Below are 72,089 nucleotides of genomic sequence, written 5' to 3' on the forward strand. Positions count from 1 at the left end.
CGGGAACTCAAACTTTTATTGTTTAAAACTTTTTAACTTTTATAAATGGGTTAGCTTGGGTTAATTATTAGTTCTCCCATCGGAGGATTAGTGTGAGTGTGTAACACCCCGATATATCCTACCTTAACATCAATATCGAAGGGTCCTGAGTAAACCAAGAAAAGTCCTTGTCTAGTGGGCCACGAGTGCAACCTACAACCCCGTAAAAGGATCTACGAGTTGTAGGGGGGACTCACAGACCCTATCAAGAATTTGTAAAATTACTAAGAGCTGAGATACTTCTACGGATAGCTTCTACGGCCCATAGAAGTTTCTACGGACCTAGAAACATCCATAGAGGATGCCCTAAGGCACACTTGACGGGCCTATTCCATGAACCAATTCTATCTATGACTCGTAGAAGGGGTTCGTAGACCCACCTTGCAAATTTTAATAGCTACTAAAATAAGGAACAAGTCGTACGAGTCAAGGTCTATGACCCATAGTAGGGTCTACGACCTATAGATTATTTCTTGTTGAGTTCTCTATATATTCAATTCTATTGCGATTATTCCCATACTTCAAAGTTCTTGAATTGTTGTTCATGTTTACATTCACATGAACCCTAGTTGAGTGTTTACCATTGCTTTTGTTGTGCATTATTTTGAGTTAAAAGAATGGCATATTTTCATGTCTTGATTGAGGAAGAGTTTTAAGCACATTATAGCCTTTGAGTTAGGATACTTTACATTACTAAGTTCATGCATGATTTTTATAAGTATAAATGAGTTAGAGTAATTGTGCATTTAATTATCTTGGGACTAAATTATGAAATACAATTTATATTTTCATGCATTTACTGAGATTGAGGAGTATAACTATTTTGAAGAGAATGTAGTGAGTTTGCAAAGTATTGAGTTTATCTGAGTAAAGTCCAATGAGAATAATGAGATATTATTTTGAGTATTTTTACTCACCTGAGTATATGAGCGTTATTGCATATATTTGGAAATAGTATTGATCTATGATTTAAGTTAAGAGTCTAGATAACTCAAACTCTATAAACTACATAGCCAGTGTAGCGTAGGATCGTATTATTGGTTTGGGTGACTCCTCACGTAAGTTCCTGATACGAATTTTTTATGGATCCACAAGATGAGTTTGTGTCCCTTACTCTTTCAAGGTATTGGGCGGATTTGGTAACGAGAGTAGTTCATTGTATCTTCATGATGCTCATAGTGATGGTTGTCAATTAAAAAAACTCCCCAAAAGAGAAAAAAATGTTTTTATATTGATATGCATTCACTTACTTATATTTTGTAAATCATTGACTTATTTCATAATTGTATTCTTCAATTCGAGTTGTTACTTCATATTCATTCCGATTGAGCATTCTTTGAGTATGTTTTCTTTTAGGTATTTTACATACTGTACATTCCATGTACTGACATCTTTTGATGCTGCATTATTTTATGATGCAAACACAGGGGCTAGAGATCCGCAACAGACGCATCATTGAAGATCACATTCATCGAGCTTGTTGGTGAGACCTTCTTATTTTCGAAGAAATGTTTTTCAATTCAAATATTCTTTATTTTATTAGTACTTTTGAGGTAGTCGTCAACCTGTCCTAATACCTATCTTATGAGTTTTAGAGGTTTCATAGACAAAGATAGAGTAGAGTCAGTTAAATCTTTCGAAGTTCATTTAAAACAGTAATTCATTATATATTCAGAGACTTATTCGAGGTGCATGAGTTTACTTTTATTGTATTTTGAATGCTCATCCTTATGATTCTATTTTTATTGAGTTGAGTTTTCCATTGAGTAATTAGTCAGGCCAAGGGTTCGCTAAGGAACCAGAAATGAGTTATGAGTATCAGCCACATCTAGGGTGTAGACTCGAGGCATGAAATACTTGGAATCAGAGCATGAAGTTCAAGAGTCGTAGGATGTCTATGAATCCGAGTGTAGTAGAGTCTTTTTTATCGATGTGAAGCGCACCACATCTATAACAGGGATGCTACATGACTTTAGGAATCATCTCACTTCTTTCATACTCTAAATTTGTTTGATAGAGTTTAACACTATGGAAGTGCCTTCTGACTCATAAATTTTCACATTTTTAGATAATGCCTCCAAAATGTACTCTCAATCAAAGAAACTTTGCCAACAACAAGATTCCATCTAATACTGTTCTTGCATTATCTAGAATGCAGAGAAAGAATAGAGACTGAGTAGCTGAATATGGGAATGACAATGGAACTGAAAAGGTTCCAAGACACCTACTTCCCAGCCTACCATCACTTCTGAGGTGGAGTTTAAAGGAGCTATCATTATGCTCACTCTATTAATGGCTACTAAGTCAGATCGTCAAAGCACTCCAGTCCCTAGCTCTAGTTCTTAAGAGCCTTTAGCTGCTCTGAGGATATGAGACTTCTTGAGAATGATCCCACCAGTGTTCATAGGGTCCAAGGTTGAGGAATATCCCCAAAAATTTATCAATGAGATATAGAAAATCTTAAAACCTATGCATACGATCGATATCAAGAGAGTTGAGCTTATTTCTTATTAGATGAAAGATGTTGCAAATTTTTTGTACAACCAATGGGAGGAAAGTCATAGTGAGGATGTGAATCCTTCTATTTGGGATGAGTTCGAGAGTGTATTCCTCAAACACTTCTTTCTCTGAGAGCTGAAGGAAACAAAGGTTGAAGAGTTTGTGAATCTGAAATAAGAAGGGTTGATGGTTAAAGAGTAAAGCCTTAAGTTATCCTGATGTGAGATCCAAGATGAGGAAGTTTATCTCTGTTATCCATCTATCCAGGTATGCTCCAGAGATAGTTCCTAATGTTAAATCCAAGATGATGAAGTTTGTCTCTATCTTGGGAAAGCATGTGAAGAAGGAGTGCAAGGCTACTTTGCCAAAGATCTTAGAGTATCCAGAACTTCCAAGCTCAAGGGTATCAGTCTTAAGGAAATGTGGCTCAAGGTTCTTCTCGTAAGCTACCTTGTGGTATGTGTGGTAAATTATATTTTGGAGAGTTTCATGATGGCATGAGTGGATGCTACAAGTGTGGCCAGATGGGTCACTACATCATAGACTACCCGTCGAAGAGACAAAGTAATGGGGGCAGCAAGGCCCAATCTTCTTCAGCACCACCATCCGATAGAGTTGGTCAGAGGGGTACTACTTTAAGGGCAGACGGAGGTTCAAATCGTCTGTATGCCATGACTAGCCACCAATATCAGGAGAACTCGCTAGATGTCGTCACTAGTATGCTGAAAGTCTTTTCTCTTGATGTTTATGCTTTACTTGATCCGACATAGCTGTGAAGTGTGGGATTCATCTCAAATGACTTTTAGATCCCTTTGGTGTCTCTACTCCTATTAGTGAGTCCGTTCTAGCTAAAAGAGTCTATAGAGATTGTATAGTTTCATCTATTATAAAGACACCACTACCAACTTAGTTGAGTTGGACATGGTAGATTTTGATGTCATTATAGGTATGGACTGGATTTATGCTTGTTATCAATTGTAGAACATGAGTTGTCAAGTTTCAATTACCAAACAAGTCAATCATAGAGTGGAAGGGTAGTCCAGCAGTGCCTATGGTCAATTTATTTCATACCTTAAGGCCAGAAAGTTAGTCGCTAAGAGGTGTATCTACCACATCGTTCGAGTTAGAGATGATAGTGTGGAGGCACTATCCCTTCAGTCAGTTTCAGTCATAAATGAGTTTCTTGAAGTCTTGCCTGATGATTTACCTGGAGTCCCTCCTGAGAGGGAGATAGAATTCAGAATATATGTTTTCCCTAACACTCAGCATATCCCTCTATATAGAATGGCTTCAGCCAAGTTAAAAGAGTTGAAAGATCAGTTTAAAGATCTTCTTGATAAGGGATTCATTAGGCCTAATGTCTCATCTTGGGGCACTCCTATCCTATTCATGAGAAAAAAAGATGGTTCCCTTAGAATGTGCATTGACTACCATAAGTTAAACAAAGTCACATAAATAATAGGCAGAACCCATCGGTGGCCCCTTAAAGTTGTCATCAACTTTCGCTTAGACACCTTAACTAGAATTTGTTCATTTTAAACACCTTATGTAGGGTTGGATTGTATCATTTTGACATTTTTTGCTGACTCAGCATAGTGTGTGTGCAACAAGAATATTAAGCGCGTTTGAGAAATTTGTTTTTATAAATATTTTTTTTTCTTTCTTTTTCTTCCTCACTCTTTCTCTCTGCAACCTTACACCACCCTCCAATCAATTTCTTTCTCCTTCTTCTACCTCCTCACTCTTTTTCTCTACCATAATAGACCACCCCTCATCACCAAACAAATTTTGAGAAAACTTATAATTTTTGTTTGGTTTATACACTAATTTTTTTTCTTCTTTCTTAAGAATTAAATTTGATTTTTTATCCATCATTCGATACTAATATCTTTCGCTTTAATTATAATGACTTCTCATAAAAATAGAAAGAAAGGACAAAAAATATATAATAGAAAAAGAAAGAAGAAGACGGAAGAAATGGATTGGGAGAAGGGAGATTATATATAGAAAATGGAGAAGAAGAAAAAATAAAAAATAAAAAAAGGAATGAAATTACAGAGAAGAAAAAAATAATAATTTCAAGGAATAAAATAAAAAGAAGATGAAGAATGCAATTGCTGGGGATTCTCATATTTTTGATGGAGTTTAGGAAGAAGAAGATGAAGAAAGGGGGTGTTTGGCCATAGGATTAGAGATCTGCAGGGAAAAAAAGAATTAAAGTGAAGTTTTTCTTTTTCTTTTTTTTAAAATCCACATGTAACATACGGATTGGTCTACTTTTCCACGTAGAGGCGTGTGTTAATACATACTTAATTGGATTTGAGAATATAAAAAAAAGTGTTGAAATGACATACTACAGCCTTACATAAGGTGTTTAAAATGAACAAAGCTTGATTAAGGTGTCTAAGTAAAATTTGGTGCCAACTTTAGGGAGATGTCGGTGGGTTAAGCCTAAAGAATAAATATCCTCTTTCCAGAATCGATGACCTATTCGACCAACTTCAGGGGGCCACTTGTTTCTCTAAGATAGACCTCAAATTGGGCTACCATCAGTTGAAAGTGACATTCTGACGACAACTTTCAGAACCTGATATGGTCATTATGAGTTTCTTGTCATTTTCTTTGGTTTGATTAATGCTCCTACAATATTCATGGACCTCATGAACAAAGTTTTCAAGAAATATCCAGAATATGCCAACTATCTCACAATTATTCTCTTAACTCTCAAGGATAGGGAGTTGTACGCTAAATTTTCTAAGTGTGAGTTTTGTCTTGCATCTGTGGAATTTCTAGGCCACATTATTTCTAGTGAAGGCATCCAAGCTGATTCTTAGAAGATCAAAGTAATAAAAAATTGGCCCAGACCCACATCCTTGACTGACACAAGGAGTTTCTTGGGTTTGGATGGTTACTAAAAAAGGTTTGTAGAGGGATTATCATCCATTCATCTCCACTGTCTAAGTTGACTCAAAATAAGACTAAGTTCTAATAGTCTGATGCTTTTGATAAAAGTTTTCAACGAGTTGAAAACCATATTGACTACTACTCCAGTGTCGTCCCTACCTAGGGAACAAATTGTTTTGTCATTTATTATGACTTTTCCAAGTTAGATTGGGTTGCATGTTGATGCAAAGAGGTAAACTCATAACTTATTCTTCCACACAGCTTAAGATCCATGAGAAAAATTATCCAACACATGATGTCAATTCTACAGCAGTAGTATTTTCTTTGAATATATGGTGTAACTATCTTTATGGCGTGCATGTGGATATATTTACTGGCCACAAAAGTCTTCAATATATTTTTAGTCAGAAAGAGTTGAACCTGTGGTAGAGGAGATGGCTTGAATGGCTCAAGGATTATGACATGAGCATTATTTACCACCCAGGTGAAGCTAATAGGGTTGTTGATGCTCTTAGAAGGTTGTTTATGGGAAGTACTGTTCATGTGGAGGAGAAAAAAAAGGAATTGGCTAAGGAAGTACATAGACTTGCATGTTTGAGAGTTTGTCTTGTAGACCTAAATAGGGGTGGTGTCATTGTTCAAAATGGGGCTGAGTGTTCACTAGTGGTGGAAGTGAAGAAAAAGCAAGTTCGAGACCCTATTCTGCTACAATTAAAGGAAGATGTTCACAAAAAGAAAGTGATGACTTTTGCTAAAGGGGAGATGTGGTATTGAGATATCAAGGTAGATTGTGTGTCCTGAGTATTGATGATCTCCGAGATAGAATCATGGAAGAGACCTATAGATCTAAATATTCAATTCATCCAGGTTCCACAAAGATGTACCGAGACTTGAGAGAAGTATATTGGTGGAATTGCATGAAGAAAGATATAGCAGACTTTGTCTCTAAGTACCTAAATTATCAACAAGTCAAAGTTAGGCATGAAAGACCTTGAGGTGTGGCTCAAAATATGGAGCTTCCAGGGTGGAAATAGTAGATGATCAATATGGACTTTATTACAGGCTTATCGCAATCTTGTTGGCAGCATGATTCGATTTGGATAATTGTAGATCGGATAAATAAATCAGCCCATATCTTGCTAGTTAATACTATAGATTCAATAGAGGACTATGCCAGGTTATACATCCAAGAGATAGTAAGACTTCATGGAGTGCCGGTTTCCATAATCTCATAAAGAGGTGCATAATTCACTGTATAGTTTTGGAAGTTGTTTCAAAAAGGTATAGGCTCAAAGGTGAATCTTAGCACTACTTTCCATCCTTAGACATATTTTCAAGAAGCGTGTAGGATTTATACTCTTGAGGACATGTTGAGAGCTTGCAACATTGATCTTAAAGGTAATTGGGATTATCACTTGCCTCTTATAGAGTTTGTGTACGACAACAATTTTCACTCAAGTATCCAAATGGCTTCTTATAAAGCTTTTATGGGATGAGATGTAGATCATCAATTGGTTGGTTCAAAGTTAGTGAAGCTGAGTTGATAGAGCCAGACTTGGTTATCAACTATGGACAAGGTGAAAATCCTTCAAGAGAGGTTGAAAATTGCGTAGAGTCGTCAAAAGTCCTACACTAATATTAGTAGAAGAGAATTAGAATTTGAGGTGAATGATTGGGTATACTTGTAAGTTTCACCTATGAATGGTGTTATGAGATTTGTAAAGAAAGGAAAGCTTAGTCCTCGTTACATTGGTCCCTACTAGATTATTAAGAGTGTGGGTAATGTAGCTTACGAGCTAGAGCTACCAACAGAGTTGGCACCCATTTATCTAGGTTTCCATATTTCTATGCTTAAGAAGTGTTTATTACATCCTTCGCTCACTGTCCCTATAGAAAACATTGGTGTGAAATATAGTTTGTCTTATGAGGAGGTTCCGGTTCAGAATCTTGATCGTCAAGTTCGCAAGTTAAAGACCAGAGAGGTCAGTTTAGTCAAAGTTTTATGGATACATTAATTTGTTGAGGGGGCTACATGGGAATCCAAGGAACAATATGAAAGCTAAATACATTCATCTATTCGTTCCTCCCAATGCTAGTGTTGAAGGTCATACTCCTTTTCCTATCTCAAATTTAGTGCCTTTTCGAGTGTTTCATTCATATCTTAGGCACCATTTGAGGATGAATGATCCAAGAGAGAGATATTGTTACACCCTAAAATATCCTAACTTAATTCAGTCTCGAAGAGTCCAGAGAAAAGCAAGAAATGTCCCTATCACGTGGGCCATAAGTGCTACCTATGAGTCATAGGGGGGACTCGTAGACCCCATCAAGACTTTGTAAATTTTCTAATTGCTGAGATACTTCTATGGATAGCTTCTACGGTTCGTAGAAGTTTCTAAGAACTTTAGGATGCGTCCTAGAGGAGGCCCTAAGTCCTAGTTGATAGACCCATTCCAAGAAACAATTCTACGATCCATCGAAGGGTCTACAACTTGTAGAAGGGGTTCATAGACCCACCTTACAATTTTAAGTAGCTACTAGAATGAGGATCAAGTCTTATGAGCCAGGGTCTGCATCCCATTGTAGGGTCTACGACCCATAGTAGGGTCTTTAGACTCTAATCCTCTAGAGACCCCAGTATTCCTACGAGCAGCTTGTATGATCCGTCACAGAGTCTATGACCCATATAAAGGGTCCGTATACCCAATCCCTACAATTTTTAGTGAGCCTATTTTTGGGTACCCATTTTTATGAGAGGGATCCTACGACCCATAGAAACTTCTATGGACCGTAGGAGGGACCCGTAGAGGCTATTAACAGTTTTAATGAGGGATAATTTGGTCTTTTTCCACCCTTTTCATATCAGAACCCTAATGTTTTAGGACTAATTTAGACTCCTTATTAGTAACCTACATGTCTTTTCCCCTCATTAACACTTAGAAGATTTAGAGAAAGGATTGGAGAGGAGAAAAAGCTAGGGTTCAAGAGCATTCATCGTGTTTGTGGAGTATCATCAAGACCATCGTTCTTCTAGGTATGTAAGGCTAATAATAGCATTGAACTAAGTTTGTCCTTGCTCCCTACATCTACAATCCGTTCTTATGAGTTCAAGTTTGAGTTTAATCCTATTATATTGAGTTTCGTGTTAGTTATGATTATTTCTCATTGAGTTCTCAATATATTCAATTCTATTGTGACTATTCCCCTACTTCAAGATTCTTAAATTGTTCTTTGTGTTTACATTCACATTAACCCTAGTTGAGCATTTAAAATTAATGTGCATGGTTTTGAGTTAAAAGAATGGCATATTTTCATGTCTTGATTAAGGAAGAGTTTTGAGCACATTATATTCTTTGAGTTAGAATATTTTGCATTACTGAGTTCATGCATGATTTTTATCAAGTCTAAGGCCTCATTTTTTGTATTTAATAAAGGTCTTAATCTTAATCTTCCAGAATTTAGTCATTAAGTCTGTTTGTTTTCAAGGTCTGAATTTTAATCATTCAGATGTCAGTCATTAAGTCTGTTTCCTTTTAAGATTTGAATCTTAATCATTCAAAATCTTAGTAATTAAGTGCATTTGTATTTTCTTATTTTACAACCACTTAATGGGTTTGAATAGGTGTAATTGAATAAGATCTATAACAAAGTCTTAATATGATTAAGATGTCTATTTAAAAAAATTCTTCAAATATGCTAATTCACTGTCACTCCATCTACTTTCACCCACCACATATAGCCACTATTAATCGCCACCACCTACTATCCACAACCATCATCCTCAACCCAACCACAACTATCACCAATCACCACCACCTATCATCCACACCTACCATACTCATCCCAACCACAACTACCGTTAATCAAAAAAATCAACCGTCATCACCATTAACCACCAATAACAATCATCACCACCAACTATTATTACATTCACTAATCACTATCGATAATTACCACTATTCGTCATTATTATATATGGATAACTCCATCATCATTCACCACTATCATTAGTTATTAGTATCATTCAACTATAATTATCAATTGCTTATAACAATAGCTACGTTACTCACTAGTACTAACCACTGTACCATAATACGATCCATAACTACCATCTTCAGTGAACACATCCCAAATTGGCAATACAATCACCATTACTAATTGCCATATAAAAATTTTAAAATATTTTATTGATATAATATTAGATCAATATAATATTTTATTTGAATTTTATATTTATTATTTTTTAAAATAAAGATAATTTTTATATATTCAGATATTTAGAAAACAAACAGTCTTAATTATTTAATATTCAGATCTTAATATAACATCTTAATATTCAGATGTGTATTCATATTCAAACCTCTAAATCTTAATACATATCTTAATATTCAGATGTGCATTCAGATTCAGACGTCTTAATTTTTATGCAAATCTTAATATTCAGATGTGTATTCAGATTTAGACTTCTTAATCTTAATGAAAATAAATGAGAACTAAATTAGTTAAGAGTAATTATGCATTTAATTATCTTGGTACTAGTTGTGAAACACAAGCTATATTTTCATGCATTTATTGAGAATGAGGAGTGTAACTGTTTTGAAGAGAATGTAATGAGTCTGAAAAGAGTTGAGTTTAATTTAGTAAAGTAAAATGAGACTAATGAGATATTATTTTGAGTATTTTCACTCACCTGAGTATATGAGCATTATTGCATATTTTTAGGAGTAGTATTGAGCACCGATTTGGGGTAAGAGTCTAGATAACTCAAACCCTATCAACCATGTAGCCAACAAAGGATAAGATCGTATTGTTGGTTTGGGAGACTCCTCACTTTAGTCCTTGATATGGAATTTATATAGATCCAAGAGATAAGTTTGCGTCCCATATTCTGGCAAGGTTTAGATGGCTCTGTTAACGAGAATAGTTCGTTTTATCATCAAGATGCTTATAGTGATGGTTGTCGGTTAAAAAAACTCTCCAAAAGAGAAAATAATACTTTTATATTGAGATACATTCACTTTCTTATATTTTTTAAAGCATTGAATTATTTCATAGTTGCATGCTTTAATTTGAGTTGAGTTACTTCAATATTCATTCCAGTTGAGCATTCTTTGAGTATGTTTTCTTTCAGCTATTTTTCATACCATACATTCCATGTACTGGCCTTTTTTGACAATGCATCATTTTATGATGTAGATGCAGGGGTTAGATGTCCTCAACAGGCATATCGTTGAAGATCACATTCATCTAGCTTGTTGGTCAGACCTCCTTGCTTTCACAGAAACTCTTTTCAGTTCAGTCATTATTTATTTTATTAGTCCTTTTGAGGTAGCCATGGACCTGTCTCGGTACCTATCTTATGATTTGTAGAAGATTCATAGGCAGAGATAGAGTTGAGTTAGTTAAATCTTTTAAAGTCTATTTTTAAATAGTATTTCATTATATATTCAGAGACTTACTGTCGAGATGCATAAGTTTACTTTTATTGTATTTTGAATGCTCACCCTTATGTTTCTATTTCTATTGATCATAGTCACTTGCTGAGTAGTTAGTAAAGGGTTCACTTGGGAACCAATAATAATTTCTAAGTGATAGGGTGTCACTCACAGCGGGTTAGGGTCTTGACATGTCCAAATTGCCAACAAGTTGAGGTTGAACATCAAAAACCAGAAGGTATAACTCAGAATATTAACATTTGTACTTAGACGTGAGAGGATTTAAATGAACTTTATCACAAGTTTTCCTCATACGCATCGACAACATAATTCTATATGGGTATTTATAGACCAGATGACTTAGTCAGCAAATTTTCTACTGGTTAAAACTTCTTATTTAGTCAAGGATTATACCAAACTTTATATTCAAAAGTTGGTGAAATTTCATGGGGTTCCATTATACATTATCTCATATAGGGGTACTTAGTTCACATCTCAATTTTGGAAGTTATTTTAGAAGGGTCTTGGTACTCAGGTTAAGTTTAGCATAACTTTCCACCCATAGACAGATCGTCAGGCTATGTGGTCTATTCAAAATTTGGAGGATATGTTGAAAGCTTGTTAATTGACTTTAAAGGTAATTGAGATGGTCACTTGACTCTAATTGAGTTTGTGTTAATAACAGTTATCACTTCAGTATTCAGATGGCTTCATTTGGGGCGCTTTATGGTTGGAGGTGTAGGTCTCCTATAGGATGCTTTGAGGTAGGAGAAGGGGATTATAGGTCCCAAATAAGTTTAATAGGTGATGAAGAAAGTTTAAATTATTACAAATAGGTTGAGGATAACTCAGAGTAGATAGAAATCATATGCAGATGTGAGGAGAAGAGAGCTTCAATTTGCTATAAATGATTGGGTATATCTTAAAATTTTAGCTATAAAAGGGATGATGAGGTTTGGTAAGAAAATAAAGCTGAATACACATTATATTAGTCCTTACAAAACTCTTGGTCACTTTAGTAATGTGACCCATGAGTAGGATTTACCTACAAAGCTAGCATTAGTGCACCCAGTGTTTCATGTGTTCTTATTGAAGAAGTGCGTTGGTGATCCAACTTTATTTGTCCCTTTAGATAATGTTGGTGTGAAGGATAATCTATCTTACGAAGAGTTCCAATTCATGGTTCTTGACCGTTGGGTTTGTAAGTTGAGAAATAAGGAAGTCGCTTTAGTAAAAGTCCTTTGGAGGAATCAGTTTGCTGAGGGAGATACTTGAGAAGCAGAAGCAAATATGATGGCAAATAACCCCACCTCTTTCCTTCTAGTCCAGTTCCAGCGTGAGATAATAATTCCTCCATAGTTATTCTCATGTCTTGCTATGCATGCATGTTCATGAAATCATTCTAGTCTTCATGTTCCAGTTTGGAGTCAAGTCACTCCATAAATTTTTAGTGTTTTAGACTTCAATCTTGGGATTGCAACTCTTTTCCTACTCTTTTCAGCTTAGTTAGACTCTATTCGAGGACGAATATTTTCAAGGGAGAGATATTATAACACCTTAGAAATTCTAAAGTCCATATTAGATCATGAGAAGCTAAGAAATTTAAGTCTGCAGAAAATTAGTCTTTTACAGATGCTCTCTACAGGCCATAAATGGAATCACAAACCGTAAATAAGATTCATAGATCAACTTCAGAGATTTAAAATTTAGTTTGAGTTTCACAAACAAGGACCACAAGTTGTAAAATATTTTACGGGTCGTAGACTCGCTCATAGATCATAGTCCAGAAACTTGAGTTTTAGCATGACATTTATAGACATTATTTACGTTTTGTAGATGGAACCACATACCATAGATGGGTCTTCTAGATGAACTTCAGAAAACTCAATAATTAGGCTTACTTTCTATGGGAGGGATCTACGGCCCGTAGATCATTCTACAGGCCATGATGGCCTCGTAGAACTTGCCGATGATAATTATTCTTCAAAATTATTTGTCTTTTCCCTCTCTTTTAACTCCTATACCATGTCATTTTGGCCTATCCTAAGTAGAATTAAGGGAAAGCTAGTCGGCTAAACCTCCCCATTCACGTCCAACCCTTAGACAAATCATATGTTCTAAGTTTTCTCAAGAAAGAACTAGGGTTCTATAGCTTCAAGCTTCAGTTCAAGGATTTAAGCTAGTATTTTCTTCCAGGTATATGGAATTTCATCAATGGGTATCCTTTTGCCCATTGAATCCCAGTTTCAGTTAATGATTTCTATAGGAGTTATGATTTTTATGAAAAACATGATTTCTATAGTATTTTTCATTTCTTTTCATGAATAGTTTAATTATGTGTTTTCATCTAACAATTAGTACTTCTAAACAACATTTTCATAAATCGTCAGAGTATAGATATTTGCATGTCTTAGATTATCAGCTCGCATGTTTTAAGATGCTTTCATATGAAGTGTCTATTAGTTATTATCAATATTCTTGAACTACTCAGATTGTCAGTTTTATCAACATCATTCATGATTATCAGTTTAATTATTTTATCAGTTAATCAACATGTTTCTGTGGGGAGTGTTATGATCTTGGGCGTATTCATATACCTAAAAGATAAGTGAAACTCATATTTTAAGCTAATTTCAAGAGCGAATCTCATTATATTGAGTATATTTGAGTGATATTTATGCATTTGAACTAATCAATGTGATTAGGTATTTGTAGGTTGGAAATTGCATAAAATAAGCACAAAGTTGTTAGAACAGAATTAGAGATGAAGCCGAAGTATGGAAACTAATGATTGAGCCTTGAATGCATGAAGTAACTCAGTTCCGTACTAACTCCGTGTCGTGGAGCTGAAAATTTGAATTTGGCACAGGTAGAACTCTTGAGCTAGTGGAGTCCATAATGGCTCCATGTCGCGGAGAAGGTCAGGATGTAAAATGTGCAGGTCCATAGAAGCTCTGTGTCTGCATCCCAAATTTTGGTCCCATGTTTTCAACACTATAAATAGACCGACTTTTATTATTATCATCATTCTTTTTTCTAACTCATAGGGAATGAGACTTGGACGACTTTTCTTTGTCAACATTAGGGTTTATTCCTACTCTTTTCATCTTTTGAATTCTTGAATGATTATTAAATATTCAAACGTTGAGAATCGAATTATGAGTTGCTAAATCCTTTTGTTTTAGGATTGTGGCTACGGGTTATTATGTAATATCAACTCTTTAGATGAAGACGGGTTATCGTTCAAAGTTGTTCTTGTGTTCTTGATATTACTATTTTAATGATTGATCACCATTAGAATATATCCATTATCTACTCTTGAACTCGAGAGAGGAATAGAACGTGGGATGCAAGGAGCGTGTTCTTTCCAGGTCAGAACTTAGACTGATTTGTATCTAGGATAGAGATATACCTAGTATACCATGCTTGGTTACGAAATAACATGATAGCTTAATGCTCTACAATTGATTCAACCTATCCTCGCTCAACGATGTGGTTAGGTTGTCAGTCATGGTAGGCGATTATAAGTCGAGAGATCATGATCATATTAATAACTTTGTAAATAAATAGCTTGATAACCTAATGGATTGTAAAGTAAAATATATTACACCTGAACTCATGGTTAAGCTGCATCCTTGAGATTTTCCAAGTCATTTATAGATCTCCACGTGAAATTGAATTATTTACTAGTTAACTTAGTTAATTTAATTATTAGAAATTTTAGTAGAATACACCAATCACACTCCCTTTACACAAGCATTTAATTATAGTTTCAATTGAAATTACATATTTGCTAAGCTTAAATCTTTTGGGTTCGACAATTTGACTCTTAAGAGTCACTATATTACTTTGTTGATTATGTACACTGGCGTGTGCATTTGGAAGCAACATGTTACTTAGCATTCAACGGATATAGGGATGAAGGCTCACCCATCAATTAGGACCGTGGCCTTTAGTAGCAATCCTTAATTCTCAAGACTATGTGCCACTATAGGTATTTAAGGATCACTTGTCAGACCATCACTAACTCCTTAATTTTTTATGGACATCAACTTAGTGGTACCACATTAGCTCAAATCAGCCTTTATAACCTAGCAAGGATATTGGGCCCTTTTGATAGGGAATATAAATCAAACTTTCTGTTTAGCTCGCATGGTTATATGTCAGTTTATAGTATTTTCCACAATTCAGTCTCAGATATTGCATGACCTTCTAGTCAGTTATTTTAGTTTATAGTATTTATCAGTTGCATATTTTACTACATGGTCATTGCATCAGTTTATTTATTTCATTTCAGCATTTCTGATTCAGCATGCGCAGTTATTAGTTTTATAATGCATGTCTCACATACTAAGTAAATTTAGAGTATTGACGCATACTCTTTGCGCTATACTATTTGATAATATAGGTTCAGACGCATAGTATCCAACTCGTGGTTAGAATGATTTCCAGTCACTATAACAACAACATTTGTGAGTCCTCATCTTTCAAGGACTACCCCTTTATGTTTATTTTAGTTGTTTACGTCTTTTAGTTTTTAGAAAGTTAGAGTTAGCTGGGGGTATGTCCCAGTAACTCATCTTAGTAGAGGCTTTCAGATAGTCAGATTAACTTCAGCTTATATTTTATTTAGATAATCCATTTAGTGTTTTGAAATGTAGTACATTATTTTGACTCAGCCTCCACATTAGTTATTTTTAGTTGTTATTCTCATATATTTTGGTATTATATCAAACCATGGATTAGCTTGGGCTCATTTGTGGCTCTATGCGCCGCATTACGATTAGGGAATAGTCTCAAATCGCGATACATACATAGATGAACTCATCATACATGTCAATAACCAGCACAAATGAACTCTATGTGGCTCAATAATCAAAGCATCATACACAATCATATGGCATAACATCAAATATGATCAACAACTAAACATGTCACTTCACTTGCATAGCTCGGTAAAGCATAACATGAAAATACTATATCACGACCCAAAACGGGTCTTGAGTGGCACCTACACTTAACCTCTTAGATGAGCGAACCAACGATACAAACCCCAACTTATATTAGTTTTTCAACTTATGAAATACGATAATAATTCGGAAGCTCAAATCTTATTAAAGTAACAAACAACAAAAATCACTAAAGTCAATTACATACGTTCCCAAAATCTGAAAGTCATCATATCAAGAACATCTAATCTCAAATATCAAGTCTAAGAGTATTAAATACCAGAATAAATAAATAAAATTATTTGTGTCCAAAAACTAAGGACATCATGCTATGACTAAAAGAATCCAACACGAGCTAGGAGGATAGCTCATCCTAGAATCTGATATACTGGAGATTGTCTAGATCTGAGGGCGAGTTGAAGTCGATGGTACACTCTCTGCATTTTATAAAATAAAATAAAGAAAAATACAAGTAGGGGTCAGTATAGGGCAATATGTACTAAGTAGGTATCATCGACCGACTCGAAATAGAAATCAATATGCATAAAGTAATAGCAGAAAATCAACTATAGCACTTAACATGTGGCAAACAACAACATCAAGATCAAGCGACAACATAATGAAATAATTACGATCAGACAACAATATCAACAATATACATGAGGACTTAGGCATCCCCACCACGGTTTTTTGGGGAATGAGTTATTTAAGATTGGGTAGTCTTAAGTCATTTAATTTAGTTTTCTTTAATATTATCGTGCCGGAACGTGATATTCGATCCAATAATATCATGTCGGTCCGTGACACCCCATCCAAATATATTGTGTCGACTCGTGACACCCGATCTAAATATATCGTGTCGGCTCGTGACACTCTATCCAAATATAATTAATTCATCATTATTTATTATCACTTGCCACTTCATTAACAATATTTCATCAAACTTTCTTTATTCAAGACATCACTTTTGATAGGGCAAGTTCAATATTATGGATTTCACGGTCTTGGGATTTCAGACCAATCACAACAACATATCAACCATTCAAACAACAATAATTAAATGAATAGTAAACTTCACACATTACTCAATGACTATCAATCACTATTAAGAGTCTCTCTATGAAATAGAATAAAACATAATCTACCTCAATCGAAGAACCGAAGTTAAGCAAGCTAATTCACCAATGCTTTTCCTTTCTTCAATGTCTCACCTTCAAATCTATCAAGTATACAATATTCGTAAGAAAATGAATCTATGAATATATACATATATATGTTTAACCTAGACCCAACAACTCACCCAACTCTATAATCAATTCCCTAAAACTCAAGCCAAGAATTAAGCCTTAATTCCTCTAATATCATAACTCTAATGATATTTATATAATACAATACACATAATATTCAATTAGATATACTAATATGTCGAATCTTGAAGAGATTAACCAATATTAACGACAAAATATAAAACTCACGAGAGTATTTCAAGACACAAACATGTACCAAAGTTTTACAATAAAACAGTGTAACCTGAAGCAAGTAACAAACAAACTGGATTTTTTTTTTTCAGATTCCACTACGCACACCAACATTTTTCATTCATCCATCATCAATTCCTAATGATTGGCTAACCTTATTGATTGCTCATTATTACTTAATGATTAGTTCCTTAATTTTCCAACCCAATTGCCCCCAAACTGACCACTTCACCAATATATAAATACAATACTAGGAAAACAAAGTGTACCCATTCAAATTGAATGCCTGCACTTATGAAAAATTCCTTCAAGTTGAGGCTTGCACGTGAAGTTATCCTACTGCCTTCGGTGCCGCTTGAAATTGTATTAAAGTTTTCTGACTGTTTACCGCTAATTATTTTTAATAAATATGGAATAAGTGATATAAGATATTTAATAAATTATTAATTTAGTCCATCAATTAAATAAATTATTTAAAGTTATCTCTTAAATAAATAATTCTAGACATCGATGAATTTAAAATACCCATTAAAAATTCATTGGATGAATTTTTTATGAAATAAGAAGCTTTAATAGTCAAAACGATTAAGTGAGTTAAACGAGTCAAGTCAAAAGTCAAACGTATGCTCTAGGGTCAATATTTATCTCCTTAGGGGTCCACTTCTGAAATTTCAACTCAAAACACCCTCAAATCGACCTCCAATTCAATGATTTACCCTTTTAAATTAACTTTTTCTAAATATTGATGTGCGGGTACATATTTACCCTGGTAAAAGAAGTATTTCTAATTTTAGATGATAACTTAAAAAAATGAATTTAATAAACATTTGTCTAATTTTTACAATTTAAACACTACAAACATTCTAATGTGAGCTTGAATAGTAATACAACTCTAATTCTGATAGCGGTGGTGGGAATAGTGGGTAGCCCAAGTAACAGGCTGTGATCCTAAATACACATGAGATGAAAATAATTGGGTCGGGGTGTGGTCGGTGGGTGGGGGGGGGGGAGAGTGCAACAAATATCTTCTTTGAGATTGTCATTTAATAAATAACCGTTGTATAATATTTTTGTGTAAGTACATATTCACTTTTGAAAATAATTCAGGCATATAAGGCCGAGGTTCAAAATTTGCGCATGAAAACGTATGTAAAATTTTCATTACATCTTAGTTATGTATGTTTGAATTTGTTTTACCAAGTTTTTTTTTTATGTTCTTCGAATTTCAACAATTCAACAAACAAATCTACTTCAAATAATCTTAAATTTGAAACATAAATTCCATCTATTTATATGGGAGAGTCCAGAACAAAAGTAATCACTTTTTTCCTCCAAAATGCATAAAGTGCCACTCAATTTTAGAGTTAATCAAAAGGGACATTTCGCTGAGAGATGAAAATAATTGGGTCGGGGTGTGTGTGTGTGGGGGGGGGGGGGGATTGCACAAATATCCTCTTTGGGATTGTCATTTAATAAATAACCGTTGTATAATATTTTTTTGTAAGTACATATTCACTTTTAAAAATAATTCAGGCATATAAGACTGAAGTTGAAAATTTGCGCATGAAACGTATATAAAAATTTCATTACATCTTAGTTATGTGTGTTTGAATTTGTTTTACCAAGTTTTTTTTTTTATGTTCTTCGAATTTCAACAATTCAACAAACAAATTTACTTCAAATAATCTTAAATTTGAAACATATATTCCATCTATCTATATGAGAGAGTCCAGAACAAAAGTAATCACTTTTTTCCTCCAAAATGCATACAGTGCCACTCAATTTTAGAGTTAATCAAAGGGGACATTTCGTTGGGAGATGAGCGAATTGAATATGATTTAACGGCCGTTTGTTTGACGTATAACTTTTACATTTCGCTTAGTGATGAGCGGTCTTTTATTTTTTTAAAAAAAATTGTTTGTCACTACACCATCAGTGAAATGCTCTTTTTTCCTCGCTGCTTGTTGAGCGATATGCTCTTTTTTTTAAAAAAAAAATTACTGCACATTGAGCGAATTGCTTTATTTTTTATTTTTAGAAAGAATACATTATCGCTGCACCATGAGCGATGCATTACTGTTTTAGCATTCGGAAAGTGGAAAAATACCAACTGCAAATATATAGTAAGTAGGGTATTTTATCATTCAAATCTTGTCATTGTATTAATATAACTGTTGGGGACTCTGGCTGGTCAAGTGGTTGCTATCACTCCTGACTTATATTATTAATCATTCCATGAAAACCAACTGATCATGAGTTAAGGATATTGGAGTCAGAAATTTATAAACAACTAGACAGTTAAACACGGAAAGAAACTGAAGGATATTCTAGCAAGATTGAGTGTTATATGATGAAATTGAGGGTCAGAGAGAGACTCTTGCAAGTATTTGAAAATGGAAAACAAAAAAAAAAGAAGGTATCCTCAGGGTGCAGCGATAATGTATTTTTTTTTTTAAAAAAAAGCAATTCGCTCAGTGTGCAGCGAATTTATTTTTTTAAGAAGAGCAAATCCCTCAATAGGCAGCAGAAAAAAAAAGCATTTCGTTGATGGTGCAGCGACAAATAAATTTTTTTAAAAAAATTAAAAATCGCTCATCATTGTGTGAGATGTAAAAGTTATACGTCAAACAAACAACCGTTAAATCACACTCAATTTCGTTTACCTCCCAGCAAAATGTTTATTTTGATTAACTCTAAAATTGAGTGACCCTTTATGCATTTTAAAGGAAAAAAGTGACCCTTTTGGCTCGGACTTCTATATGTGACACTTATGTATAGCCAAGAAACTTAATTTTTTTTTCTCTTTTTTTATTTTTCTTTTCATTTTTCCTTTTACTTCATTTTAAAAAGTCTAAAAGTATTAAAAATTCCAGTTATTTCCAATTGTAGTTGCATGTTCCATGTAAATTAAAAAAGAAAAAAACTCTTTGATACCTTACGTCACATTACTGCAATAACTATAGAAGCCTAATAATCTAATCCTATTTTATTTTCTTCTATATATTTCAAATGTCTTTTACAATATAATGGTCTCATCAAAATTACCGTCATTATTACAAGTGTTGCTGCACTAAAGAGCAACGTTATACTATTCATGGATTTTCCCTATTAGAAGTAGAAACATTGGAGGTACGAATTTTTTTCAAAGACGGAAATTTTAGTTCAAAATATTGAAGGAGAAACTTTTTGTATTGTCTGATCTTATTTCTTCCAATATTTACAATATATATAAACATTTATGCGTGTTTACATATATGATGCACCAATTTCTAAATGGAAATATTTGGAAAATAGGAGACCGGAGAACTGGAGTATGTTGTTGTAATGACCCGTTAGGTCATTTTGAGAACGAGTCCTCCTCCTTTCATATGAGACCCTTCCCGTAAAAGTTTAATGTATTATTTGGACTATTCGATAACTTTGGTTAATTAGTTGAGAGATAATTTTAGAGAATTAATTTAACTGATGGGCTAAAGTGTTAATTTATTTAATACCCTATACCACTTTTCTTATATTTAATAAAATATGTTAGTAGGGTTTGTCACTTTTAGTAGATGATTAATTTAGAAAAGAAAAAGAAGAAAATAAATAATAATAACAGAAAAATAAATAAAATAATATATATATATATATATAAAATCTGATGGCATTAAGCCATCAGATGAGCGACGGCGACGAACACAAAAAAAAACCGGAGAAAAAAAATACGAAGGAAGAAAGAAAAGAAAAATAAAGGAGAAGAGAAAAATAGGGATTTTCATTCCAAAGCATCAAAGTAATTATTCTCATCCTTTTCATTAAATTTTCATGTGATTATGAGCATATTTTTTAGGGTATATTGGTGGAGAAATAATGTTGAAATAAGAAAATATGACCCTAGGGTTCATCACATAAAATCTTGATTTGGGGGTCAAATAACGATCCGTTTTAGCTGAAATTTGACATGTGAGTTTATTTTATCATGAGTGAACATAATCGGAAAGAAAATTTTAGATTTGACTTCAATGACATAGAATGAGTTAGTTCCCGAATTTTGATATATTGAGATAGACAATTAAATATTAGGTATATTATATTTTATGAATTCTATTAAATTTATGATATTGGGGATATTAGAACCTAACCCTAGGCTTAAAATTTGGAAATATGAGAGTTGACATGTTATTTGACATCAACATTGGGAACTTGATTATAGATTTGGGTAAGTTTTGGGTCTAGGCTACACATATAATAATATGGGTGTTGTTAGTTTCGAAATCTTATTATGGTTATTTATTTGATTAGATTATACTTATTTGGAGGCCTAACGAAAAGGAAAGTCTCAAGTACCGGAGTAATTGCTTGATTAATTAAGGCAAGTGAATTTCTAAACCTCAGTTTAAGCTTGTAGATGCTTGTATTTCCGTGTTATGTGTACTAGGGAGTAATGAGAATTGGACTGGATTATTGACTGTATGATTGGCCTTAAAAATGGAGATGAGGGGTATAAAATGGTGATCTAATGACATGTATTGGTGGAATTGATATGTTGTGATTATGAATTTATTTTGGACATGTGAAATGACTATGTTGATGTGAGATAGGAAAAATTATTGTTGTTGTCATGTTATTATCGTGAATTATATGAACATGAATTGATTGCATTGGTTCTGACATATTGTGTTGAGACTGAAAATGATATGAAATAAAGGGGTCGGGCCACACGCTCCGTGGCAAGTATTATGAAACAAAGGGGTCGGACCACACGCTCCGTGGCAGGTATTATGAAATAAAAGGGTCGGACCACACACTCCGTGGAAGTATATATATATTGAGGGGACGGGCCACACGCTCCGTGGCAGGTTACATGGACAGAAATATCCCCATGGGTTTCGGACTGTGATTCAGCGGATGTGTACCGATAGGACAAGCATGCATCATTTCATTGCACTGCATTGCACCTTTCTGATATTTGTGAATTTGTGTTTACCCCCATATTGCTCTGTGTGTGCTGAACTTGACTTGGTATGATTCATTGACGAGACTATTGATGAGTATTTGTGGACTATATTACTGTTGTTATTGTACAAGTGTAGAGTTAGACTGATTTTATGCAGGTTGTAGTTAAGGAGGTTCGGTTGGGAGGACAGGAGTACTTGTATCTATTGAGCTTTGCTTAGTTTTAGTTGTCCACTTGCTGAGTACCGTGTTGTTTGGTACTCACCCCTTGCTTCTACACTTGTGTAGGTTGTGAGCCCGGACTTGCTTGATCTCCTTGTTTCCACCACATTCGAGGCTATTATTTAGAGTGTTAAGGTAGCTGTTACATCCATCTAGCGGACACCTCTTACTCTTTTAATATATTTTAGTCCTATTCTAGAGACAAAGACATTGTGACTATATTTTTTTCGTATTTCGATAATGTATTAGTGGCTTGTATACGTGACAACCAGTCTTGGGGATTTTGAGATTATTTATTTATTTTTGACTAAGTTAAACCTTGCTTTATCTCAATTACTTCCGATCCTATCTTGATTTTATCGAAAGGGTTTGTGGTGTTTTGTGATGCTTCAAAGATTAGTTTGGGTTATGGCTTGATGCAAAATGGAAAGGTTATAGCCTATGCTTCTAGGCAATTAAATGTGCATGAACGTAACTATCCTACCCATGATCTTGAGTTGGCGGCCTGTCACGACCCGACCTAGGGCTGCCTAATCATAACACAGTGATCAAAACCCCGAAGGGGATCCAACCAAGCCTTTTTTACATGTCATAAGCATACATAAGATAAAGTAAAAGTGAAAACATCATAAGAGAGTCTAATCCATGATTAGAAAATGAAGAATGTCACATGATAACATAGACTCGAAATATTTGTCCAACTAGATGCCTCTACTCATGAACATGAGCAGGGGCTAAGACATGTCCCTAGCTTATCCTCAATATGAAACATATAAAAAGTCTTTGAAAACAATAAGAAACTCGATGACTAGTCCCCGATAGATGAGGACTCACCACATACACCGCAGGATAGGAAAGCTTAACTAGCCACATGGATGAATATGTTCTTCAACCTCAACCCCTATATTATGAGACAATATAGGAAAAAAGTATGCATTAGTACGTTGGAATATACTAAGTATGAGGGCATGACATGCAATATGAATCATAAGATACAATGATCAAGATATACATGATAAAAAGATTAAGTAAAGTCATGAGGAATACCGTGATGATCAAACCATTCAAAGGACATAGTTAAAGATCATAAAGTAGCATAACAGTCATTAAACATATGTGGGATAGGAATCGTAACCGACATTAAGACCATGCGAGCTATAACATGGAATCTCATTGTCTCCCCATACAATAAATAAAAGGGGAATCTACTTGCCAAGATAGACTCTACCCCGCTAGGCGGGTCATACATACGCTATATGTGGATCTACTAGACAGGCCAAAAAAGGAAATCCTACGGTGGCACATAGTTATGGGATAAGAGAGTTTATATAAGGACCCTATATTTTGAGCCCCCACCTCAAGTCCACATTCAGTGCTAAGTCAAATCCCACAGAATACATACATAGCATAGAAATAGTAATGAACATATATCATAGTCATGATCTTAGTTTTGAAATCATAGAGTAGCTCATTGTCATAACATAAGTGCAATGCGGTTATTGCCCTTCCACATTAAAAATCATGCATACATAATTCATAACATTAGGCCTTAAGTCATCTTTTCCCTAATTTGCATGAAGAAAGCATAATTTGAAACATACTTGAAAATCATACTTGAATGGTCATGCTTGAAAGTACGTTCCTGTAATAGAGGAGTAATTCATGCTTGGTTGAGAGGTTAAATCATAAATGAAATATAATTCATGCACTTGGAAAAGTAGTTTATGAGAACTAAGGATCAACAAAATAAAACAAAAGAATTTTATCACAAACGTTTCATTTGGTGAATGCATTTTATAGAAAACTAGACGATGGCGCTATAGTGGTGCGTCGCGCCAAGGTATAAAACACTGGGCGCTTTGCAGGTGCTATAGTGGCGCATCGCGCCACAGGGAAAACTACATGGACACATTCCTGGCGTGATAGTGGAGCGCCGCCCAGCATTTTCCCAGCAAATTCTTAGGTTTTTCATCATTTATTTTCATGATTTTTCATCCCTATAATGAGATCCTAAACTCTAATTAACAACACAATTAATATATATGAAGAATCTACCAATTCCAATCAATTAAAAATCAATTTATACCAAAAATAGATTTGAATTCATAAAATACATCCTAGCTCATGTAATTGAAGTTGAAATTAAGAATATTCAATGTTTTAATTGAAACTCATGGAAGGTTTAAGAAATTCTTTGTCCTCCATGGGTGAAAGATAACCATGGATGAATCCCACATACCTTGAATACAAATTTTGAAGAAAACTTGAAGACAAACTTGAAGATCGATGGAGAATTTAAGAAGATTCTTGCTAGGTCTTCAATGGAGATTTAGAGAGCCCTTTTTTGTAGAGAGAAAATTTTTAGGATGGGTGATTAGTGAATGAATAAGGAAAAATTCAAGAGCTTTGGGAATTAAATAGATTAGGAACCTATCCCAAAAACCGTCTAGATTCACTCCCCTATAAAAATAGGGAAAAGACTGTTTTGACCCCAATGATAATCTCTCTTAACCTATCAATGGATTCACCAAGGTTAATTATTCATCTTATTATATCATACTCTATCTTTGTCACACTCGGGATATTACATGGTCATTGTTTTTACTCTAAAGATTTTGGGGCATTACCTCTATGGAGTACATGTGGATGTGTTCACCGATCACAAAAGTCTCTAATATGTGTTCACCCAAAAGGACCTCAATCTAAGACAAAGGAGGTGGCTTGAACTCCTCAGGGATTATGAAATAAGTGTGCATTATCATTTGGATAAATCCAATGTTGTAGATGATGCACTTAGTAGAGTATCTATGGGAAGTGTGGCCCATGCTAATGAATGGAAGAGAGAGTTGGTAAAGGATGTTCACCGATTGGCTAGATTAGGAATGAAGTTGAGTGGTTCCAATGATGGTGGTATGATTATTCATAATGGGTCCGAATAATCTTTTGTAGTGGATGTTAAGTCAAAATATGACCTTGAGCCGACATTAGTAGGGTTAAAAAGTTGGTGAAAGAAAGAAAAGTAGAGGTAGTTTCACAAGGGAGAGATGGGGTACTACACTACCAAGGTCGGTTATGTGTTTTGAATATGGATGGGCTAAGGGGTTTGATCTTGAAAAGGGCTCATAATTCTTCAAACTCTATTCATCTCGGTTCAACTAAAATGTACCGAGACTAGAAAGAGCTTTATTGGTGGGGTGGCATGAAGAAGGACATAGCAAAGATTATGGTTGAATGCCCAAATTGGCAACAAGTCAATGCCAAAAATCAAAGGCCGGGTGGCCTAGCACAAGACATCAAAATCCCATTTAGAAGTGGGAAGATATGAACATGGACTTTATAGTGTGTTTGCCTCATACTCGGAAATGTCATGATTCAATTTGGGTGATTATTGATAGAATGACTAAGTCGGCTTACTTCCTACTGGTCAAGAATACTTATAGTGCCGAGGATTATGCTAAGTTGTATATTCGGGAATTGGTAAGGTTGCATGGTGTGCCTTTGTCAATTATTTCAGATCTTGGTATCCAATTCACTTCTCACTTTTGTAAATCATTTCAAAGGGGTCTTGGTACTAAAGTAAGTACCGCATTCTATCCTCAAATCGACAGGCAGGCTAAAAGGATAATTCAAACACTAGAGGATATGCTAAGGGCTTACGTATTAGAGTTCAAAGGGAGTTGGGATGGCCATCTATCGCTTATTGAGTTTGCCTACAATAATAGCTACCATTCAAGTATTGAGATAGCACCATTTAAGGCCTTGTATGGAAGATGATGTAGGTCTCTAGTTGGTTGGTTCAAAGTAGTTGAGATGATCTTGTTGGGGCTTGATTTGGTGCTTGATGTTTTAGAAAAAGTGAGATTCATCAGAGAAAGGTTGAAGACGGCTCAAAGTCGCCAAAAGTCCTATTCCGATATAAAGAGAAGAGATCTTGAGTTCAATATGGATGATTGGGTATACTTGAAGGTTTTTCCCATGAAGGGTGTAGTTCGGTTTAGTAAGAAAGTGAAATTGAGCCCTAGGTGTGTATGGCCTAATAGAATCTTGAGACATTTCCGCAAGAATGCCTATGAGTTGGAGTTGCCTTTGGAAATGATCATGGTTTATCTGGTAATCTATGTGTCTATGTTGAGGAAATGCATGGGCAATCCTAGTTCCATTATGCCATTAGAAGTGGTGAATATTAAAGAAAACTTGACCTATGAAGAGGTTCTGATTGAAATTGTGAACCGGTAAGTTAGGAGATTGAGGAACAAGAAAGTTACATTCATCAAAGTCCTTTGGAGGAACCAACAAGTCAAAAGCACTACGTGGAAATCGGAAGAGGATATGATGAAGCGATACCCTCATCTTTTTCATTCTACTCAAGCCTAAGGTACTAAGTTATTCATGATCAAATGTTTAAGACTCTTACGTTTTAGATTTTGCAAAGTCTTCATATGCATACATGTTCATGAAGTTAAATTTTAAAGTCATGTTTTATACTAAGTTTAAAGATTCCATGTTCTATGCATTTCAAGTATTATCTTATTCATGTTGGGTTGCTAGTCCTCGTGCCTTATACTTTTCTATGCTATGGAATCTCATTCAAGGATGAATATTTCCAAGGGGAGATATTGTAAGTCCCCATAAGTCAAAATGTCGAAACAAAGGAAAATTTTGGAAAATGGTCTGAGAATCAGTGTCTACGACTCCACCTATGAGTCATAGAAGTTCCTACGAGTCGTAGGATCGTCTCATAGGTTTGATAAGGAGGTTGGTAATTTGATTAAGGAAAAAGGGAGTCTATGAGTCCATATTATGACTAGTAGAAGTCTAGAACGACTCATCGAGAAACTTTAGAGACTTGGACTTGCAGGTTTTCCAAACCCTGTAGGACGACTTGAGTCTACGACTCATTGTCAAGACTATGACTCATAGAAACGAGTCATAGAGAAAGTTCAGAGACTCATTCCTTAAGGTCCCTCCAACCCTACAGGACGAGTCCCTTTGATGACTCATAAAAGAGTCTATGGCTCATAGAGATGAGTGGTAGGGGAGGTCCTCAGGGTCTTCTCAAACCCTTCAAGATGAGTCATTCCTACGACTCGTCGACTCTTCTATAATTCGTACAAAGGAGTCATAGGGTAAGTTTTGCCCAGATTTTAATGGGGCATTTTAGTCTTTTCCCGCATTTTAACACCAAAGTTTGGTCATTTTAAGGATTGAATAGACCCTATATAAGGACCCTAAACTACCACATTCCCCTCATTCTCACACTTAGATTCAAACACAAAATTCTTTCCACTCAAGTTCTCCCAAGGGTTTCAAGCCAAAGTCAAGGTTTCACTTCAAGGTTCTTCAAGTCTCTAACCTTAAATCTGCATTAGGGCTTTAATCCCTAAGGTATGTTGGTCTCATTTATGAGTTCTTCCACTCATGTAACCTAAGTATTTTTCTAAACTCAATTATTCAATTATAAATGATGAATTTTATGGGTTTCCATATAATAATTTCAAATGCATAGATTATTGAGTATTTGAAGGTTATTTACCCATCTTAGCTTATACTGACTCTTAATTCATAGAATCATTGATTTATTAAAGGGTTTTTATGTAAAGGCATGAAAGGGTTTTAAACTAAATTGATGGGTTATTTCAAGCATGTTTTAATTGATGTATTCCATTACTCTCATGCATGCTGATGTTAATGATTTGAAGTTTGAATTGCATAGGACTCACCTAATTTCACTATGTTTCAATGAAGTTTGAATTGAAAGATTTGACTCCAAAATGAAAGTTTATGAAAATAAATGTTTATGATGAAAGGGAGTCTTATAAAATGAAAGAATAATGAAATGATGGTGAAATGATGTATTCCACTTGTGAAAGGCCAATTCTCACTTGTGTGAATCAAATGAAAGGTTTTAATGAGCTATTCTACCGAATGATATTTTGATGATCTAAATCTATGTAAATGATTATGTTCTTACTATATGAACTATTCTATGAGATTGTCTTAGCATCGGATGGAGTATTAAGGTGGCATCTGGTAAGAGAATCCTAGTAGCAACCCCGTGTCCCATTAACCATGCGCCAACATAGGAGTCCTTGTAGGCTTAGGCTAGTGGATCCACAAAACCCCTTAAAGTTAAAGTTCAAGAACAAATGAATTTGACGGAGTTCTACCCGGCAAGTAGCCTCCCCATACTAATGTAGGGGGTTATGTTGGATTCCATGTAATAGCTCGCATGGTCTTAAATGTTGGTTATGGTCATCTTCCCACAAAATGATTGATTTAAAGTTATTTATATTGATTACTCATTCATGCATCTACATATGTATCATATCTTACTATGCCTTAATGTTTTCATTGAATTGCATGCCTACATAATTAGTACATTCAAATAACTAAGCCATACTCTTTTGCCTACATTATATTACCAGTAGGGATCGACATTTCTCACATTCACCTTCACGTGGCTAGTTGATTACATTGAAGGCTACTTTATTGGTGAGTTCCTTTGTTTTGGGAACAATATCCTTTCCTTTTAGCTTTGTTATGTAAAGACTTTTGAATACTTATCATGGTACTTATTTCCATTTACTATGAGGGTGAGAAAAAGATATGTCTTAGCCCCTGTCAAGTATTTATTAGAGGTATGTTTGGACATGTATATATGATGTTTGGATGTTGGCATCCTCTCTTGATTCTATGATGCTATCCCTTAGTCCTTTTTCCATTCTTATTTCCGCTATGGTTTAATGTCATTATATATGAAAAGCTATTTGAATGCTAAGAGGCTTGGGTGAGGTACCTCCAGGTGCCTCATTCTCCATGTTGCATCTAGGCTCTAGGCTTGGATCATGATATGAAGATCCTTGTCCGAAATACTTTTGGCAAAAATGAGGACGCCCACCACTTTTGAACCTAGCATAAAAGGAATCTCCACTATCAGTCCTTGCCCTTTTGGACTCCCTAGTATTCTCCTTTAGCTTTTCACCCTCTATTTTCTCTGCATAGGTCATGAGTCTAGAGATGTCCAATTTCCCAAATCAATATAGCCGTCTTACATATCCTAGAGAACACATCAGACACACCCGACACAAACTTGCTCATATGAGCTCTTGGGTTGGCAACTGTAACATCTCTCAAAATGCTCATAAGTGCCTTAAGAATGCCTTCCTCGTACATTTCATGTACTGACGTCCATTTGGGCGAGCATCATGAAAATGATGTAGAGACAGGTGCTAGAGATCATCAACTGACGCATTATTGAGGATTTATTTGCATTCAGCTATTTGGTGAGTCCTCCCTACTTCCGAAGGAAACCACATTTATCTTTCAAGCTTTGAGTTTAGTTTTCTTCATTTTATTTGAGGTAGTCATGAACCTATCATTGGCACCACTAATATTGTTGATAGAGGCTTCATAGACTAGATTGATGATGATGTTGATTCATTTTATTTTCACTAGTTTCACTCTCACTAGTTGTTGATTGGATAGATGGTTGGCCTTTGGCCCTATTCATGAGTAGTATTCTTAAGGATTTGAGTCTTCCACTAATAGATTGTGATTGAATGAATATGTGATTAGACTAAGTGGTTCGTTTGAGGGTCAACAATGGTCTTCAAGTGTCGTCCACGTTTAGGGTACCCTTCCGGGGTGTGACAAAAAGAAAGATAGCCTCGTTTGGCCCTCGAAGCATGAGGACTCACCACACAATCTTCAAAAACCGCTAACTAGGCATGAGAAGAGGATGGAGCGTTCATCCCTATATTGTGATATAATGTAGTCAATGAAGTATGCATTTGTATGTTTGAATTTGCTAAGTATGTAGGCAATGTAATACATAATAAAACCATTTGTGCAAATAACCATTTCAAATAGCATTATAAAAGAGGTAGTAAAATCATAAGTAGATATGAGAAGAGTAAATGAACTATAAACTATAAGATAATAATGTCAATAAAATAAAGGATAGATTTAGTCATTTAAAATATCATAAGGACCATACATATGTGGGATAGAGCCATAACAAACATTTAAGATCATGCGGGTTATAACATGGAATCCTATGTAAATCCCACATTGAGAAGAGAGATGGCTACTTTCCAAGGTAGACTCCATATCAATATCATCATATGGTATATGTGGATCCACTATCTAAGACATAAAAGCAAACCTACAGTGGGAACGTAGTTAAGGGACTAGAGATTGCTACTAAGGACCCCTTAGGTCGAGTCCCCACTTCAAATTTCTATCGGTGCTAATTTAACATTCCACTGTAAATGTATTATCATCATAAATCATAATTTTCATAAATCATAAGCTTTTCATAATCATAGTTCATACTTGTCATGAAAACATAAACTTATAACATGGAAAGGCAATCATGAACTACCAATTCAATTCATAAAACTTGTTCATAGAAAATAGCTCATTATCATGTGATTCATGTAATGTGGTTGTAGGCCTTATATAATTATGAATTCTTTTTAATAAAGAGTATAATTAGTCACTTAATTTACCTCTTTCATTAAACTTGCTTGAACTCTTGAATTTCCATAATCATGACTTATACTTGAAAATAAGGTAAAAATATGTGTTGACACTTTATTGACTTAGAAATTATGAAATTGAGTTGAAAACAAGAATAATTATATAATTTATATCAACCCATACATTATTCATGTAAATAATATCAATTAGAAGTATAATTGAAAATACCCATCCTGCATGTCATGTACCCTAAAGAGAGTAATGTAGAAAATTCATAGAAAACTCTTCAATCCCATGCAATAACTGTTAATTCATATAAAAATAGCTTTATAATTATGATTTAAATCATAATTCATGTAATTGAAATTGGTATTATCAAGCCCATAAAAATACATACCTAAATTAATTGAAAAGTAGAGAATTTGTTAAGCTCCAAGGGTGAAAGGTACTATTGGATGAATGCCCATATACCTTGAATGAAAATCTAGAAGAAACTTGAAGAAATTTTGAGTTTTTGGTGGACATCACTTGAGAATTTTTTGAATGTCTTCAATGGTGATTTGAGAGCTTTTGTAGAGAGAATATTTTGAACTAGATGATTTGTGAAAGAATGAGGGAGAATAGGAATTTAGGGTTACTTATATGGCTGAATTAAGTCTTAAAAACATTCAGGTTCATTCAATAATATGTAGAAAAAGTCTAAAGTGCCCCCACTTAAAATCTGAAATCATACGGAAAAATTAACCTAAGTCGGGTGATGCGGAGTTGTTCCTTAATAGGCCAATTTTGAGCGAATGAGGATTTTAGCCAAATTTTGACCTGAGGAAAAATTGCACTATAGGGGATTTGGTCCACGATGCGGACCTGTCGCGCACCCTACTGGAAATGTAATTTTTTGAAAAAATTTATCTTTAAAAATACTTGACCTAAAAATTCATCGAGCCAATTTTTGCGATGATTAACCTGTGGTGCCTCTAGTGATCCTCACCCTTTTCCCCTTGCACCAAGCTGGACGACAATGACTCTACACAAACCGTGTCATCTTCACGGCCCATGAAGGGCTATGTGAAGACCACTTGGTACAAAAAAGTTGAGATTTTCTGGGTTATTTTTCAACTTTTCCAACTTCTGGGGTCTTACAATATCTCCTTCTTAGGAACATTCATCCTAGAATGGGATTCAAGCTAGCATGAATGGAAATATGAATGAGACAGAACAGCCTAACATGAACGCAAAATATATCAAAAATTCATGTAAACATAGAATATTCAACCCCAAGCTAAAACATAACTTTAAAACTCCTTTAATGAACATGAATGCATATGAAAACATGAGAATGAATGAAACACTTGGTTTTGACTGAGTGGATGCCATAACCCGATTTCTCAGGTCATGATGGCACCTACTATATCCCACCAGTAGATAAGCCTAATCCATAGCCCGAAGCTAGAGACAACGGGCTATCACACATAAGCGAAGAATACAGAAGATAACAATAATAATAATAATAATTATAAGAAAGAGATAGAATCAAATTAATATAGAAAATAAACCCCCAAGACTTGATATCAGTTGGTAGTCGAGCTTCTGGTAAGAACAAGGGTACAAGCTTATACAAAACAAGATACAAGTACAGGCTGTCTCAAAAAGCAAAATAACTAGTCATATAGAAGGCAACTTCGAAAGCCAGGAGCTCACCCAGTCTTCAAATCCCAAGAGTTGTTCCGGACGAGAACTATATCAGCAATTAGAACCCTACTATGATCTATAGGGTGCAGAAATGTAGTACGAGTACCAACAAGTGGCACTCAGAAGGCATAGACCGACTGAGCTCTAAAGATAAAATATGCATAATAAGCATATAAGACAAGATTTTATATCCAAAGTAAAAGAGAAACCACACGAAACTCATAATAAGAAAAAAGATGGAAGCACTAAAAAGGGAGCAAAGAAAATAGGTAACAGAAGTAAAGGACGAACCTGGATGTGCTATCCCATCAACCTATACACGACAAGCCCTAATAAGGGACACTACTAGCCATTACCATAACAACAGAAATAATCACAAAAGAACGTAACTATTAAAAAGAATCAAATAGGAGAAAACATGGACATTACCTATCTTAATAGGCCTCTCAAGTAATACATTATCTTTAATCTTTTTGGAAAATACGAGTTTAGAATATCGATCAGGGGGTCAAAACCTGTGGGAAAGTAGTTTTGGTGGATTTTTAAGACCCATATATCAAAAGATAAATTTTTGAAGGAATTGCGCAAAACAGTAAGGTGTGCGACAAATCTGCATCACGTACTTGCTCACCTCCGTGTCGCGTACCTGGCGATGATTTTTCATGGTCGAAATTAGTTTTTAGTAAGAACATTTTAGACTTTTCAAAAATTATTAGCTAATGAACCTAGATATTTTTAGGACCTAATTCAACTCTATAAATAAACCTAAACCTCTAATTCTTGGCATTGTTCTAGAATTTACGTACTCATATATTTCTCTCTCTACTAAAAACTCTCAAGGACTCCATTGAAGACTTTAAGTAAATCCACTCAAGCTCTCCATCAAAACTCTGAAGTTCTTCTAAATTAATTGGTGTTCTCACTTAAGGTATGTGGGTATTGATTCATGGATCCTTTCATCCATGAAGCCCATTTAATTTCTCAAGTCTTCTATAATTAAAGTATGGTATTTTATGGGTTTTATAAACTCTACTCCTATTACATGAATTTTGAATCAAATTATAATTATGAGTTTGTTTTGATATAAATTGATGGTTATTGTATTAAATTGAAGAAATTTTCCATGAATACTCCTATTTTGATTACTAGGGTTCATGATGTAAAATATAAGTATTTTCAATTTTACTTTCAAATGATATTATCTTTATTAATTATGTATGGGCTGAAAGAAAGTTTATGATCATGTATGTTTTTAAGTCAATTTCATGAATTTAAAGTCAATTGATCATGCATTCATGTCTTACCCTAATTTCAAGTATAAGCTATGATCATGAATTTCTAAGTATGAATTATGATTATGTATTTCAATTATGATCATGGACTATAAGTATGTTTCGAATGATGATTTTCATGTGAAGTATGAAGTAATGTGACTTAGGGCCTTATGTGGTGACCTAAGACCTAATAATATGAATTATGCAAATATGATTGTAATGATGAAAGGACAATTCTCACATTATAAGTATGTTATAAAAATGAGCTACTCTATGGTTTCAAACCTATAATCATGATTATGATATATGTCATTATGATTTTTATGCTATATAAGTATTCTGTGGGATTTGACTTAGCACCGAGTGTGGACATGAGGTGGGGGCTCAAAGTATGGGGTCCTTCTATAAAGTCTCTTGTCTCATAACTATGTGCCACCGTAGGATTGCCTTTTGGCCTAGCTAGTAGATCCACATATAGTACATGTATGACCCACCTAGTGGGGTAGAATCTACCTTGACAAATAGATTCCCTTTTTTCCTATTTGTATGGGGAGACAACGGGATTCTATGTTATAGCTCCCATGGTCTTATTGTCGGTTATGGTTCCTATTCCACATATGTATGATCTCTTATGTATACTATGATTTTAAATTATGCTTTTCAAATGCTTTGGTCAATATGATTTTTCTCATGACTTGAATTATCTCATCTTACCGTGTGATTTACTTGACCATTGCACTCCATGATTTATGTTGCATGTCACTCCCACATACTTAGTACATTCCAACATTCTAATACATACTTTTTGCCTACATTGTCTCATAATGTAGGAGTTGAGGTTGTAGATCATACTCATTTACATGGCTAGTAAAGTTTCCCTATCAAGCGGTTGTGGTGAGTCCTCATTCATCAGAGACTAGTTATCGAGTTAGTAATTATTTTCAAAGATTGTTTCTATGTTTCATATTAAGGATGATCTAGGGACATGTCTTAGCCCCTGCCCATACTCATGCAAAGAAGCATCTAGTTGGACAAATATTTCAAGTTTATGTTATCATGTGACATTTCTTCATCTACTATTCACAGTTTAGACTCGCGTATGATATTTTCGCTTTTACTTTACCTTATGTATGCTTGTGATATGTACAAGAGGATGAGATGGAGCCCTTCGCAGTTTCAATCGCCATGTTATGACTAGACCTTAGGTCGGGTCGTGACAAACTTGGTATCAGAGAAAAAGGTTCTTTTTCAAGTATCCTAGGGTGTCCAACATGCCGCATTAAGTATAGTCTTATTTATGGGTGTGAAGTGCGCCATACTTATGAGTAGGAGGCTATGAGGTATTTTAGGAATTCTCACGTCTTTTATAATCTATATCGTGCTATAGAATTTACCGTAAGACATTTTTTCCCTAATGGTCTTTTTTTGCGATTTTCAGAAAGATGACTCCAAGAAGACCTCTATTTTCAAGGGGAGATAATGTTAATGAAGCCCAAACTCCCTCGGCTCCTCAAGACAATCTTCCATTAACAGACCAAGTGGCTAATGCTGAGTTACGAACCTCCATTACTATACTAGCCCAAGTGGTGACCAACCAAGGTGTTGAGACTCCTCTTAATTCTCTTACTCCGGCCTCGAGAGCAAGGGACTTTGCACGAATGAATTATTAGGAGTTTCATGGCTTAAAAGTCAATGAGGATCCTCTAGAGTTCATTAATAAGGTCTACAAGATAGTGAGTATTATGGGGGTGACATCGAAAGAAAAAGCGAAATTGGCGGCTTACCAACTTAAGGGTTTGCTCAAATATGGTATACTCAATGGAAGTTGGAGAGGATGGATGAAGGTCCTATTGAATGGGAAACTTTCAAACTTGCTTTCCCTGATCACTTTTTCCCTCTTGAGTTAAGGGAGTCTAAAGTGTTGGAGTTCATAAATCTTCGACAAGGCAATATGGGGATGAGGGACTATGCCCTCAAGTTTACTAAGCTATCCAAGTATTCTCCTTCAATGGTTACCAATCCATGTGCCCGATTAAGTAAATTCATATCGGAGGTGTCCGACTTGGTTTCTAAGGAATGTCGCACTACTATACTTGTTAAGGAGATGGACATATCTCGGCTCATAACTTTTTCCAAATAAATTAAAGGAGAAAAGATCAAGGAAATAAGGATAAGAGATTCTAAGAGGGCCCGGTATGAAGGTGGGTTCTCCAATGCTAGGACCATTGGTAGCAGTGGATGCTCTCATCAAGGCCAAATCTCAGGGAAGAAATTTGCTAAAGATAGGGTGTCATACCCTAAATCTCAAGGAGAAGAAGGTGTAAATGCTAGTAACCCTTCTTTTCTGAAGTGTGCAAAGTGTGGAAAGCATTATGGAGGAAGGTTCTTGATGGGAATGGATGCTTTCTATGGATGTGGAAAGGTGGGCCATAAGCGATCTGAGTGCCCTTTTGTTGTCAACAAGGGTGGAGAAGGTCATCCTCTAGGAGGCCAAATATAATAAGGAGCCCAAGCTTAACCTAAGGGTGACCAATACAACAACCAATTCTATGCCTTTCATGCTAGGCAAGAGGTTGATGAGGTTCCCGATGTGGTCACAGGTATGTTACGAGTCTTTAACTTTGATGTTTATGCATTGCTTGATCCGGGTGCCAGCTTGTCCTTTTTTACTCCTTACATTGCTATGAGGTTTGTGTGTGCCTCGAGGTGTTAATAGAACCTTTTTTGGTTTATACTCCCATTGGTGATTCGGTATTAGCCAAGAGAGCTTATAGAAATTATCCTGTATGGGTCTTGCATAGAGTTATCCCGTGTGACCTTGTGAAACTTGATATGACTGATTTTGATATCATTCTTAAAATGGATTGGTTACATGCCGCTTACGCATATATATGTGATAGGACTCGTGTGGTTAAGTTTCACTTTCCTAATGAGCCTATTCTTGAATGGAAGGGCAATGATTCAGTGGTTAAGGGTCGATTAATCTCATGTATTAAGGCCCGAAAAATGATTTCCAAAGGGTGCATTTATCACATTGTGCAAGTTAGGAACATCGATTCCAAAACTCCTACTCTTGAGTCAGTCCCTATAGTTAATGAGTTCTTTGATGTGTTTCCTGATGACTTGGTCGGTATTCCTCCTAGAAGGGAAATTGAATTTGATATAGATCTCCTTCCTGATACCCAACCTATTTCTATTCCTCCTTACCGTATGGCTCCGGCGGAACTTAAGGAGTTGAAGGAACAATTGAAGGATTTGTTGGATAAGGGTTTTATAAGACCAAGTATTTCACAATGGGGTGCTTCCCATGTTATTTGTTAGAAAGAAATATGGGTCACTACAAATATGTATAGACTATTGGCAATTGAATAAGGTCACCATAATGAACAAATATCCAATTCCAAGGATAGATGACTTATTTTATCAATTACAAGGAGCAAGCTACTTCTCTAAGATTGACCTCCATTCCGGTTATCATCAATTGAGGATAAGGGAGTGTGATATTCCCAAAATAGCTTTTTGAATGAGGTATGGTCATTTTGAATTTGTAGTAATGTCATTTGGTTTGACTAATGCTCCTGCTATATTCATGGATTTGATGAATCATATTTTTAAGCCATATTTGGACATGTTTGTAGTGGTGTTCATTGATGATATCTCTTGAGCATTGTGTTGCAAACATTGAGAGAAAAACAATTATTCTCTAAATTTAGTAAGTGTGATTTTTGGCTAAGAGAGGTTGCATTTCTTGGCCATGTGGTGTTCGGTAATGGGATTAAAGTAGATCTAAAGAAGACGGAGATGGTTAAGAATTGGCCTAGACCATTATCTCATTCGGATATTAGAAGCTTTTTGGGCTTTCGGATACTACAGAAGGTTTGTTGAAGGGTTTTTATCTATTTCTTCGGCTTTAATAAGTTGACACAAAAGAATGCAAAATTCCAATGGTAGGAAGAATGTTAGAAAAGTTTCCAAATATTGAAGGATCGTCTTACGTCGGCTCCTATTTTGACATTGCCCAAAGGTTCAGATGGGATTGTTGTTTATTGTGATGCTTCACGTGTTAGTTTGGATTGTTTCTTGATGCAACACATTAAGGTTATAGCCTATGCCTCTAGACAACTAAAGGTGCATAAAAGGAACTATCCACCCATGATCTTGAACTTGTGGCATTCGTGTGTGCGTTGAAAATTTGGCGCCATTATCTTTATGGGGTGCATGTTTATGTGTTTACCGACCACAAAAGCCTGCAATATGAGTTTAGTCAAAAAGACTTGAACCTTAGGCAAAGGAGGTGGCTTGAACTCCTAAAAGACTATGACATGAGCGTATTGTACCATCTAGGTAAGGTAAATATTGTAGTCGATGCTCTTAGTCGGTTGTCTATGGGTAGTGTTGCATATGTTGAGGAATGTTAAAGGGAATTTGTCAAAGAGGTCCATAGATTGGCACATTTAGGTGTGTGTTCAGTTGATTCTAATGATGCCAGCGTTCTTATATATAATGGTTCGAAATCATCTCTTGCGGTAGACGTTAAGGCCAAATAAGACAAAGATTTAATTTTGGCCGAATTATAAAATTCAGTTGACGAAAAATCCATTGAGGCTTTCTCCCTAGGAGAAGATGGGTACTTCGTTACCAAGGTCGTTTGTTTGTTTCAAATGTTGATGGATTAAGAGAGTTAATATTGAATGAGGCTCATAGTTCTCGGTATTCGATTCATCCGGGATCAACCAATCTTGACTTAAGGGAAGTATATTATGGAATGGCATGAAGAAGGACATAGCGGAGTTTGTGGCTGTGTCCTAATTGTCAACAAGTGAAAGTTGAGAATCAAAGGCTGGAAGGTCAAGCTCAAGAAATCAAAATTCCTACATGGAAGTGGGAAGATGTGAATATAGACTTTGTCATGGGTTTGCCTCGTACTAGAAGACAACATGATTCTATTTGGGTCATTGTGGACCGAATGACCAAATCAGTACATTTTCTACCGATCAAGACTTCTTATGGTGCCGAAGACTATGCTAAGTTGTACATTCATGAACTTGTGAAACTTCATGGTGTTCCTTTGTCGATTATATTAGATAGAGGTACTCAATTTAGTTTACATTTTTGGAAGTCATTTCAGAAAGGTCTTGGTACTAAAGTCAAGCTAAGTACCAATTTCCATCCTCAAACCGATGGACAAGCCGAAAGAACAATTCAAACCTTAGAGGATATATTAAGGGCATGTGTGATTGATCTTAGAGGAATTTTGGATGACCATTTTCCATTGATTGAGTTTGCCTACAATAATAGTTATCACTCTAGCATCAGAATAGCTCCTTTTGAAGACTTATACGGGAGAAGATGTAGGTCTCCGTGGTGTCACGACCTAAGCCTAGAGCCTAGACGTGACATGGCGAATGAGGAACCCGAAAGTACCTCAAACAAGCCTCTTAGCATTCTTTCAGCCTTTCATAAGTAATGATGATAAATAAACAAGTGGAAATCATAATAGTAAATTTTCAACTTACATATGTCCAATAATATCTCTAACTATTAGATTTAACGGGAATAAGACAAGTCCTAAGCTCACCCTTAATTATAATAGAAGAAATGTCATAGTAAAATATCTTAACATATCATAAGCTAGAAAGATAAAGGAGTATTATTCCCGGAACATGGAAACTCACCAAAAGTAGTCTTCAACGAAATCTCAACTAGCCACGTAGAGGAAAACGAGGAGGAGCACTGGTCCCTACATGGTGATATCATGTAGGCAAAAGAGTATGCGTTAGTACTTTGAATGTACTAAGTATGTAAGGATGCATGAATATTGAGGAAACATTATAACATTTATGTAATATGTAACATAATGTAATGCATGCATAATAAATAATATAGATATCCGTTAAAATATTCATTTTGTAGGAAAATAACCATAACCGACATTTAAGACCATGCGAACTATTACATTGAATTCAGCATAACCCCCTACGTTGGCCGGGGAGACTACTTACTAGGAAGAACTCCGTCAACTTCATTCATTTCTTTAACTTTAACTTTAAGGGCTATTTATGGATCCATTAGCCTAAGCCTACAAGGGATCCTATGTTGGTACATAGTTACTGAGACAAGGGGTTGCTACTAGGATTCTCTTACCGAATCCCACCTCAATGCCCCATTCGGTGCTAAGTCAATCCCATAGAATAGTTTAATACTTTAAAATATCATAGCATATAACTTGAGAATTCAAACATCATATTCGGTAGAATAGCTCATTAAAACATTTGATAATTCAAATATGCAAGAATTGTCCTTATTGCATAAAGAATCCAGCATTCATATCATTTCATCATTCTTTCATTTCATAAAACTCACTTTTTATCATAGATATTGCTTTCATAAATATTTATTTGGAGTCAAAGCTTTCAAGTCGAACTTTATTAAAAACATAGTAAAACTAGGTGGGTTCAAATTACTTCAACTTGCAAATATGTATGTAAATAAATATACATAAATACTTTGAAATCTATTAATTAAAAATCATGCTTTAAACAACCCATTATTAATTTCAAGAACCTTTAAATAGATAAATAGAGGAATTACTTGCAAAATATCAATTCATACATATTAAATTATGTTGCATCAAAATAGACCAATAATCATTAGTTTAACCATGATTAATACTATTAAATAAAAATAAAAATTATCATAAGAAAATATTACTTGAAATCAAGAGACTTAATTGAAAGAGGTTTTTTGGACTACATGGGTGGAAGAAACCATGAATAAACACCCATATAACTTAGAGTAAAGCTTAAAGAAAATAAATATAATTTATCATATAATCAAAATAATTTAGACATGAGAGTGGAAGGAATACTCTCATTGAAGCCTTACATACCTGGAATCCAAAGCTTTAGTCGGAATCGAAAGACTTAATGAACACTCTTGAGTCCTAGATTTTCTCCTCACCGAAACATTTTGTGTACTACCCGAAGTATATGAATTACCAAAATAGTATTTCTTCACTACTAAGAACTAAAACTATATTTAAGAATGTGTAAAGAAGTGTATAGAGAGAAGACTTGCTTGAGAAAGCTTGATGAATAAAATGATGAAATAAGGTGGGTATTTATAGGTGGGAAAGAGGGACCTAACAATAAATAAAATAATTATAAAGAAAAATTTGAAAATTTAATGGAAAATTATGATGTCATAGATGATGTTAATTGGAGGACAATTTATGTCATGAGTGATGTCAAATGTATTCTTTCCATGGTAGGTGAAATGAGTTATCTTTGACAGAATACTCCTTTTCGGAGCTGCTTTTAAATAAGATAAATTCCTTATTACGATTTGGTGTCTTCATAAGAAATGTAGATATAGAAGTCGAGTTTCATGTCGTTTGAGAATCAACCAATTTGGAGCATCGTACAGTGAGATATGAATTTGCTTCTACAAATACTCTATTTCATCACAGCACACTGTCTTACAATAATTAATTTATTTGACCTACTTAACCTCCGAAACTTAAATTATGGTCTTCAAAAAGGTTGTAGGTAATGATCTTATGGTTACTCAGTAATTTGAATCACAAAATTTGGACAATCCTACAAAAGGTTATGCCCAAAATACAGAGGTTGTATCATTTTTAGGAGAGAATTGAAACATCGTATATAACGTTTTTAGGAGATGTTACATTATCTCCCCCTTGGGAACATTCATCCTCAAATGAGGAAAGACTTAGCTTGAGTAGAGTAGAGTATAAACCAGCAACCCATCATTAATGCAATAGTGTAATTTAAAACATCGTTTAAAACATATTTTATAATTTTGCAAGCATATGACAAGAAAAGTTGAGATACAAAGATTTCAAGTAATTGAGCAAGGAAAACTTAATACCTTAGGTTTGGGTAGAGGGGAAAAGATGAGGGTATATCTTAACCATATCCACTTCCGCTTCCCATGTTGCACTTTCTATTTGTTGATTCCTCCAAAGTACTTTAACAGATGCAACTTCTTTGTTCCTCAATCTCTTAACTTGTCGGTCCAAAATTTCCACAGGAACTTCTTCATAGGTTAAGTTTTCTTCAATATTCACTATTCTCATAGGTATAATGGAATTAGGATCACCCACACTTTTTTTCAATATAGACACGTGAAACACCGGATGAACCATGTTCATTTCCAATGGTAATTCCAACTCATATGCAACCATACCAATACGTCTCACGATTCTATAAGGCCCTACATACCTAGGGCTCAATTTCCCTTTCTGACCAAATCGAACCACACCTTTCATGGGTGAAACCTTTAGATACACCCAATCGTCCACATTAAACTCAAGATCCCTTCTTCTAGTGTCAGAATAGGACTTTTGACGACTTTGAGTCATATTCAACCTTTCTCTAATGATCTTCACCTTTTCTAAAGCATCAACTACCAAATCGGGGCCCAACAAGGTCATCTCACCTACTTTAAACCAACCAACCGGTGATCTACATTGTCTCCCATACAAAGCCTCAAACGGTGCCATCTCAATACTTGAGTGATAACTATTATTATAGGCAAACTCAATGAGCAGTAGATGATCATCCCAATTTCCTTTAAACTCCAACACACAAGCCCTTAACATATCCTCTAGTGTTTGAATCATCATTTTGGCTTTCTTATCCGTTTGAGGATGGAATGCTGTGCTCAACTTTACCTTAGTACCAAGGCCTTTTTGAAATGATCTACAGAAGTGAGAAGTGAATTGGGTACCACGATTCGAAATAATGGATAACGGCACACCATGCAACCTCACCAACTCCCAAATATACAACTTGGCATAGTCTTCGGCACTATAAGAAGTTTTAACCGGTAGGAGGTGAGATGACTTAGTCATTCTATCAATAATTACCGAAATTGAGTCATGACACTTCCGGGTATGAGGCAAACCCACTACAAAATCGTTATTCATATCTTTCCACTTTTAAGTTGGGATTTCAATGTCTTGGGCTAGGCCCCGGCCTTTGATGTTCGGCCTTCACTTGTTGGCAATTCATACATTTGGACACAAACCTTGCTATGTCCTTCTTCATGCCACCCCACCAATACAACTCCTTTAAGTCTCGGTATATTTTCATTGAACCGGGATGAATGGAGTATGTAGAATTATGAGCCTCCATCAAGATCAAACTTCTTAGGCCATCAACATCTGGAACACATATCCGACCTTGGTAGTATAGCACCCCATCTCCCCCTTGGGAAAAGACCTCTATCTTCTTTTCCTTTACCAACTTCTTTACCTTGATAAACTTTGGGTCAAGATCTTGCTTTGATATAACATACACCACCAAAAAGGATTCGGACCTATTTTGAACAACCATACCACCATCATTAGTTCCACACAAATTCACCCCTAATCTAGCCAACCAGTGAACATCTTTCACCAACTCCCTCTTCCTTTCATCCACATGGGCCACACTCCCCATGGACACTCTACTAAGTGCATCAGCAACCACATTGGCTTTACCCGGATGATAGCATATACTCATGTCGTAGTCCTTATGGAGTTCTAGCCACCTTCTTTGCCTTCGATTAAGGTCGTATTGAGTGAACACATATTGAAGACTTTTATGATCAGTAAACACATCCAAATGCATCCCATAGAGGTAATGCCTCCAAATCTTTAGAGCAAAAACAACGGCCGCCAATTAAAGGTTATAGGCATAGGCTATGACCTTGCCCTTTTGTATTAAGACACAACCTAAACCAATCTTTGAACCATCACAATAAACTACAAACCCTTATAATCCTTCTAGGAGAGTCAAAATAGGAGCAGAGGTAAGTCAATCTTTTAAGGTCTGGAAACTCTTCTCACACTCATCTGTCCATATGAATTTGGATTTCTTTTGGGTCAATTTTGTCATAGGAAATGAGATGGAAGAAAAACCTTTGACGAACCTTCTATAGTTCCCTGCTAGACCTAAAAAGCTCCTAATGTCTGAAGGAGATAACGGTCTAGGCCAATTTTTAACTGCCTCTATTTTCTTAGGGTCAACCTTGATCCCATCATCGGACACTACGTGACCAAAAAATGCCACCTCTTTTAACCAAAATTCACACTTACTAAATTTTGCAAATAATTGTCTATCCCTCAACGTTTGAAGCACAACTCTCAAGTGATATTTATGTTCTTCCTCACCCCGAGAGTAAATCAAAATATCATTAATGAAGACCATCACAAACGTATAAGGTAAGTTTTGAACACCCTATTCATCAAGTCCATGAACACCGCCGGTGCATTCGTCAACCCAAAACTCATCACCACAAACTCAAAGTGACCATACCTTGTTCGGAAGGCCATTTTGGGAATGTCACACTCCCTCACCCAAAGTTGGTGATAGCTGGACCGAAGGTCGATCTTTGAGAAGTGACTTGCCCCTTGCAGTTGATCAAACAAGTCATCTATTCTAAGGAGTGGGTACTTGTTCTTAATGGTCATCATATTTAATTGCCGGTAGTCTATGCATATTCGAAATGACCCATCCTTCTTTCTCACAAATAACACGGGAACACCCCATGGCGAAATACTTGGTCTTATGAACCCCTTCTCTAACAAGTCTTTTAATTATTCCTTCAACTTTTTCAATTCTGCTGGGGCCATACAGTAAGGAGGAATAGAGATAGGTTGGGTATCGGGGAGGAGATCGATACCAAAATCAACTTCCCTTTTGGGAGGGACATCGGGAAGGTCATTGGGAAAGACATTGGGAAATTCATTGACTATAGGAACCGACTCAAGAGGAGGACTTTTGGAGTTGACATCCCTAACCCTCACAATGTGGTAAATACAACCCTTAGAAATCATTTTTCATGTCCTTAAGATAAGAAATAAACTTACCATTCACCACCAAATCACAACCCTCCTATTCAATAATAGGCTCATTTGGAAATTATAACTTGACTCGATGAGTCCTACAATCTATGGAAGCATAAGATGCATGTAACCAATCCATCTCAAGAATGACATCGAAATCTATCATGTCAAGTTCAACGAGATCACAAGGAATAACTTTGTGTAAGATAGACACAAGACAACCCCTATAGACCTTTTTAGCAATAACTGACTCACCAACGCGGGTAGATACCAAATAGGGCTCTAATAACATTTCAGGTAAAATATCAAATCTATTAGCAAAGAATGAAGTAACAAAAGATAAATTTGCACCTGAATCTAATAGTGCATACACATCAAAAGAAAAGACTTTTAATATACTGGTAATGACATTGGGTGCATCCTCAACCTCTTGTCTTCCATGCAAGGCATAAAAGTGGTTGGTGCGTTGGACACCTCCTTAGACATGTTGACCAAGAGCAATTTGGCCTTGAGTCCTACCACCACCATCTCTACAATCCTTAGCATGGTGGCCCGGCTTGCCACACTTAAAGCATGCATTGGAGCCAGCTAAGCATTCCTCTTTGTGAGTCCTTCCATACTTCTTGTAAGCGGGGAAAGTCTGAGTAGCAATATTCTCTCTTAGAATCATTGGTTTACCACTCTTGTCCTTGATGAACCTTGAAGGAGGTGTATTGGTGGAACCTTGTCCCACAAATCATTGCCCATCTTGGCCTTTTCCATTGTTATCATAATCGGACCTTTGAGGGTTAAACCCTCCACAATCTACTCTAGCCTTTTTGAACCTCCTTGATCTCTCTCTAAGCTTCTCTTCTTCAATTTGTTCTACGTAAGTCATTAACCTAGAGATATCTATCTCCTTGACCAACATGGCCATTTTGCACTCCTTGGATACCAAGCTTGAGACACCAGAAATAAACTTGCTCATCCTAGCTCTTGGATCGGAGACCATGAAGGGAGCATACTTGGACAACTTAGTGAATTTGAGAGCATACTCACTCACGCTCATACTCCCTTGACGGAGGTTGATGAACTCTTAGATTTTGGCCTCCCTTAGCTCCAATGGGAAGAAGCGGTCTAGGAAGGCACCTTTGAACTCTTCCCATCCTATCGACCCTATTTCTTCATCCCTCTCAACAACCCATTGTTCATACCACACTCGAGCCATACCTTTGAGTTGATAGGCCACTAGCTCGGCCTTCTCATTTGGTGGCACACCCATGATAGCCATAATCCAATACACCTCATTAATGAATTCCATAGGGTCCTCATCTAGTTTAAAACCATCAAACTCGGGTGGATGCATCCTTTGGAAATCCCAAATCCTAGAGGCTGGATTTTGCATTTGGGGAGGAGGAACACCTAGATTCCCTTGGTTAGCTACAACTTGAGCTAACAAAGTAATAACACTGCGAAACTCGGCATGGGTTACCCCGACCTCATGATGTTAGGCATTAGGAATCGAAGGAATTTGGTCCTCATCGTCAACCCTTGCTCTTCTAGGTGCTCTTCCTCGAGTCATTATCTAGAGAACACAAAATGGGTCATTAGTTAAAGAAATAATTAGGACACTCTAAGGCACGACATAAATTTGAAAGAAGTGAAAATTTTCCTAAATGCCTCATAGTCTCTTCTTTATAATTGTGGCGCGCTTCACAACCATGAACAACACCCTATTCGATGTGGTATGTTAGACTCCAAGGAACATTCAAAACCTCGGGCTCTGATACTAAGTTTGTCACGACGCAAGCCTAGGGCCTAGACGTGACATGGCGAATGAGGAACCCAAAAGTACCTCAAACAAGCCTCTTAGCATTCTTTTAGCGTTTCATAGGTAATGATGATAAATAAACAAGCAAAAATCATAATAGTAAATCTTCAACTTACATATGTCTAACAATACCTCTAACTATTAGATTTAATGGGGCTAAGACAAGTCCCTAGCTCACCCTCAATCATAATAGAAGAAATGTCATAGTAAAATATCTTAACATATCATAAGCTAGAAAGATAAAGGAGTATTGTTCTCAGAATATGGAAACTCACCAAAAGTAGTCTTCAACGAAATCTCAACTAGCCACATGGAGGAGAACAAGGAGGAGCACTGGTCCCTACATGGTGATATCATGTAGGTAAAAGAGTATGCCTTAGTACTTTGAATGTACTAAGTATGTAAGGAGGCATGAACATTGAGGAAACATTATAACATTTATGTAATATGGAACATAATGTAATGCATGCATAATAAATCATATAGATATCCTTTAAAACATTTATTTTATGGAAAAATAACCATAACCGATATTTAAGACCATGCGAGCTATTACATGGAATTAAACATAACCCCCTACGTTGGCCGGGGAGACTACTTACCAGGAAGAACTCCGTCAACTTCATTCATTTCTTTAACTTTAACTTTAAGGGCTATTTATGGATCCATTAGCCTAAGCCTATAAGGGATCCTATGTTGGTACATAGTTACTGAGACAAGGGGTTGCTACTAGGATTCTCTTACCGAATCCCACCTCAATGCCCCATTCGGTGCTAAGTCAATCCCATAGAATTGTTTAATACTTCAAAATATTCATAGCATATAACTTGAGAATTCAAACATCATATTCGGTAGAATAGCTCATTAAAACATTTGATAATTCAAATATGCAAGCATTATCCTTATTGCATAAAGAATCCAGTATTCATATCATTTCATCATTCTTTCATTTCATAAGACTCTCTTTTTATCATAAATATTGCTTTCATAAACATTCATTTGGAGTCAAAACTTTCAAGTCGAACTTTATTAAAAATATAGTAAAATTAAGTGGGTTCAAATCACTTCAACTTGAAAATATATATGTAAATAAATATACATAAATACTTTGAAATCCATTAATTAAAAATCATGCATTAAACAACCCATCATTAATTTCAAGAAACTTTAAATAGATAAATAGAGGAATTACTTGCAAAATATCAATTCATACATATTAAATTATATTGCATCAAAATAGACCAATAATCATTAATTTAACCATGATTAATACTATTAAGTAAAAATAAAAATTACCATAAGAAAATATTGCTTGAAATCAAAAGACTTAATTGAAAGAGGTTTTTTGGACTACATGGGTGGAACAAACCATGAATAAACACCCATATAACTTAGAGTAAAGCTTAAAAAAAAAATATAATTTATCATATAATCAAAATAATTTAGACATGAGAGTGGAAGAAACACTCTCATTGAAGCTTTACATACCTGCAATCCGAAGCTTTAGTTGAACCGAAAGACTTAATGAACACTCTTGAGTCCTAGCTTTTCTCCTCGCCGGAATATTTTGTGTACTACCCGGTGTATATGAATCACCAAAATAGTGTTTCTTCACTACTAAGAACTAAAACTATACTTAAGAATGTGTAAAGAAGTGTATAGAGAGAAGACTTGCTTGAGAAAGCTTGATTAATAAAATGAGGAAAGAAGGTGGGTATTTATAGGTGGGAAAGAGAGACCTAACAATAAATAAAATAATTATAAAGCAAAATTTGAAAATTTAATAGAAAATTATGATGTCATGGATGATGTTAATTGGAGGACAATTTATGTCATGAGTGATGTCAAATGTATCTAGATCTTTCCATGATAGGTGAAATGAGTTATCTTTGACAGAATACTCCTTTTCAGAGCTGCTTTTAAATAAGATAAATTCCTTATTACGATTTGGTGTCTTCATAAGAAATGTAGATATAGAAGTCGAGTTTCATGTCGTTTGAGAATCAACCAATTTGGAGCATCGTACAGTGAGATATGAATTTGCTTCTACAAATACTCTATTTCATCAAAGCACACTGTCTTACAATAATTAATTTATTTGACCTACTTAACCTCCGAAACTTAAATTATGGTCTTCAAAAAGGTTGTAGGTAATGATCTTGTGGTTACTCAGTAATTTGAATCACACAATTTGGACAATCCTACAAAAGGTTATGCCCAAAATACAGAGGTTGTATCATTTTTAGGAGAGAATTGAAACATCGTATATAACGTTTTTAGGAGATGTTACATTATCTCCCCCTTGGGAACATTCATCCTCAAATGAGGAAAGACTTAGCTTGAGTAGAGTAGAGTATAAACCAGCAACCCATCATTAATGCAATAGTGTAATTTAAAACATCGTTAAAAACATATTTTATAATTTTGCAAGCATATGACAAGAAAAGTTGAGATACAAAGATTTCAAGTAATTGAGCAAGGAAAACTTAATACCTTAGGTTTAGGTAGAGAGGAAAAGATGAGGGTATATCTTAACCATATCCGCTTCCGCTTCCCATGTTGCACTTTCTATTTGTTGATTCCTCCAAAGTACTTTAACAGATGCAACTTCTTTGTTCCTCAATCTCTTAACTTGTCGGTCCAAAATTTCCATAGGAACTTCTTCATAGGTTAAGTTTTCTTCAATATTCACTATTCCCATAGGTATAATGGAATTAGGATCACCCACACTTTTTTTCAATATAGACACGTGAAACACCGGATGAACCATGTTCATTTCCAATGGTAATTCCAACTCATTTGCAACCATACCAATACGTCTCACGATTCTATAAGGCCCTACATACCTAGGGCTCAATTTCCCTTTCTGACCAAATCGAACCACACCTTTCATGGGTGAAACCATCAGATATACCCAATCGTCCACATTAAACTCAAGATCCCTTCTTCTAGTGTCAAAATAGGACTTTTGATGACTTTGAGCCATTTTCAACCTTTCTCTAATGATCTTCACCTTCTCTAAAGCATCAAGTACAAAATTGGGGACCAACAAGGTCATCTCGCCTACTTTGAACCAACCAACCGGTGATCTACATTGTCTCCCATACAAAGCCTCAAACGGCGCCATCTCAATACTTGAGTGATAAATATTATTATAGGCAAACTCAATAAGCGGTAGATGATCATCCTAATTTCCTTTAAACTCCAACACACAAGCCCTTAACATATCCTCTAGTGTTTGAATCGTCCTTTCAGCTTGCCTATCCGTTTGAGGATGGAATGTTGTGCTTAACTTTACCTTAGTACCAAGGCCTTTTTGAAATAATCTCCAGAAGTGAGAAGTGAATTGGATACCACGATCCGAAATAATGGATAACGGCACACCATGCAACCTCACCAACTCCCTAATATACAACTTGGCATAGTCTTCGGCACTATAGGAAGTTTTAACCGATAAGAAGTGAGCTAACTTTGTCATTCTATCAATAATTACCCAAATCGAGTCATGAAACTTCCGGGTATGAGGCAAACCCACTACAAAATCCATATTGATATCTTCCCACTTCCAAGTTGGAATTTCAATGTCTTAGGATAGGTCACCCGGCCTTTAATGTTTGGCCTTCACTTGTTGGCAATTCGTACATTCGGACACAAACCTTGCTATGTCCTTCTTCATGCCACCCCACCAATACAACTCCTTTAAGTCTCAGTATATTTGTGTTGAATCGGGATGAATGGAGTATGTAGAATTATGAGCCTCCATCAAGATCAAACTTCTTAGGCCATCAACATCTGGAACACATATCCGACCTTGGTAGTATAGCACCTCATCTCCCCTTTGGGAAAAGACCTCTATCTTTTTTTCCTTTACCAACTTCTTTAACTCGATAAACTTCGAGTCAAGATCTTGCTTTGATTTAACATCCACCACCAAAGAGGATTCGGACCTATTTTGAACAACCATACCACCATCATTAGTTCCACATAACTTCACCCCTAATCTAGCCAACCAGTGAACATCTTTCACCAACTCCCTCTTCCTTTCATCCACATAGGCCACACTCCCCATAGACACTCTACTAAGTGCATCAGCAACCATATTGGCTTTACCAGGATGATAGTACACACTCATGTCATAGTCCTTAAGGAGTTCTAGCCACCTTCTTTACCTTAGATTAAGGTCGTTTTGGGTGAACACATATTGAAGACTTTTATGATCAGTAAATACATCCACATGCACCCCATAGAGGTAATGCCTCCAAATCTTCAAAGCAAAAACAACAGCCGCCAATTCTAGGTCATGGGTAAGGTAGTTACGCTCATACACCTTTAATTGCCTAGAAGCATAGGTTATGACCTTGACCTTTTGCATTAAGACACAACCTAAACCAATTTTTGAAACATCACAATAAATTACAAACCCTTCTAGACCTTCTAGGAGAGTCAAAATAGGAGCAGAGGTAAGTTGATCTTTTAAGGTCTGGAAACTCTTCTCACACTCATCTGTCCATATGAATTTGGATTTCTTTTGGGTCAATTTTGTCATAGGAAATGAGATGGAAGAAAAACCTTTGACGAACCTTCTATAGTTCCCTGCTTGACCTAAAAAGCTCCTAATGTCTGAAGGAGATAACGGTCTAGGCCAATTTTTGACTGCCTCTATTTTCTTAGGGTCAACCTTGATCCCATCACCAGACACTACGTGACCAAAAAATGCCACCTCCTTTAACCAAAAATCACACTTAATAAATTTTGCAAATAATTGTCTATCCCTCAACCTTTGAAGCACAACTCTCAAGTGATATTTATGTTCTTCCTCACCCCGAGAGGAAATCAAACTATCATTGATGAATACCACCACAAAGGTATCAAGGTAAGGTTTGAACACCCTTTTCATCAAGTCCATGAACACTGCCGGTGCATTCGTCAACCCAAAACTCATCACCACAAACTCAAAGTGACCATACCTTGTTCGTAAGGCTATTTTGGAAATGTCACACTCCCTCACCCAAAGTTGGTGATAGCTGGACCGAAGGTCGATCTTTGAGAAGTGACTTGCCCCTTGCAGTTGATCAAACAAGTCATCTATTCTAAGGAGTGGGTACTTGTTCTTAATGGTCATCATATTTAATTGCCGGTAGTCTATGCATATTCGAAATGACCCATCCTTCTTTCTCACAAATAACACGGGAACACCCCATGGCGAAATACTTGGTCTTATGAACCCCTTCTCTAACAAGTCTTTTAATTATTCCTTCAACTTTTTCAATTCTGCTGGGGCCATACAGTAAGGAGGAATAGAGATAGGTTGGGTATCGGGGAGGAGATCGATACCAAAATCAACTTCCCTTTTGGGAGGGACATCGGGAAGGTCATTGGGAAAGACATTGGGAAATTCATTGACTATAGGAACCGACTCAAGAGGAGGACTTTTGGAGTTGACATCCCTAACCCTCACAATGTGGTAAATACAACCCTTAGAAATCATTTTTCATGTCCTTAAGATAAGAAATAAACTTACCATTCACCAACGAATCACAACCCTCCTATTCAATAATAGCCTCATTTGGAAATCATAACTTGACTCGATGAGTCCTACAATCTATGGAAGCATAAGATGTATGTAACCAATCCATACCAAGAATGACATCGAAATCTATCATGTCAAGTTCAACGAGATCACAAAGAATAACTTTGTGCAAGATAGACACAAGGCAACCCCTATAGACCTTTCTAGCAATAACTGACTTACCAACGCGGGTAGCTACCAAATAGGGCTCTAATAACATTTCAGGTAAAATATCAAATCTATTAGCAAGGAATGAAGTAACAAAAGATAAATTTGCACCCAGATCTAATAGTGCATACACATCAAAAGAAAAGACCTTTAACATACTGGTAATGATATTGGGTGCATCCTCAACCTCTTGTCTCCCATGCAAGGCGTAAAAGTGGTTGGTGCGTTGGACACCTCCTTAGACATGTTGACCAAGAGCAATTTGGCCTTGAGTCCTACCACCACCATCTCTACAATCCTTAGCATGGTGGCCCGGCTTGCCTAACTTAAAGCATGCATTGGAGCCAGCTAAGCATTCCCCTTTGTGAGTCCTTCCATACTTCTTGTAAGCGGGGAAAGTCTGAGTAGCAATATTCTCTCTTGGAATCATTGGTTTACCACTCTTGTCCTTGTTGAACCTTGAAGGAGGTGTATTAGTGGAACCTTGTCCCACAAATCATTGCCCATCTTGGCCTTTTCCATTGTTACCATAATCGGACCTTTGAGGGTTAAACCCTCCACAATCTACTCTAGCCTTTTTGAACCCCCTTGATCTCTTTCTAAGCTTCTCTTCTTCAATTTGTTCTGCGTAAGTCATTAACCTAGAGATATCCATCTCCTTGACCAACATGGCCATTTTGCACTCCTTGGATACCAAGCTTGAGACACCAGAAATAAACTTGCTCATCCTAGCTCTTAGATCGGAGACCATAAAGGGAGCATACTTGGACAACTTAGTGAATTTGAGAGCATACTCACTCACGCTCATACTCTCTTGACGTAGGTTGATGAACTCTTGGATTTTGGCCTCCCTTAGCTCCAATGGGAAGAAGCGGTCTAGGAAGGCACCTTTGAACTCTTCTCATCCTATCGACCCTATGTCTTCATCCCTCTCAACAACCCATTGTTCATACCACACTCGAACTATACCTTTGAGTTGATAGGCCACTAGCTCGGACTTCTCATTTGGTGGCACACCCATGATAGCCATAATCCGATACATCTCATTAATGAACTCCATAGGGTCCTCATCTAGTTTAGAACCATCAAACTCGGGCGGATGCATCCTTTGGAAATCCCAAATCCTAGAGGTTGGATTTTGCATTTGGCGAGGAGGAACACCTAGATTCCCTTGGTTAGCTACAACTTGAGCTAACAAAGTAATAACACTGCGAAACTCGGCATGGGTTACCCCGACCTCATGATGTTAGGCATTAGGAATCGGAGGAGTTTGGTCCTCATCGTCAACCCTTGCTCTTCGAGGTGCTCCTCCTCGAGTCATTATCTAGAGAACACAAAATGGGTCATTAGTTAAAGGAAAGATTAGGATACTCTAAGGCACGACATAAATTTGAAAGAAGTGAAAATTTTCCTAAATGTCTCATAGTCTCCTTTTTATAATTGTGGCGTGCTTCACAACCATGAACAACACCCTATTTAATGCGGTATGTTGGACTCCAAGGAACATTCAAAACCTCGGGCTCTAATGCCAAGTTTTTCATGACCCAAGCCTAGGGCTTAGACGTGAAATGGCGAATGAGGAACTCGAAAGTACCTCAAACAAGCCTCTTAGCCTTCTTTTAGCCTTTCATAGGTAATGATGATAAATAAACAAGCAAAAATCATAATAGTAAATCTTCAACTTATATATGTCCAACAATATCTCTAACTATTAGATTTAACGGGTCTAAGACAAGTCCCTAGCTTACCCTAAATCATAATAGAAGAAATGCCATAGTAAAATATCTTACCATATCATAAGCTAGAAAGATAAAAGAGTATTGTTCTCGGAACATGGAAACTCACCAAAAGTAGTCTTCAACGAAATCTCAACTAGCCACGTGGAGGAGAACGAGAAAGAGCACTGGTCCCTACATGGTGATATCATGTAGGCAAAAGAGTATGCGCTAGTACTTTGAATGTACTAAGTATGTAAGGATGCATGAACATTGAGTAAACATTATAACATTTATGTAATATGGAACATAATGTAATGCATGCATAATAAATCATATAGATATCCTTTAAAATAATTATTTTATGGGAAAATAATCATAACCGACATTTAAGACCATGCGAGCTATTATATGGAATTCAACATAACCCCGTACATTGGCTGGGGAGACTACTTACCAGGTAGAACTCTGTCAACTCATTCATTTCGTTAACTTTAACTTTAAGGGCTATATATGGATCCATTAGCATAAGCCTACAAGGGCTCCTATGTTGGCACATAGTTATTGAGACAAGGAGTTGCTACTAGGATTCTGTTACCGAATCCCACCTCAATGCCCCATTCGATGCTAAGTCAATCCAACAGAATAGTTTAATACTTCAAAATATTCATAGCATATAACTTAAGAATTCAAACATCATATTCGATAGAATAGCTCATTAAAATATTTGATAATTCAAATATGCAAGAATTGTCCTTATTGCATAAAAAATCCAGCATTCATATCATTTCATCATTATTTCATTTTATAAGACTCCATTTTTATCATAGATATTGCTTTCATAAACATTCATTTGGAGTCAAAGCTTTCAAGTCGAACTTTATTAAAAACATAGTAAAACTAGGTGGGTTCAAATCACTTCAACTTGCAAATATGTATATAAATAAATATACATAAATACTTTTAAATCCATTAATTAAAAATCATATTTTAAACAACTCATCATTAATTTCAAGAACCTTTAAATAGATAAATAGAGGAATTACTTGCAAAATATCAATTCATACATATTAAATTATGTTGCATCAAAATAGATCAATAATCATTAGTTTAACCATGATTCATACTATTAAGTAAAAATAAAAATTACAATAAGAAAATATTACTTGAAATCAAGAGACTTAATTGAAAGAGTTTTTTTGGACTACATAGGTGGAAGAACCCATGAATAAACACCCATGTAACTTAGAGTAAAATTTAAAGAAAGTAAATATAATTTATCATATAATAAAAATAATTTAGACATGAGAGTGGAAGGAATACTCTCATTGAAGCCTTACATACCTGGAATCCGAAACTTTAGTTGGAATTGAAAGACTTAATGAACACTCTTAAGTCCTAGCTTTTCTCCTCGCCAGAACGTTTTGTGTACTACCCGGAGTATATGAATCACCGAAATAGTATTTCTTCACTACTAAGAACTAAAACTATATTTAAGAATGTGTAAAGAAGTGTATACAGAGAAGACTTGCTTGAGAAAGCTTGATGAATAAAATGAGGAAAGAAGGTGGGTATTTATAGGTGGGAAAGAGGGACCTAACAATAAATAAAATAATTATAAAGAAAAATCTGAAAATTTAATAGAAAATTATGATGTCATGGATGATGTTAATTGGAGGACAATTTATGTCATGAGTGTTGTCAAATGTATCTAGATCTTTCAATGGTAGGTGAAATGAGTTATCTTTGACAGAATACTCCTTTTCAGAGCTTCTTTTAAATAAGATAAATTTCTTATTAGGATTTGGTATCTTCATAAAAAATGTAGATATAGAAGTCTAGTTTCATGTCTTTTAAGAATCAACCAATTTGGAGCATCCTACAGTGAGATATGAATTTGCTTCTACAAATACTCCCTTTCATCACAACACACTGTTTTACAATAATTAATTTATTTTACCTACTTAACCTCCAAAACGTAAATTATGGTCTAAAAAAAGTTGTAGGTAATGATCTTGTGGTTACTCAGAAATTTTAATCACCCAATTTGGACAATCCTATAAAAGGTTATGCCCAAAATACAAAGGTTGTATTATTTTTAGGCAAGAATTGAAATATCGTATACAACATTTTTAGGGGATGTTACAGAAGTATATTGCTGGAATGGCATGAAGAAGGACATAGCGGAGTTTGTGGATGTGTCCTAATTGTCAACAAGTGAAAATTGAGAATCAAAGGCCAGGTGGTCAAGCTCAAGAAATCGAAATTCCTACATGGAAGTGGGAAGATGTGAATATAGACTTTGTCATGGGTTTGCCTCGTATTAGAAGACAACATGATTCTATTTGGGTCATTGGGGACCGAATGACCAAATCAGTATATTTTCTACCGATCAAGACTTCTTGTGGTGCCGAAGACTATGCTAAGTTGTACATTCATGAACTTGTGAAACTTCATGGTGTTCCTTTGTCTATTATATTAGATAAAGGTACTCAATTTAGTTCATATTTTTGGAAGTCATTTCAGAAAGGTCTTGGTACTAAAGTCAAGCTAAGTACCGATTTCCATCCTCAAACCGATAGACAAGCCGAAAGAACAATTCAAACCTTAGAGGATATATTAAGGGCATGTGTGATTGATCTTAGAGGAATTTGGGATGACCATTTTCCATTATTTGAGTTTGCCTACAATAATAGTTATCACTCTAGCATCAGAATGGCTCCTTTTAAAGCCTTGTACGGGAGAAGATGTAGGTCTCCAGTGGGGTGGTTTGAAGTAGTTGAGATGGAATTGATTGGTCAAGATTTGGTAATTGATGCAATGGAGAAAGTAAGTCTCATAAGAGAAAGATTGAAATGGCTCAAAGTCGTCAGAAGTCCTATTTGGATACTAGGAAGAGAGAGCTTGAATTTGATGTGAATGATATGGTGTATTTGAAGATTTCACCTATGAAAGGGGTAATGCAGTTTGGTAAAAAAGGGAAGTTGAGCCCTAGATATATAGGACCCTATAAGATATTGAAGCGCATTGACAAAGTAGCATATGAGTTAGACTTTCCACTTGAGTTGGATTTGGTTCATCCAGTATTTTATGTGTCATTGTTAAGGAAGTTTGTGGGTGATCTAAATTCTATTATGCCAATGGAGAATGTAATTATTGAAGAGAATTTGATCTATGAGGAGGTTCCGATTGAAATTTTAGACCGGCAAGTGAAGAGGTTAAGAAATAAAGATGTTGCATCCGTCAAAGTGTTATGGAGGAATCAACAAGTAGAGAGTGCTAAGTGGGAAGCGGAATCAGACATGATGAAGCATTATATGTATCTTTTTTCTTACACTCAAGCCTAAAGGTACTAAGTTCCTCATGATCAAATCGATTAAACTCCTACGTTTCAGTTCTTTATGTCATTCATATGCATGCATAATTAATGAAAATGATTTTCTCAAAGACTATGTTTTATGTTAAGTATGAAGTTTACATGTTCTATGCATTTATCGAAGTGTCCTTAAGTTCATGTTGGGTCATTAGTTCTTTTTTCATTTCCTTCTCATATTAGTTGAATCTCATTCAAGGATGAATGTTCCCAAGGGGGAAATATTGTAACATCCCTCAAAATGCTCATAAGTGCCTTAAGAATGCCTTGGAAATAGGCTGCTCAAGTAATGCATCATCCTTAATCTTTTTGGAAAATACGAGTTTGGAATATCGATCACGGGGTCAAAACCTACGGGAAAGTAGTTTCGGTGGATTTTTAGGACCCGTATATCGAAAGATAGATTTTTGAAGGAATTGAGCAAAACAGTAAGGTGCGCGACAAGTCTGCATCACGTACTTGCTCATCTCCGCGTCGTGGACCTGGCGATGATTTTTCATGGTTGAAATTAGTTTTTAGTAAGGGCATTTTAGACTTTTTCCAAGTTATTAGCTAATGAACCTAGACGTTTTTAGGACCTAATTCAACTCTATAAATAAACCTAAACCTCTAATTCTAGTCATTCTTCTGCAATTCACCTACTCATAAATTTCTCTCTCTATAAAAAACTCTCAAGGACTCCATTGAAGACTTCAAGTAAATTCACTCAAGCTCTCCATCAAAACTCTGAAGATCTTCCAAATTAATTGGTGTTCTCATTTAAGGTATGTGGGTATTAATTCATGGATCCTTTCATCCATGAAGCCATTCAATTTCTCAAGTCTTCTAGAATTAAAGTATGGTATTTTATGGGTTTTATGAACTCTACTCCTATTGCATGAATTTTGATTCAAATTATAATTATGAGTCTATTTTGATATAAATTGATGGTTATTGCATTAAATTGAAGAGATTTTCCATGAATACTCCTATTTTGATTACTAGTGTTCATGATGTAAAATATAAGTATTTTCAATTTTACTTTCAAATGATATTATCTTTATTAATTATGTATGGACTGAAAGAAAGTTTATGATCATGTATGTTTTCAAGTCAATTTCATGAATTTCAAGTCAATTGATCATGCATTCATGTCTTACCCTAATTTCAAGTATAAGCTATGATCATGAATTTTCAAGTATGAATTATGATTATGTATTTCAATTATGATCATGGACTATAAGTATGTTTCGAATGATGATTTTCATGTGAAGTATGAAGTAATGTGACTTAGGGACTTATGTGGTGACCTAAGACCTAATAATATGAATTATGCAAATATGATTGTAATGATGAAAGGACAATTCTCACATTATAAGTATGTTATAAAAATGAGCTACTCTATGGTTTCAAACCTATAATCATGATTATGATATATGTCATTATGATTTTTATGCTATATAAGTATTCTGTGGGATTTGACTTAGCACCGAATGTGGACATGAGGTGGGGGCTCAAAGTATGGGGTCCTTATATAAAGTCTTTTATCTCATAACTATGTGCCACCGTAGGATTGCCTTTTGGCCTAGCTAGTAGATCCACATATATCATATGTATGACCCGCCTAGCGGGGTAGAGTCTACCTTGACAAGTAGATTCCCTTTTTTCCTTGTTGTATGGGGAGACAATGGGATTTAAAGCTCACATAGTCTTATTGTCGGTTATGGTTCCTATTCCACATATGTATGATCTCTTATGTATACTATGATTTTAAATTATGCTTTTCAAATGCTTTGGTCAATATGATTTTTCTCATGACTTGAATATCTCATCTTACCGTGTGATTTACTTGACCACTGCACTCCATGATTTACATTGCATGTCACTCCCACATACTTAGTACATTCTAGCATACTTTTTACCTATATTGTCTCATAATGTAGGAGTTGAGATTGTAGATCATACTCATCTACGTGGCTAGTTAAGTTTCCCTATCAAGCGGTTGTGGTGAGTTCTCATTCATCAGAGATGAGTTATTGAGTTAGTAATTATTTTCAAAGATTGTTTCTATGTTTTATATTGAGGGTGAGCTAGGAACATATCTTAGCCCATGCCCATACTCATCTGTAGAGGCATCTAGTTGGACAAATATTTCAAGTTTATGTTGTCATGTGATATTTCTTCATTTACTATTCACGGTTTAGACTCTCATATGATGTTTTCGCTTTTACTTTAACTTATGTATGCTTGTGATATGTACAAGAGGCTGGGTTGGATCCCTTTGTAGTTTCAATCGTCGTGTTATGACTAGGCCCTAGGTCGGGTCGTGACAAACTTGGTATTAGAGAAAAAGGTTATTTTTCAAGTATCCTAGGGTGTCCAACACATTCATACCACCTTGCTTAATTTGAGGGCATACTCCCTCACACTCATACCACCTTGCTTAAGATTGATGAACTCTTGTATCTTGGTCTGCCTCAACTTTAATGGGAAAAATCAATCAAGAAACACTTTTAAATTCCTCCCAAGTACAGTATCTGCCTCTCTAGGCCTCTCACTCTTTCATTGGTCAAACTAAATTCGAGCAACACCCTTCAATTGATAAGTAGCCAACTCCTCCCTCTTAACCGGGTAAATCTCCATAATCTTGTAAATGCTATCAACAAACTCTTGTGGATCCTCTTCCATTTTGGAATCCCAAAACTTTGGAGGATTCATCCTCATGAAATCACGAACCCTTGTTGCCGATGTACCCACACTTGGGTTCACGGGAGAAACCACCTCACAATTGGCTTATGCCGTCACATCTTGAGCAAGTACTTAAAAGGCCACTCGAAACTCGGCATTGGAGACTTGGTCATTCAAGGGATCATGTGGAGCTTGTTGCTCCTCTTCAACCACATTCCTTCGAGCAAGGTATCTTCGTGGAGGCATTTTCTGAAAATCAAAAGACCAAGCATTAGAGAAAAAGAGTTAGAGTACCACTCTACTACACGACATAAATTATGAAAGAGGTGAGATTTTTCTAAGACGCTTCATAGCCTCTTATTCATAAATGTGGCGCACTTCACACCAATGAATAAGACTCTACTCAATGCGGCATGTTTGACTCCCTAGGACACTCCTAAACCTTGTGCTCTTATAGCAAGTTTGTCACGACCCAAGCCTAGGGACTAGATGTGAACCAATGATCGAGAACTTGAAGGATCCCAACCATGACATCTTAGCATACATCACATACATAAGGTAAAGAAACATAACAAGATAAGCGGAAGAATCCATTGAACAAGAAGTCAAAGGAAAGAAAACTCCAACCAAATTCCCGTAATGGGCTTACATCAACTTGAACGTCCAAACATGCCTATATTCTAGTCTTGGTGGGGGCTTAGGACAAGGTCCTAGATCACCCGAATCATAAGAGAAAGTCAAAGTATCAATATGAAAGAAAATTCAAGTCCTCGATGAATGAGGACTCACCAACTCGTTAGAACTAAGCAACTCTAGCCATGAATATGATGATCATCGTCCGCTCCTATATTATGATACAATATAGGCAAAATATGCATTAGTACATAAAAGTTACTAAGTATGTGAGGTATGCATGAACAAGTAATAGGACATGAGCAATATGACATGGGATGTATGACCAATCATAATGAGCATGAGTAAGTCTTATAAGCATTTGAAAACATATGAAAACTTATGGTCAATGCATCATAAAACTTCATAGTAAATCTCATAGCCTTGCTTTCAACTTGTGTGGGATAATACCTTTAACTGATATATTAAGACTATGCGAGCTATAACATAGATTTTGATGTAACTCTGTCACAACCCAACCTAGAGCCTAATTATAACACGGCGATCGAAACCCCGAAGGGCTCCAACCAAGCTTCTTGACATATCATAAGCATATATAAGGTAAACTAAATGCAGAAATAACATAGGAAGAGTCTAGAACATAATTATAGAAGAAATATAAACTCGACTACATAGACTCCATAACATAGTTCCAATAATTTGACTTTACTACATAAGAAGGGCGGGGGCTAATACATATCCCTAGCTCACCCTCAAAATGAAATATAACTAGTTTTTGAAAGAAGGCAACTCATAATTTTCCCTTGATGGATGAGGACTCACCAAGAACTTCATCAGATAAAAGCTCTACTAGCCACGTGCAGGAATGTGATCCTCAACCCCTACATTATGAGATAATGTAGGCAACAATATGCGTTAGTATGTTTGAATGTACTAAGTATGAGGGAATGACATGCAATATAAATCATAATAAGATGCAATGATCAATCAATGTACATGATAAGGGAGAATAAGTAAAGTCATGATTAAACCTTATTAATCAAAGCATTTGAAAGACATGGTTAAAATATAAAGATCGTAAACAATATATACATATGTGGGATAGAACCATAACCGACAATAAGACCATGCGAGACATAACATGGAATCTCGATGTCTCCCCATACAATGGAAGAAATAGCAATCTACTTGCCAAGGCAGACTCTACCCCGCTAGAGGGTCATGTACATACGCTATATGTGGATCCATTAGCTAAGCCATAAAGGCAACCTACGCTGGCATGTAGTTTAAGGGACTTGAGGCTACTACTAAGGCTTTTTGTAGGACCCCCACTTCAAAGTCGATTGGTGCTAAGTCAAATCCCACTGAATATATAACATAGTAGTCATACTTAACATATATCATAAACTTGATAATCCATAGATCCCATTTCATAACATAATTGCAATGCGAGTATTGGCCTTTCATCATTACAAATCATACTTGCATAATTCATATCATTAGGTTCCTAGGTCACCACATAGTGCCCTAAGTCACCTTTCTTCATACTTGCATGTAATTCATAGCTTGAACATAATTGTAATCCATGATCATAATTTGTACTTAAATTTAGATTAAAACTCATATGCATAGCTAATTTGGATAAAAACCATGAGACCACTTAAAATCATTGAACTTCATAATTCATACTTCATAATATCATCATTGAAAATAGCTTCATGTAGGGGCATTTGTAATTAAAATTAAAATCATGCAATTCATGTAGAAACATACTTATAATGATCATTTATAATGATTAAAAGCATAATTAAAATAGCCCAATGCAATGCATAACACTAGGGTTACCAACCCAATTAAAATTCATGAAATTTTGGATGAAAACCTTAGAATTCCATGGGTAAAAGGAAATCATGGATCAATCTCCACATACCTTGATTAAATTGGAACTTGGAATTGAAAAACAAAGACTTGTTCTTGAAAAAACCCTAGCCAAACTTGATGAAAAAGATGAACTCTTGAAGTAATCCTAGAGAGAGAAGTCTTAAAGTTGATTGGGAGTTAATGAGGGCAAAGAATAGGTTTAGGAGTATTTAGTATAATTTCATAATGAATCTAGTCCTAAAAATGTACACATTCATTAATGAAAGAATAGGGAAATGATCGGATTACCCTTCATTTAACTAAAACTGGGAATCACCACGGAGGACCCATCAGGATCCGTGATGCTCATCAAGGCCTGTGGTGGTGTTTGTGATGTTATACTTGGAATTGAAGTCCAGCAAGTTACAGAGAAGAGTTTCAGGACCTCCTCAACGGAGACCATCACGGTCCATGGAGGACAACATGGTTCGTGAAGCATGGGCGTAGTTCAAGGCCTGCAGGTTGGTCTGCAGCAATGACTACCACTTAACCCACCATGGTCTGTGAAGAGCTACACGACCCGTGGTGGTGAGGCGTGGTCTTATCCTTGGAATCATTTGCTGAGTTCTTAGGAGAGGGGTCACCACAAAAGGCATCAAGGCCCGTAGTGCTCACCCCGGTCTGTGATCCCTTCCTGCAGGCCTGAGTTTCTGAACCACTACCATAGTGGCTCAAAACGAGGCATGGTGTGGACCACGTCCTGTGATGGACTTCCGTGGTCATCACCTAGTGCCAAAAATTGCAGGTTTTAGAAATCTCATATTTTGATCCTTATTTTCCAACTTTCCAAATTATGAGGTCTTATAATATCTCCCTCTTGGAAATATTCATCCTTGAATGGGACTCAATCTAGAACGAATGGAATAGGAAAGGAATATAACAGGCCAACATGAATGCAAAACATCTCGATAAAGCATAAAACATGAAATCTTTAATCTTAAGCAAAAACATAACTTTAAAACTAATTTTATGAACATGATACATATAAATCCATGAATACAAATGAAACACATGATTTGGGCTGGTAGGATCATGAAGGAGCTAAGTACCTCAATAGGCATGAAAGGAAATATGTGAGGATATCAGAACATCATATCGGCTTCGGTCTCCCATATAGCAACCTCAACCTCTTGATTCCTCCATAACACTTTAACTGAAGCTATTTCTTTGTTTCTCAACTTAGTAACTTCCCGATCTAAGATCTCAAATGGAGCCTCTTCATAAGAAAGACTCTCCTTAACCTCAATGTTGTTTAATAGCACAATGAAGCTAGGATCACCAATAAACTTCCTCAATAATGACATATGAAACATCGGATACTCCGATGCCAAATCAGAAGGCAAATCCAACTCATAAGTCGATTTACTAATTCTCCTCATAATCTGATATGGGCCAACATAGCGGTGACTTAGCTTCCCTTTCTTACTAAAACACATAACACGCTTCATGGATGATTTTAAGTAAACCCAATCATTAACTTCAATTTAAGTTCCCTTCTCCTCACATCTGAATAGGACTTTTGTTGGCTTTGGGCCATTTTCAATCTTTCTCTAATGAGTCTAACATTCTCCATAGCCTCAAATATCAACTCGAGTCCTATCATAACAAATCCACCTACCACAGACCAACTGATAGGGGATCTACACCACCTACCGTACAAAGTTTCAAATGGATCCATCTCAATACTAGAGTGATAACTATTACTATAGGCAAACTCTATTAATGGAAAATGATCATCCCAATTTCCTTTATAATCCATGACACATGCTCTCAACATATCCTCTAATGTCTGAATGGTACGTTCCTCTTTACCATCAATTTGTGGTGGAAAGTTGTATTAAGTTTCACTTGGGTACCGAGACCTTTTTGGAAAGATCTCTAAAACTAAGATGTAAACTGAGTACCTCGATCCAAAATGATGGACAATGAAAAACCATGAATTCACGAAATCTCAAATATGCAATCTTACATAGTCCTCAGCTGAGTATGAAGTCTTAATTGGGAGAAAATGAGCCGACTTAGTCATTCGGTCAACAATCATCCAAATAGAGTCGTGTTTCCTACGAGTACGAGGCAAACCCATAACGAAGTCCATATTCAAGGTTTCCCACTTCCAAGTAGGAATCTTAATGTCTTAAGCCAAACCGCCTAGTTTTTGATGCTCAACTTTCACTTGTTGACAATTGGGACACTTAGCCATAAATTCTATAATATCCTTCTTCATGCCATTCCACCCATACATTTCCCTCAAATCTCGATACATCTTCACAAAACTAGGATAAATAGAATACTGCAAACTATGAGCTTCGGACAATATCATTTGTTTCAAGCCATTAACATTTAGCACACACAATTGGACTTGATATCTCAAAATATCATCTCTCCTTTGGGAGAAAGCCTTAATGGCTTTTTCAGCAACCGCCTTCTTCAATTCAACTAAAATGGGACCACTATTTTGTTTTGGCTTTACTTCCGCCACAAGATATGATTCATAACCATTTTTCACAATAACACCCCTATATAGGGAATCAACCAATTGAACACCCAAACAGGCTAACCTATGTATATCCCGGACTAGCTCTTTCTTTTCATCCTCAATACAAGCAACACTATTCATAGACAACCTACTAAGAGCATCGGCAAGCATATTTTCCTTACCCAAATTGTATAACAAACTCATGCCATAATTCTTCAACATTTCAATCCATCTTCTTTGTCGAAGATTCCTTTTGGTGAACACATATTGCAAGCTCTTGTGATCGGTGAAAACATCTACATGGACACCATAAACATAGTATCTCCACAAATTCAAAGAAAATTTTCATTAGCACACAACCAAGACCAATACGTGAAGTATCACAATACACAACAAACCTATCAGACCCTTCCGATAAAGTCAACACCGGAGCAGAGGTAAGCCTATTCTTCAACTCTTGGAAGCTTTTCTCATATGCCTCAGACCATTAGAACTTCACTTTCTTTTTAGTCAAAGAAGTTAAGGGCAATGCAATGGAAGAAAAACCTTCCATGAACCATCTATAATAACCGGATAAGCCCAAGAAACTCCAAATATCAGAAGGACTCAATGGTCTAGGCCAATTCTTAATCTCCTCAGTCTTCCTTGGATCAACCATAATTTCTTCTCCGGAAACAATATGACCAAGAAAAACAACTGACCTTAGCCAAAAATCACATTTGCTAAACTTCGCATACAAATGGTTGTCCTTGAGAATTTTCAACACAGTCCTCAAATGATCGGCATGTTCTTCCTTATTCCATGAGTAAATCAAAATATCATCAATAAAGATGATCAAAAACATATCCAAATATTTCTTAAACACCCTGTTTATCAAATCCATAAAAGCCGTAGAGGTACTCGTTAGTCCAAAAGACATAAACAAAAATTCAAAGTGACCATACCAAGTTTTAAAAGACATTTTCACAATGTCACATTCCCTTACTCGGAGTTGATGATAACCTGATTGAAGATCAATCTTTGAAAAGTAAATCTCCCCTTACAATTGGTAAAATAAATCATCTATCCTCAGAATTGGATACTTGTTATTTACGGTGACCTTATTTAATTGTCGGTAATCTATATACATTCGGAGTGACCCATCTTTCTTCCTAATGAACAACATGGGAGCACCCCAAGGTAAAATGTTTATTCTTATGAAACCCTTATCCAACAAATCCTTCAATTGCTCTTTCAACTCTTTAAGTTCTGACGGATCCATATGGTAAGGAGGAATAGAGAAAGGTTATATATCGTGTAGGAGATCAATACCAAAGTCTAATTCCCTTTCAGAAGGAATACCTGGAAGATCTTCGGGGAAAACTTTTAAAAACTCATTAATAACTGAAACTGACTCAAGAGTAGGACCACGAAGTTAATATCTCTAACCCAAACTAGATGGTAGATACAACCCTTGGAAATCATTTTTCAGGCCTTAAGAAATAAAATGATCAATCCTTAACCACCGAGTCATCACCCTTCTATTCAATACTAGGCTCATTAGGAAATTGAAATTTGATACTGTGGGTTCTACAATTGATGGATGCATAAGAGGCATGTAACTAATCCATACCAAGAATAATGTCAAAATCGGTCATGTTTAGTTCAACAACATCACAAGGGATTACTTTATGTAAAATCGACATGGGACAATTTCTATAGACTCTTTTAGCGATAACCAACTCACCTATGGGAGTATAAATGGAAAAAGGCTCTATCAATATTTCAGGGCTTACATCAAACCTCATAGCCACATAAGGAGTAACAACAAATAAATTTGCCCCTGGATCAAGCAAGGCATAAACATCATAGTGAAAGACCCGTATCATACTGGTAACAGCATTGGGATTCCCCTCCAACTCTTGCCTACCATAAATAGCATAAATCGGTTATTGCATTGGCCACCCTTAGGTTGAGCTTGGTCACCTTGTGGAACTTGGCCTCCTTGAGAAACTTAGACTTGAGGACGACCTTCTCTACCCTTGTTAGTAACATGAGGGCACTCAGATTACCTATGGCCTATTTATCCACATCTAAATCAAGCACCCGTTCCCACCAAACATCTCCCTCCATGATTCTTCCCTCATTTTGCACACTTTAGAAATGAAGTGCTACTAGAATTTACACCTTCTCCTTGAGCCTTAAGGTATGGCAATCTGAGAATGGCTACTACCACCACTGAACCTAGCATTTGAGAACCCACATTCACACCGGGCTCTCTTGGAATATCTCATTCTTATCTCTTTGAGTCTATCTCACTCAATTTTCTTGGCAAAAGTCATGAGCCAAGATATGTCTATTTCCTTAATAAGTATGGTGGTATGGCACTCCTTAGCAATGATACCCTCGATATGAATTGACTCATTATGACATGTGGATTGGCAACCAATGAATGAGTATACTTGGATAGCTTGGTGAAATTGAGGGCATAATCCCTCATTCCCATGTTGCCTTGTCAAAATTTAATGAACTCCAACACCTTGGCTTCTATTAGCTCAAGAGGAAAAAAGCGATGAAGGAAAGCAAGTTTGAAGGCTTCCCATTCAATAGGTCCTTCATCCAAACCTCTATCTTCCATTGAGTATACCAAACTTAAGAAACACTTTTGAGTTAGTAAGATGCCAACTCCGCTTTCTCTTCTAAAGTCACCCCCATAATACTCACTATCTTGTATACCTTATTGATAAACTCTTGGGGATCCTCATCAACCATTGAACTATGGAACTCTGAAGGTTTCATCCTTGCAAAGTCCCTCACCCTAGAAGTCAGAGTAGGAACATTAGGAGAGGATACTTGCCTAGGTAAACCCTGTGAGAACAACTTTAACTTTGTGAGCTATATGTGGATCCACTAGCTAAGCCATGAAGGCAGCCTACGGGGGCGACGTAGTTTAGGACTTTAGGTTGCTACTAGGATTCTCTAGGGTAACTAACTACGTTACCAGACCAAACCCCTCTTATAAATTCTCTCGGTGCTTAGTCAATATCCGAATGGAATTCATTAAAACATGATCATAAAAATTATAAGAAAAGATAGTAACTATCTATCAATCCATCTTTATAAAACATAATAAGCGTAGCTCATTAACTTTAGTGATTTATAGGAATCCATAACTTTGATGAGAATTGTCCTTATCACCATCTAAAGATGATTGTGTGAGAATAGTCCTTACATAAAACTTTCTTGGATCATAATTGATAATCATCATAACTTTCATCATTAAATCATAATCTCGACTTTATTCATAAAAACTTGCTTTGATTATCATTGAATTCATAATCAAACTCATAGAAATCATCTTTAAACTTCATAAACATGATTAAAATAGCTCTATGCATGGGCATTCATAATTCAACTTGAAATCACGTAATTCATATAGAAACATGCATGTAATGATCTTTGATAAAATTTAAAAATAAAATTAAAACAGCCCAATGCAATTCATCAAAACTAGGGTTTAATAGGTAAATTAAAAATTGAAGAAAACTTTGAGGAAACCTTGGGACTCTATGGGTAAAATGAACATGTGGATCAATCCCCACATACCTTGAAGAAATCAACCTAAATTTGAAGAACAATTTAATTGTTTTTGAAAACCTAGCTTGAAATTTAGAGAAGAGCTTGAGAGGATTTATGATCTTGCCTTAGAGAAATTTGAAGAATGATTTAGAATAGATGGAATTTTGAAGGGTGGGGTAGTTATAGGCTTGAACTTAGCCATAATTATGTCTAGATACATTGAATCAAACTTTGGGAAAAGACAAGATTGCCCTTTTATTAAATTCAGATTTTAAACCTATGACTAGGGTTCTATGAGTCGTCCTTAAGTCTACAACTCGTAGACTTGAGTCATCGTACAAGTTTCTGAGAGGATCTTGATTTTAGGGTCTCTGATCTTTTCCTATGAGTCAAGTCTACGACTAGTAAAAAAGTACTACGAGTCGTAAACATCACTCATCCTGTAGGTCCTAGAAACTTGCAAATTAAGAGCCTCAGAAGTTGCATCTACAAGTCATAAATACGAATCATCATTATGATGACAAACCATCAACTTCACTCATCCTGCAGGTTTGAAAACCTGCAAGTTTAAAGGTTCTCTGAAGTTTCATCACGACTCGTTATTATGAGTCGTCAACACATCTATGACTCTTCATGTGGAGTCATAGGGTCTCTCCTGAATTTGGTCCTAGATAAGTTCTTAGGATTCACTCTACGACTCGTCCCTACGAGTTGTACAAGGGACTACGAGTCGTAGAGTGACTCAACAACTTGAGGATAGGCCATACTTTGAGACATTCTCTTTGCTTCCAACTTTTCAACTTTTTTACAATATCCCCTCCTTGGAATATTCGTCCTCGAATGAGATTCAACTAGCTTTGGAAAGACATGGATAGAGGACTAGCAACCCAACATGAATAAAATGATACCTTAGAATGCATCGAACATGAAAATTTCAAACTTAACATAAAAACATGGCTTAAAATCAACTTTTATAAACATGCATGCATATAAATGATATTGGAGGAACTGAATACGTAAGAGTTAAATCAAATTGAATAAGAAAAACTTACTACTTTAGGATTGAGTAGAGGAAAAGAGATACAAGCATCATTTAATCATGTCCGCCTCCGCTTCCCAAGTAGCACTCTCTACTTATTGATTTCTCCACAATACTTTGATGGACATGACCTCTTGTTTCTTAGCTTCTTCACTTGCCGGTCTAAGATTTCCACTGTAACCTCCTTATAAGTCAACTTCTCTTCAATACTCTCATCTTCCAATGGTACAATGGAATTTAGATCACCCGCGTACTTTCTCAACATAGATAAATGAAACACCGGGTAAACCATAAGTAACTCAAATGGAAAATCTAACTCATAAGCCACCTTGCCAATACGCCTCAATATCTTATAAGGTCCAATTTCAAAGTTAATCAGACAAGTCAAGTATCTCAGATATCAATATAATGCAATGCAATATGATGATGTAATGATATGGTGGTACAATGGAATCTATGTTGTCGCACAACCTGTCGTATACACCTGTCGTGCTAAGGCTTCTAGATAAGGACTCATGGAGGGGTCGCAGTCCATATACTGTATCATATATTGAAATCTCATCAACTTGCCACCTAGCTCGTGGTCAAGGATTAATAAGCATTTTCTTTCTCAAAAAGACTTTCATAATTCTCCATTTCCCAAGATCAATGTTGTAATGAATGAGGATAAATGCATCATAATACAAATGAAACGAAAGCAATATTCTACTCGACATGTATACACTAGGTTCAAGTTCTCGAAACTCACCCTAAGCATGATATTCACCCTCAATAGATAGCAATGGGAAGGAATTTTTTACTAAAATGAATGTTCACCCTCTTTTAGATACAACTCAGTACTCAATCATACTCAAATACCTCAACTCAACCCCTCAGGAGGGCATTTCAAGTTAAATAACCTCCTTGCACCTCTAAAATACTTAAGTCATGAATTACACATTCCCAATACAGGTAAGATAGAAAATAAGCCCCACAGGGGCTACGCTACACAAATAAGCACCCACACGGGCATCACAAGTAATTAAACAGTCCCAATCTACACTACAACCCCATCCCAAAGTTTATAACATAGTATTAACTAATTACTCCAACTAAGTCTCAAGAAGGATAGCCAAACATACCTCAATTGCCAAAACCGCGCTCGAACACTTCTACTGGATGATCAACCCTCAAATTCAATATCCGAATTGACAACCAACTATCAAGAATGAAACATACATGTTACAAGGATTCTGATGGCACCCATATTGATAGGTTTCAAAACTGTGGTAAAATAGTCTAAAAATTAATTAATTTCGAAAATGGGTGAATCTGGAATTTTATTACAAAATTACATTCTACTAGTAATGAGGAACTCATAGTTGAAAAATTCATAAAAATAGAGTAGAAATCGAATTAGAAATCACCATTCTTTTAAATTCGGGTTAGGGAAGAAGCAAAGAAATTGGGGTTTGAAACTAAAAATTAGGAGTTGAAATCACTACATAATTAATGACAATGGAAGGTTTTAGGAGAAAATTTACTTACCCAATAATTTTCCTCGAAAACCTCATCTCAAATAACCTCCCCAAGCTCCAAAAACTCAACAATGGAGGAAATGGGGTTTTCCCGAATTAACACTATTCTCACAACATTTAACTCTTCGCGATTGCGAGCCCCTAACTTTCACAGTAGCGAAGTGTACTGGACAGAAAGACCCATTGCGATTTCGGATCCCACCCTCGCGATTGCAAACAACACTAAACCAATACCTCGTGATCGTGTGACCTAGGATAGCAATTGCGATGCGTTAAGTGATCTACACCAGAAACCAGCAAAAACCCAAACTCAAAGTCTCCAATCGGACCCTCGGGATTAGGTCAGAGTCCCGTACACACAAACCATATATGCACTCCAACTAAATTTAACGTTCTGGACTCAATTAAAATATTGAAATTCGAATTCAAGGTCTCCTTAACCCAGAACTCAATTAGTCGCAACTAAACTAACTTGATCCTCAAAAAGATCAAAATGCCCTCGGAACTTTTGAATATAACGCAGCCTCTCTTAGGCCTAAAATCACCCATTGAAACCAATGAAATTATCATAAATCCTATCCGAGTCTCCGAAGCTTAATTGCTGACCAACATCAAGCTTGGCTCATTTAAAACCAAATTATCAACTTAAGACCTCAAATCCACGTATCAACCCCATATCTAATTTTGACGACTCTCGTAAACCAATTTCCATATTTCAGAACTGATGAAATTGAGAGAATTCTATTTCGAGACTCAAAACTCCAACAGGCATCAAAACTCGCTTTTAGAACCACTTAAAACTCAAAAACTTGCACAATTCACAATCTAATAAAGACTCAAACAAATTCAACTACACAAATTGATCAAATATCACTTGGGGACAC

Source organism: Solanum dulcamara, chromosome 6 (assembly GCF_947179165.1).
Source record: "Solanum dulcamara chromosome 6, daSolDulc1.2, whole genome shotgun sequence".
Classification (NCBI taxonomy): Eukaryota; Viridiplantae; Streptophyta; class Magnoliopsida; order Solanales; family Solanaceae; genus Solanum; species Solanum dulcamara.